This window comes from Neodiprion fabricii, chromosome 3 (genome assembly GCF_021155785.1).
Source record: "Neodiprion fabricii isolate iyNeoFabr1 chromosome 3, iyNeoFabr1.1, whole genome shotgun sequence".
Taxonomy (NCBI): Eukaryota; Metazoa; Arthropoda; class Insecta; order Hymenoptera; family Diprionidae; genus Neodiprion; species Neodiprion fabricii.
In genome coordinates this window covers 10,074,815-10,144,761 of record NC_060241.1, presented here as the reverse complement: position 1 = coordinate 10,144,761, position 69,947 = coordinate 10,074,815, and the positions used below count along the sequence as shown (strand labels likewise).

The 69,947-nt window shown below is 40.5% G+C and overlaps 10 protein-coding genes across 15 annotated transcripts in view; 6 read left to right on the top strand and 4 right to left on the bottom strand.

The window, feature by feature from the left end:
* Positions 1-7,914: 7,914 nt before the first annotated feature.
* Positions 7,915-10,913, top strand: LOC124178232. The gene is made up of 7 exons (XM_046561469.1): positions 7,915-8,122; positions 8,239-8,724; positions 8,827-8,982; positions 9,066-9,283; positions 9,895-10,054; positions 10,146-10,434; positions 10,879-10,913. The coding sequence occupies exons 1-7, from the start codon at positions 7,915-7,917 to the stop codon at positions 10,895-10,897; spliced, it is 1,536 nt and encodes a 511-aa protein (XP_046417425.1). The 3' UTR covers positions 10,898-10,913.
* Positions 10,914-16,943: 6,030 nt separating this feature from the next.
* Positions 16,944-19,209, top strand: LOC124178620. The gene is made up of 3 exons (XM_046562106.1): positions 16,944-17,227; positions 17,339-17,413; positions 17,493-19,209. Exons 1-3 carry the CDS (start codon positions 17,113-17,115, stop codon positions 18,149-18,151), a joined length of 849 nt encoding a protein of 282 aa, XP_046418062.1. The 5' UTR covers positions 16,944-17,112; the 3' UTR covers positions 18,152-19,209.
* On the bottom strand, positions 18,871-20,602 carry LOC124178618 (putative nuclease HARBI1). The gene is made up of 4 exons (XM_046562104.1): positions 20,260-20,602; positions 20,024-20,166; positions 19,775-19,955; positions 18,871-19,615 (listed from the first exon to the last, which is right to left on the bottom strand). The coding sequence occupies exons 1-4, from the start codon at positions 20,428-20,430 to the stop codon at positions 18,986-18,988; spliced, it is 1,125 nt and encodes a 374-aa protein (XP_046418060.1). The 5' UTR covers positions 20,431-20,602; the 3' UTR covers positions 18,871-18,985.
* Positions 20,603-20,808: 206 nt separating this feature from the next.
* LOC124178231 (piggyBac transposable element-derived protein 4-like) lies at positions 20,809-22,175 on the top strand. Its single transcript, XM_046561468.1, has 2 exons — positions 20,809-20,903; positions 21,326-22,175. Exons 1-2 carry the CDS (start codon positions 20,809-20,811, stop codon positions 22,173-22,175), a joined length of 945 nt encoding a protein of 314 aa, XP_046417424.1.
* Positions 22,176-23,865: 1,690 nt separating this feature from the next.
* LOC124178614 lies at positions 23,866-50,857 on the bottom strand. Of its 2 annotated transcripts, XM_046562098.1 has the most exons (4): positions 50,854-50,857; positions 50,541-50,545; positions 43,990-43,996; positions 23,866-28,022 (listed from the first exon to the last, which is right to left on the bottom strand). In XM_046562098.1, the coding sequence occupies exon 4, from the start codon at positions 27,735-27,737 to the stop codon at positions 24,141-24,143; it is 3,597 nt and encodes a 1,198-aa protein (XP_046418054.1). In that variant the 5' UTR covers positions 27,738-28,022; positions 43,990-43,996; positions 50,541-50,545; positions 50,854-50,857; the 3' UTR covers positions 23,866-24,140. The 2 variants fall into 2 exon arrangements, with proteins under 2 accessions (XP_046418054.1, XP_046418053.1); XM_046562097.1 differs by lacking the exons at positions 43,990-43,996; positions 50,541-50,545; positions 50,854-50,857 and having other exon boundaries at positions 23,876-28,061.
* Positions 28,149-29,440, bottom strand: LOC124178229. The gene is made up of 2 exons (XM_046561467.1): positions 28,348-29,440; positions 28,149-28,288 (listed from the first exon to the last, which is right to left on the bottom strand). The coding sequence occupies exons 1-2, from the start codon at positions 29,438-29,440 to the stop codon at positions 28,149-28,151; spliced, it is 1,233 nt and encodes a 410-aa protein (XP_046417423.1).
* LOC124178228 (piggyBac transposable element-derived protein 4-like) lies at positions 45,036-46,733 on the top strand. Its single transcript, XM_046561466.1, has one exon. It carries the CDS (start codon positions 45,036-45,038, stop codon positions 46,731-46,733), a length of 1,698 nt encoding a protein of 565 aa, XP_046417422.1.
* On the bottom strand, positions 49,019-63,348 carry LOC124178617 (protein ANTAGONIST OF LIKE HETEROCHROMATIN PROTEIN 1-like). 5 transcript variants are annotated; one of them, XM_046562103.1, is made up of 6 exons: positions 63,115-63,348; positions 62,998-63,034; positions 62,477-62,786; positions 61,933-62,376; positions 53,013-53,018; positions 49,019-49,079 (listed from the first exon to the last, which is right to left on the bottom strand). In XM_046562103.1, exons 3-6 carry the CDS (start codon positions 62,782-62,784, stop codon positions 49,034-49,036), a joined length of 804 nt encoding a protein of 267 aa, XP_046418059.1. In that variant the 5' UTR covers positions 62,785-62,786; positions 62,998-63,034; positions 63,115-63,348; the 3' UTR covers positions 49,019-49,033. The 5 variants fall into 5 exon arrangements, with proteins under 5 accessions (XP_046418059.1, XP_046418057.1, XP_046418055.1 ...); XM_046562101.1 differs by lacking the exons at positions 49,019-49,079; positions 53,013-53,018 and having other exon boundaries at positions 60,551-62,376; positions 62,477-62,821; positions 63,115-63,345; XM_046562099.1 differs by lacking the exons at positions 49,019-49,079; positions 53,013-53,018 and having other exon boundaries at positions 60,551-62,376; positions 63,115-63,344.
* Positions 63,349-66,436: 3,088 nt separating this feature from the next.
* Positions 66,437-68,116, top strand: LOC124178227 (tigger transposable element-derived protein 6-like). Its single transcript, XM_046561465.1, has 2 exons — positions 66,437-67,489; positions 67,628-68,116. Exons 1-2 carry the CDS (start codon positions 66,437-66,439, stop codon positions 68,114-68,116), a joined length of 1,542 nt encoding a protein of 513 aa, XP_046417421.1.
* Positions 68,117-68,759: 643 nt separating this feature from the next.
* LOC124178226 overlaps positions 68,760-69,947 on the top strand; it is a 4,511-nt gene continuing 3,323 nt past the window's right edge. The window contains exons 1-2 of the mRNA XM_046561464.1: positions 68,760-68,931; positions 69,344-69,947. The exon at positions 69,344-69,947 is cut by the window's right edge and continues 51 nt beyond it. Of these exons, the coding sequence (XP_046417420.1) occupies positions 68,760-68,931; positions 69,344-69,947 (776 nt within the window). The remainder of the gene's footprint in view (positions 68,932-69,343) is intronic.

Sequence of the window (69,947 nt, the reverse complement as noted above, 5' to 3'; positions counted from 1 at the left end):
ATTATTATTTCTGGTAACCTTGATTCTCCCTCTGGTTTTTCTCTCCCGCCTAACCGGCAAAACGTGATCTGCGTAATTTAATAAATAGCGTGATAAATCAACAGTAAATATCAGTGGATTATTTCCCTTTCCTTAAAGATATTGAAAATTGTAGCGACGCTCGCTATATTTGCTTGTAGGGCTCACGTACTGCGCTCTATGGTAATGCGAACAGTGTCGGTGTGTTGGCTCCACGGCCTTACATACAGGGTCCGGAAACTAGTAGGGTGGGGAATGACTCAGATAATGAGGCAAAACCGTGGTTCTCGTCTTCGCCGTCTGCAGCGCTGCCCCCTCGGGGTGAGCCCATCATAAATCAGATCCGAACAGCTGATTTTTCGGAATCAACAATCCTGAATAACACTCAAAAATGAAGAAAGATGGGATTAAAAAATGATTGAGATGTTTACTAGCATTCCATGGCGGGCGTGATAATTGTTTTATTTTAACGGAATCCTCAAATGTTTAAGTCAATAAAATCCATAAACATCAAGCGAGGGCTCACAACTTTTGAGACAGTTTGAGATCTTGTGTAGATGATCCACCGTTTACACACTTTACACTGAGTTATGAACTGTCAAAAACTGATGAGCAGGTTATCTTATCGGTATATATCTATATCTATCATACCCCGGGCCAATGGCGTCCCTAGCGGATAGATAGGAAATAAGACCGTGTGCCTCACTAACGGTGACACTCCCTACCACTCAAAAGTGCCGGAGTTACCAAACCTGTATGTAAGACCGCGGTTGGCTCCGACCGGCGAGTTGGGGTGATCGTGCTAACTTTCTATTGTCGACCGATGGTAGAGACACGATGGAATACCGTACACATATTATGCCCCAACGATCGTACCTCGCGAATCGCCATTTCAGGAGCCGGAATATCACGACTGAATAACAAATGCACCGGTTACACGGGTGAGGTGACACTCTCCACAACTAGATATTTGACCTCATCTGAAACCCACTCATACATCCCAAATTTTACCCTCGATCTGGACCGGATGTACAAAAACCTTAATTTCAATGAAACCATAAATTTATCCTCAATTGCAATTCCTCCACTTCACAAAACCTCGAACATCAATGTACATGCCTCAGCCAATACCGGACTATCGCTGCATGATATTGTAAAACAAGCTACTGATATCAGCACATACCACGGCACACAGCGCTATATGTTTCACATCAAGGACGGTCTTACTTACAACGGTGTAGGTTTACTATCTCTCACAACCCTATACTTGTTCTACCGTCACTAATGCCTCGGAAAAATCATTACTCTGTGCACACACTGTAAAGCTAAGAAAACAAACCGAACATTTAGAGCCAGACAAACAGAGTATGACAATCCAATCGTGTTAGACATCATCCACCCACCTAGTTGTTCTGTCCTACTCATTCCCGACGAGGTAAAAACTTGTGATGCAGTTCCTTATACACCACCTCCACTTCCTTTAAACCCACCAATACTTAAAACCTTACGAAAACCTTATTACAAATAGGTAACTACCATATGTCCAAGATCTGCTGTTACGCTACCAAACAGACATAAATAAAATAAAAATACGCAAGTAAGGTGAGAGCCAACCGGCTCATATATACTTGTTTACACTACTGCATTAAAATAATTGTAATTACGGTCTTATACCCTTAGTTTAGCCCAAAATATACCTACACTTATAACCGATATCTTTGTACGAATAGGTCAAACTCTGTATTAAAAAAAACCAAAAAAAAAAAAAAACAAACAAACATTATAGTAATACTTACGACCCAGCAAATCAAAGAAAACATTGTTGATCAATCTTAAGTATACTAATCCGCTTCCATGCGCATTAATCCTAGGCGCCTAAATTTCAACAATATACTGTAACCATGTTATTATAACTATATGCTTTACGCTCATACGCAATCCAGAATCTGCACCATACTATCTCAAACATAAATTTACTATTACAAACACTTATCATCAAATATCCAACTAATGTTCCTAAACGCATCGATTTATATTCAAACTCCATTCACACTGCAACCACATACTTTTAAACACACAACAATTATTATTTTCATATATGTGGGATCGTCCCAATAAGTATCATGTGCGTAGGGATAATCGCGAATAGCGCGTGCGCGTAATTATAAGAGGGGCGAATAAGATCACGCGAGAGAATCGATGAGCGAGACGAGAAGTTGTTGAGCAAGAAGCAACACGAGGTCTGAAGCCGATTCATTATTATTATCATTAAACTTATATTTCATTATTAAGAGGTTGTACTTTTCTATTCCTACTATCCTACATACATACCGACAACATATTATATTTAGATTATCGATACCGTACACTACCTATGATAAGTAAAATTGTAAGACTAATTTTAAGCACATAATTTGAAATCATGTTTCACTACTGTTATATGACATCTCCATGTTCTTGCTTGCCATATTCGGGACCATACCTACCGCTATGCTCCTTCTGAGGAGGGGGGTGTTACATCTGGCGTACCACCTCTTTCTATTTTTCCTACTCGCTAACTCTCCCAGAGTTCTTATATGAATATTATGCTCTCTGTCCTGTCGTCTTATCTCTACCTAGTCTCATGCTGTTGAAATCTCCCTCTCTTGCTCCCTACCGTCGATCGCGCTCACGCATGGCTGGCCAGTACTGCGTTCCCAAAACTATCTTCTCGGCGCTCGACGCGCGCCGGGCTTAGAGCTGGGATCTCGGAGCCAGCTCTCCCGCCTCGCCACGTTTCGCTTCCGCTCCCTCGCTTACTGTAACCTGTTGCTATCGCATCGCGCTTTAACAAAATCTGCTAATATCTCTCTAATCTCTCGCAATATCGCGCTGATATCTTACTAATAATTTATATTATGTAATTAATTGCTTGATTCTGTTTATATTTTCGAAATATCTCACTTCTCTGTGCTTCAGTGGTCAGATTATCGCACCGCATGTGCTTAACCTTAACCTTAACCTGCAATCCAGCATGCTTTGCTTAATCTCGCTTGCTTATCAAATCAAATTAAACATAAACTGTGATAAAATAAGCAATTCACTGTGATTAAATAATTTAAGTAGTTATAAAATAACAGAGGTTGTTCTATTCAGCTAAAATTAAGCTACCCTAATTTCCAGCATTTTAATTTATCTTTTTTCTGCTACATCAGCCCTTATCATTTTACACATGCTATTTACTATCGTGCTTACTCATCTAATTATGCTACGTCGTCTTGTCCTCTAGATCAATGGTAGTAACGTCAGTTGCTCGATCCGTCACAGATTTTTAAATTAAACCAAAAATTCGCGCCTACGTCTCTAGATGGCGGTGCCACTCTCCCCAGAAGCCCCTGCGCCTTATGCCCCGACGCCATTACGTTTTTCTGTGCGATCCGTGACACTCACGTTAGAATACGAGTTGGAAAATTTTTCAGTCGTGCGTTTGAAAAAGTTTTCTTTCATTGCATAAATGAGTTCGCGGTCAGAATCATCGGAATAAATATCGGAATTAGATTTTGCAACACCCAAAAGGGCTGACAGAACCATTTCTTTGATAAAAAATACTGATCAGAAAAGAAGAGAAAAAATAAGACAGCTACAGAGGCAAACAAGGAATCTCGAAAGAAAAATTAAATCTTTGAAAGATTTAGTAAATCATCTTAAGGAGACCGTATGTTAACTGACGAAAGTGGTGATGCTCTGATGGTATAGCCCGCACGGCACACAATATTGCACCAACATTGCAGCAATATTGCAATATTGCAGTTGCGGTTGCCACGTTGCAGACACATTGTAGCAATATTACAAGTGACAGCTTCCATATGAAACATTGCAGATGGATTGCTGCAATATTGCAATTCACACAACTTGCCCGTCATAATTGCAGCAAGATTGCAGTAAGATTGCAGCAACATCAAACTGATATATACATATGTGCTTTCCGAAAGTTAATGTTCAATTATGCATAGCCTAGGTGACCGCAGTATTCGAAAGTAGGGGGGCTGCATAGGGTGGTGTGAGACGGGGCAAATCAATTTTGTGGCGGATCTCAAAATGTTCAGTATGTCTAACAAAAATCCATTCAAAATATAGTCGTAAGAAAGTCATTCAAGTAATTTATTTATACCTATCCACAAAATTGACGCCCCAAAAAAAAATATACTCTATTTTCTTATTCACTATTATTTTGGTACGTATCATAACAAACTATTGATTGAAGAGATATTACAAATGCTCATTTTCTTGCCGGTAATTAATTGGTTTCGAAATTACCGCCATTCGCACTTTGTGTCTGCTCTTAAAACCTCACGCGTGGCGTAGTTGTGTTTTCGCGCCAATTCGTGCCCGCCCCGACGTTACGCCCGCGCGCATCCATCTTGACCTAAATAATTTGCAGCCATAAAGTTGCATGGCCGAGCGTTGGGATGAAGACCGCGTGGTCGAGAGTTTGGTAAGTATTTGAATATTTCTATATTTATGTATAAATACGCTTTTATCCCTCTGAAACGTCTGAATTCATACGCATTCACTTTGTTCCCAATTTGTGGTCTTTGATATACATTAAATCGGTGTTAATTGTTTCAATTTTATGAATGCGTCGTCTTGCGCGGTATGTACATACCGATGGCGAGGTTATGTCGAATAATGTGTATATATTTCCCTCCTCTGTAGTGAAATTCAACGTAAGATATAGCGTAATTTTTATGTTTGCAGGTATTATTACTCTACAAAAGCTGTTCGTAGTAATCAAAGGTCAGTACCAGAACATGTTCCTTAAATAACACTAGATTAGAACGTTTTCAAACCGCTCGTAAATTAAAGGAGCTATAAAAAAGGGAAGCGACAGAATCCAATAAAAACAAAATGAAAAACGAGAATAAGTAAAGAAATAAATAATTCATTACCGAAAATTAATTGCTCGTCGATGAGTTGTATTTACATACAGTTTTTAAACTTAGGTTAGGTTAGGTTATAATGTCAGCAAGCCTCCCGGCGTCTGCCCCATTTTTTTCCTTCCCCTTTTTTTTCCTTTTCGTCATCTCAACTGTGGCCCTAGAATTTTAGGTGGGTTCCGAACCACCGGGAGGCGCGGATGAGGTACATGAGTATTTTTACTTTGAAAAATCTCAGTGGTACCGGGAGGGGCGCGAACCCAGGCTCTGCCGTATGCCAGTCTGGGCTCTTGCTCACGAGCCACCGCGACTCCCCAGTTTTTAAACTTATAGTTGAATAATTAATGGTAACTGTCTCTCGTTGCGGAGGTATCGAAGAAAATCTTTGAACTCTACTGCAATTACATGTCCTAAACAAACTTGAAACAAATTCATTTAGTACTGCCTATAATTGCTATATGCATAATTAGATAGGAAATTCAAAGAAAAAAGAACAGCAACAATGATGCTGAATATTTACAATTTTAAAGAAGTCTGCTGTGCTTAATCATTTTGTTTTGTTCCCTCCACATCTGTATTTTAACAATATTTATTTTCACTCTTTCCAGACTTGCCCCTCAACCTTCTTTCAAAAGTATCTACTTTCAGCTCAATGCTACAGGTACTTTCGAAACTTTCATAAGAGTTTCGTGTTGAATACGTGTCAAAAATTCTCAGAATGAAAAGAAGCTACACAGTAAGACATGTTAGACGAATTATTCGAAAGGTAACAGAGGCAGATTTAGAGAATGTGGATATAATTGCGCAGGTAGTAGAAAGCCCAGTTGAAGAGTCTTCGGTAACATCGAATACTGAAAACGAGTTAGACAGTACTTTCAACGAGGGTGAGGGGAGATATGTTATTCACGATTTTGATAATGATGATAGTACTGACACATTATCAAACAGTGATAGCCACACTTCATCAAATGACGATGCATCATTTAATGAAGAAGTACACAGCCAGTCTGAAATTGATTCCTTCGATGATTCTGAAAGTGACAATGACTTATGCAAGAAATTTAAAAAGGATGTGGCGTTTTGGGCCATTGAACAAAATGTCCCTCAAAATTCATGTAATTTAATGTTAAGTCTTTTACGAAAATACACAAATTACAGTTTTCCGAAAGGTATAAGAACGTTACTAAGAACTCCTAGAACAACGAATGTGCAACCCTTGGCTAATGGAAGTTACTGTCACTTTGGTTTATGCATTGTCATTCAACAAATGGTACTTGATAGCAACGAAGATGTGCAGAATATTAATTTATTAGTGAATATAGATGGATTGCCATTATTTAAATCATCGAAGGCTGAGTTGTGGCCGATACTGTGCTCGAACGATATAATTAAAAAAGTTTATATTGTAGGGGCTTATTATGGGTATAATAAACCAAATGATTCTAACGAATATCTACGGCCATTTGTAAATGAACTGATTACCATGATAAATAATGGATTTCGTGTCAATGAGAAACGGCTAGAGATTAGATTGCATGCGCTCATTTGTGACACCCCAGCAAAATCTTTTGTTTTAAATGTAAAACCACATACAGGATATTACAGTTGTACTACATGTACAATTGCAGGATCCTGGAAACGAAACCGAATGTGTTTTTCAAATCTAACGGCAAATACGCGATTGAGGACAGATCAAGATTTTGCAATGAGAATTTATGAAGACTATCAAACTGGTTATACGGTATTAAATACTGTGCCGTATTTTGGACCAGTATCCGGAGTACCCCGGGATTATTTGCATCTGGTATGTCATGGTGCCACTAAAAAAGTAATTTTGCTAGGGGTGGAAAACGGTCCTGTATCGGTAAGAATACCGGCGGAATCGGTCAATAGAATTTCGGACTTGCTGCTGTCGCTGCGTGATACAACACCGAATGACTTTGCTAGAAGACCACGGGCTTTGCGTGATGTTCATCGCTGGAAAGCCACTGAATTTCGGAATTTTCTCTTATATACTGGTCCTGTAGTATTAAAAGACATTGTCAAGGAGGATGTGTACAAACATTTCATTACTTTACACATTGCTATTACAATTTTGGTGAATCCAATTTTGTGTCAAAACAATGAGCACCTTGGTTATGCCGAGAATTTTCTGAAACATTTTGTTGCTTCATTTGCAACTCTATATGGTGAAGAACACGTTTCTCACAATATACATAATTTGCTTCACCTGACCTCTGACGCAAGAAAATACGGACCATTAGATGCATTCAGTGCATTTCGTTTCGAAAACTTCTTATCCTCAATTAAAAAACTTCTAAGGAAAAGCGAAAAACCTTTGGAACAATTGGCGAAAAGATATCACGAGATTCAAGTAACTAGGTCAGGTTATCAAGCAAGGGATCATTTGTCTACTTCAAAGCTGTGCTTCACGAATCTGCACTCTGACGGACCATTAGCTGGCTGTTCTAACGTAAAGTTGCAATACAAAGTAATTTCGAGTCACCTATTCAATATAAACTGTGACAGTCATCGTAACAACTGTTGTATGTTAAAAAATGGCAAGTGCATAGTGGTTAAAAATATTATTCAAAGAAGTGATACCGAAATGTACGTAGTTGGAAAAGAATTAAAGTATGTAGATAATCTTTATTCAGTACCTTGCGAGTCTAGCAGATTTGACATCAAAATTGTATCAGCGAGTAACTCAGCGTTACATTTTTGGCCCGTTAACCAACTTAAGTGCAAACTATGGAAAATGCCTTATAAACGTAATTACGTTGTAGTGCCAGTAATCCACAGTATATCATAGTAATTTTCACTAAATAATCAAAACAATACGTCATGCAATTTTTTTTCTCCTTGTGATATGTTGATGCATTGCGTATGGTAGTGGCGTATGATACTGTATGCGTATGGTTAAAATACTTTTGCAGAGGGCTGGAAGATTGTAATATTATACTTTAGAAAAAAAAGAAAGATGGTAAATTACTCCGTAGTAGAGTTTGAGGACGGCCTACACTTAGTGCCAACACTGTGGTTGAACAAAGACAAAACCTCATGCTGCTGGCCAAGTCATTTCCGAAATCAATATGATGTGAATAAGGCTGTTATTCGTTCAATTATACCCAACGATGGTGGCAAAGACTGGGAGTATTTCAACGTCAAAAGAATATTTAGCACTGCAGGTATAATTTCATATTGAATATAAAGTCAGTAGTGCATTAACATTACCTGAGTTTTTTCGTTGTAGAATTACAATTGATATTCTATAATATTTTACGAAATTGATATCCTACTGTAGATAGCTACGAGAAAGGGATGGAGAAGTTGTGCTTAGCTGAAGAGACCTCAAATATGGAGGAAACCGCTTCGTCGAACGATGAAGCCGAAGCTATTCAAGCAAAGAAAAGAAGGCGAGAAAAGGCTAAAAAGCATTTCAGTTCGTCAGATTCAGAGATCTGCGAAGAACAAAGACAGAGCAAACTACAACCATTTCCCCCAGTCCCACAGTTTTACGAAAGTCGGAGCAAAACTGGCAGCACTGAAAGAAAACACCACGCCAATCATGGGTCTTCATCTTCACAGAAAGATAATCGCGCTTCAACCGAACTTGAACGAAGTATTACAGGTTTAGGCGTACCTCCGCTAAGGAGGGGTTACGAAATCAGCAGCTCTGAAGGAAGACATGACTCCAATCGTGGAACTTTATCTTTACAGAAAGAGAATCGTGCCTTCAACGAGCTCGAACGGAGTTTCACAGAGCTTAATGACTCTTTGACAAAATCAGGTACATTTTGTAATTGATTTTTCGACCCAAATCCGCAGCACAATTCAACAAGCAATGAGATAGCATTACAAAAATTACCATTATCCATACGTTTCAATACAGCAAATCATGGTACAAACCAACGTAAGTCGTCACAACCTTTGCCCCCGTCACATACTTCAAAGACAAAAATTCCAGAAGATGATGTTACTGAACTAACGACGCATAAAGGACTACACAAGACGCGAGATGATCCAAATGACGTTTTTACAACTGAAGGTATTTATATATAGTTATCATATAGATCGCATTGTAATACTATTGTGCAAAATCTCAATACCATGTCTCATGTTCACATGTAGGCTTCATGAAACTAATGTTGTCGAAACTCAACAAACTGCTACACTATGTGAAAGAGTTAGATGAAAAACTGGTTGTGTCGGATGAGCGTAGCCATAATTTACACCTTGCGGAATTCGATTCAGAAGATGAGGAGGACCTTGGTCTGCCGTTACGAGACGTTGCCGAACTTACCAGATTCGATGAAAAACTGAAAAATGCGACGTTCTGTGCTAAGATGGTATTATGTTTTACAATATGCTGCATTTTAATGAGCATTATTTTGTAGAGTGAAGTATAAAAGGGGCGAAGTTATAGTACAAGAGGTTGGATTCATGAAAACGTGTTCCATTTCTTAGATTTTGGTAGTACAAGGCTAGATATAAACTTTCAACACCCAGCGATGATAATTGAGACGCAAAAGGAGCCTTTCGGAGCACCTCTTAAAATTCCTGCGTATAGGGTCTGCGAAAGGCTCCTTGCATTTTAGTTTTCATCGCAGGGTGTTGAAAGTTTATATCTAGCCCTGTACTACCAAAGTCTAAGAAATGGAACATGCTTTCAAGGATCGAACCTTATATACTATACAAAACCTTACTGTACAAAAATCGACTTTTTTCACTAGGGTCTTCCCTTAAACGTGCAATTCCATAAAAGTTTAGTCAATTCTCTCTGTATTTCATGATTTACAGCTGATTTTTGAAATTAATACGACCTTTTGTCCAAGATGGAAATAAAATGTAGAAACTGAGTATATGCTGTAAAATAAAAGCTCGTTGTGTTACGCAATTTCAGCGATCGATGCGGACTGTGATATTTTGATTGAAATACACGTCATGTCATTTATTTCAGATTCAATGGTTGAAAAGATTCGGTGGGACGGATGCCAATGCAAGTACGTCCAAAATGCTTGGAAAATTGATGTCAAACCCACTAGCTCAGCAATACAGTTGGGCTGGATTTAAAGGGAAAAAAATTTTCAAAGAGTTACGATTGGTCCGGCTTGTGATGAGTATGCACTAAATTGATTTAAAATAATTAATAAATTTCCAAACTCTGAAAATACTGCTTTGTGGTAAATGACTATACGCACTATTTTTTAGAAACAGTACGTGTAAGAGTGCCAGGAGCATCAGATGTAATATTCGCGGAGATAATAAGTAAGTGGCTTGCTCAAGCGAAACTGAGAAATATAAGGGATGTAGCCAAAACTACAAAACAGAATAAATCTGCTGCAACAAAAGCTGTAAACCGTACTAAGGAAGCTGCAAACGGTGAAAACCGTCTTAAGGAAACTGCAAGCGCTGAGAACCGTACTAAGGTAGCTGCTACTGCAGAAAACCGTACTGAGGAGGCTGTAAGTTCTGAAGAAGATACAGCCACAAATTCTGAGTAATACCGTTTAATTTTTAATCTTCCATAATCCCATTATACCGAGAGAAAAAAAATTCAAGCAGAATTACTTGATTCCAGCAAAAATGGAGCTTGAATAGTGCCAAATTAATACGTTCTTAATGTGAGATATAAAATTAATTCATTTATTTTTCTTTTCTTTTCTTTTTTTCTTCTTTCTCTTTCTTCTCTCCATTTATTTCAAATATAATTCATCAAATATTTTTTTGAATCAAGAATTTATCTAAAGAATTATACTTGATTTGAGAAATATATGCTTGAATTATTATTTGACTCTCATATGAAGAATGTACTTGCCATTATTCAAGCTCTATTTTACTAAGTACCTTTCTTATTTTAGTCTACTATACAACGAGAATAGTTTAAGCGTATACATATTACAGTGATGAAGAAGTATAACAATGTTTTTTGTTTGTTTTAAAGGTCACTAAGTGGACCGTGATCTCATCAGAATGTCACAGTGGACAGGTCACACTAGCAGAAGAGATTGTTTGAAATTATTCTTGCAAATATGAATCACTTATTCCTGAAACAACCAAAGTCACATTTTACAAGTGATTTTTTTTATCTATTCTTATTTAGTGTTCAGGAAATAGAAAATTTTTGAAGATTGCGTTTTTTTTCTACGAGTAGTAATAAACAAGTCACTTGTGAAGCTAGCCATTCTTTTATAGTGAATTGAAGCTGTTGACCAGAAAAAGAATTCCAGACTAAAATCAAAGTAATACTTAACTCAAATTTTATTGCCGTAGATAATAAAAATAATAATAATAATAATAATAATAATAGTTTCGAACGTTGTCGTGTGTGCCATGCACGATACAGAGCATTTGTTAATGCATTAAATCACATTTCGCAAATAGTGTGGCTTAAGGCCTTTGATCTTTCCACTGTCAATGTGTACCTATAATTTTGAGCATAATATGTAAAGATGAAGAGTGAAAGAAAAATGTTATGTTTTTGGTTTTTAAGTAAAATGTTATATTTTTGGTTTTTAAGTAAAATGTTATGTTTTTGGTTTTTAAGTAAAATGTTATGTTTTTGGTTTCTAAGTAAAGGTCGATCTCAAGTAGACCGTAATCTCATATCTATATTTCAAGCATATCCAAGTGAAAAACTGTTGTGTTTTCTAAAAGTATACATATATGTACAGTATTATCATGTGAAGTGATAAATATAAAATAACGTGCAAGTTGAACTGTGTGCATTATTCTATTGAAAAAAATTCAGCAACATAACATCGAAATATTACTGAAATGTTATATTGAAAGATTGTAGAAATATTGCATTGCAATGAAATAGGAGGACATTGCAACAATGCTGCAATATGTCCGCAACGTTGCCCGCAATATTACTAATGTTGCATGTTACATTGCTGCCAGGTTGCTACAATATTGAGTGCTGTGCGGGAGTATATTCTAACTAATATAAATTGTATAAATATAAAATTGTATATATTTTACACAAATGTTATCGACGACGAATTTTATTCATAATATTGTTTATTGATATTTACATGATAGTGTGTTTATTATCTAAGATTTGAAACAATTGTATATATATTTTCTTTTAACTTTTCTTGACGGGTTTCGGTACAATATTTTCATTAATATTAATTAATTCACTTATCAATAATTACACGTGACGTGTTTCTTTTTTTTTTTTCATTTTTAAATGGAAAGATCGCAAAATGAAAAAAAATCTCAAAGTTTTTCTTCGGTCATATACTTCATAATATTTCTTTCTACGTAGAGTATGATGTCAGAAGATATAACAAGTATAACAAGTATGAAAGTTAAAGATGGAAGAGGATACACACCACATGTCCGTTCTTTTGCATTATCTTTACATTTTTATTCGCCCAAGGCTTACAAATACGTTCGAGAAAAATTCAATAAACATTTACCATCTGTGTCAACTATAAAATCGTGGTACAGAGTAGTGGATGGCTCACCTGGGTTTACAGATGAATCGTTTAAAGCTATTGAATTGCGATGTAAAGAGAAGAGTGGCATAGTTAATTTGGTTCTGGATGAAATGTCAATAAAAGAAGAAATAATTTATGACAAAAAAGAATTTCACGGAGGTATAAACTTCGGGACAATACAAAATACAGGCTCCGCTTACTCTGATAACGACAATCCGATCACAGCAAAAAATGCATTGGTTTTAATGGCTGTTTCCTTGAATGAAAACTGGAAAATTCCAATTGGTTATTTTTTAGTTAGATCATTGAATGCTGAAGAGCGCGCAAGTATTTTGAGATTGGCATTCGAATTATTACAAAAAGCTAATTGCAAAGTTTACTCAATAACTTTCGATGGAGCTGCATCGAATATAAGTATGTGCAATTCTTTAGGTGCTAATTTGAATTTTGGACCGAATTTTAAACCTTACTTTACAAATCCGGCGACATCTGAAAAATGTTACGTATTTTATGATTTTTGTCACATGATTAAATTAATTCGGAATACTTTAGGAGATCACAAAATAATAAAAACTGTTGACAATAAATCTATTTCATGGTCATACATAGAGAAATTGCACGATTTACAATGCAAAGAAGGATTAAGAGTAACAAATAAGTTAACTAAAAAACACGTTCATTATCAAAATAACAAAATGAATGTAAAATTAGCCATACAAACACTTAGCGAAAGTGTCTCAAAAGCTTTAAACTTTTTACAAATGATAGATGATACAGAAATCCAAAAAGACTTTCAAGACAGTTCAGAAACAGCTTTATTTTGCTTAAATTTTAACAATATGGGTGATATGCTAAATTGTAAAAATAAATTTTCTAAAGGAGAATTTAATACCCCGCTGACTGATGATACCTATTCCAAAATGAAAAAGCATGCTCTGAAATTTGAAAACTATATTATTAATTTATGTAATGACAAGGGGACACCGTTAATTAATTCTCAACGAAAAACTGGATTCATTGGAATGATTATAGCTTTAAGGAATATATTTCCTCTTTATGATAAATTAAAACAGGAAGGGATGAGTTATTTATTAACTTATAAGTTGTCTCAGGATTATATTGAAACATTTTTTAGCGCCATCAGAAGTCGTGGAGGTTTCAATAATAATCCAAATGTTTTACAATTTAAAAGTGCGTATAAGCGTTTATTAGTAAAGCACGAGTTAAAACAATTTGAAAATGGTAATTGTGCTTTTGACAATGTAGATATTTTACATGTATCATCTAACACTAAAAATTGTCACGATCAAATTGGGCATGCAGATTTGCTTCGAGCTACTGAAAATCCTGATATTTCAGATCATGATTATATTCGTTATTGTTGGGAACTAACGCCATTCGTCGAAAATATCGTTTTGTACATAGCTGGTTATGTTTCACACAGAGTTTCTAAAATCATATTCTGTTCTGTATGCCAAAACCAGTTAATTTCAGATGAATCACGAGAAACCATGCCTCTATTATCTCTAATAAAAAATAGAGGACCATTTAAAATACCATGAAAAGATGTTATTAGTATTTGTAAGATTTCAGAAAAAATAATTAGACAATATTCGCATGAATTACTGAATAAAAATACTAAAACTACTGTTACAAATCAAATATGTCAAAAAATTGGAATAATGTTTCATGATAAAGAGATGAACGAACATGTTTTACTCCAAAATTTTTCTGATAATCATCGTCATCAGTTATGTAAATGGATTATTGAAGTATATTTAAACACGAGATTTTTCTACGAAGCTAAAATATTGTCGGTTAAAGATAATTATGTTCGGCAAAAGTATAATAAACTCATTTTATTTTATAATCAATAAAAAATTAACAAACTACATTATATAATTTTTTGTGTTTAATAAAATTGTATTAGCTGAATTTATTTTTATTTCCAATTTCACTAATATTGTTACGTCCAAGCACTTGATATATCTTTATTAACTTGTCATTTTTCAGAAGCATTTGCGAAAAACAAAAGGAATATGAATAAGGTTTGTTTGATTCTATTTTTTAAGAATACTTCTAGAATTTAATGAAAATAAATTATTTTTTTACATTCTTCCAATCAATAAGAACTTCAATATTTATTATCATTTTATATTATCATTTATATTTCAAGAAAAAAATTTTTTTCTTCAAAAATCATAAAAAAATTATTGCCACGATATATCTTATTTGAATAACTCTCCTTTTTCCCCTCTGCGCACAAAAGAATGCGCAGAACTGAGTTGGGTCCACGGAGGATAGAGAAAGTGATATCATCTGTTTCACTTTATCGAAATAGCTTCCACTTATAGAAACTGTCCATATAGGAGTATTACATATATGGTTGTTTCATCACAGTCGTACGGCGTGGCCGGTTGGGTCTATAGAATTATGCCTCGTGTCTCATTCTCCGATCACTAGGTAGTACCGCTAGAGTACGCAGATACCGCCACAAGCTTCAGCGTCTAAAACTTTTCCAATCAGCTAGCCGGCTCATGCTGCCGCTCGCGCTCGTCATAACGCTTTTTGTGCGCGAAGCGAGAGGCCACAGCTCAGCACGTGGGAAGTATTTTGAGGTTAACAATGGGAAGAAAGAGGAATCGTTCACCTTCGTTGAAGAAGTTGAACGCTCAGTTGAAGGAGGTCCAAGAGCATATTGCTAAAAAGTTAAAGGAAGATGGGCTACAGCCCGACGACAGGGTGAATAAAAATGCGGATTTAATCAACGAATTACTCGAGGCTACACCGCCGTCTCCGCCGCCGAGAAAGGAGGACGTTGAGACAGATTCAGCAGGTAGGTCAAGTGGTCAGAGGCACGTTTGTTCAGAGGCATGGTTGCTTGGAAAAGCGATGAGTTTACACGAGAGGTAAAACAGATCGCACATATGGACGACGAGCTCACACGAGAGGTGAGAAATATCGTACGTTTTTGCCGATGAGCTCACACAGAAAGTGAGACATGTCGGACATTTCTACTAGGTTTATGCAGAGACCTCGGTGTCGAAAATGTATAACCTAGAAATCTTGCCCTTCTAGATTCGCAAGAAGACGACAGAGAAGCGTCGGACGATCTAGAGGAGGACAAAGAGAACGATGACTCGACTAATCAAGCGGGCACAGACGAACCGCCGACTGAAGAATTCGCGGAATTAGACAGCGAGACGCTGCAGCTCTTGAGTGACGACGAGGAGTCGGACAAAGGCAAGAAATTTAGTTTGCATCCTAAGTTAGCCAGTACTTGGCAGAAAATTTTGTCGGAAGGATTAAAGAAAGAGAAAAAGATGGCACTGCTGGACAGATACCCGAGAACGGGAAATTGCCCCTTCCAGACGCCTAAGCTCAATGTTGAGATTGAAGCGAGTATTAAGGAAGCCAGCCTAAAAAGAGATAAATTTTTTACGGCTGATTTGGACCTGTGTGGCTCTAGTCTATCAGCTTTGGGATCTGGAATCTCCATGATATTCAATGGCTCGACACAAGAAATCGATACCAAGGAATTGTTGACGAGACTAATTGAGTCAGGCAAATTAATGTGCGAGTTGCACAATCAATTAATAAAGGCAAGAAAAGCCTTTCTCTATCCATGCGTCGACAAGAAAGCTCGACAGATCTTAGATAAGACACAGCATGGAGAATTTTTATTCGGTCCCGATTTATCACAGAAGATTAAGACTGCCAAGGCGGTAGAAAAGTTGGGCTTGTCATTAAAGCAACCAACGGCAGAGAAAAAGCCGACATTCCAAGCGTCGTCATCTTTAACCCTTTGAGTGCCGGGAGCCGATATATCGGCTCCTGCTACACTCGCGAGAAGTGCCAGAGCCGATATATCGGCCCGCGCCTCGTAGCGCTTTACTATTCGCATTGCGGAAGAACTCTATCTCAAAATAAATTTGTAATACGTTATAAATGATCTAATTTCACTATGAGAGAATTAAGAAAAATAGTTTTTCGTTTTAACTCTTTGTGGACGAAGACCTTTTTCTATCGCTTGGAGGTACCGAAGTCTAACATAAACACCGATGGTCGCCACTCAGGTGATATTCGATCTGCGGCGTAAATCGCTGTGGATTTGGACCCTTATCGGTACTTGTCGACAGTGTTTTGTATAACAAAATAACATCGCATTCCCGCAGCGAAACGTAGGATCAGTTAGTTTCTCCACGATCGTTGATGTGAACAGTATATTTCGTCCCATTTACAGTTTGAAAGCGTGTTTTGTGTTATTACCGTTGTTTTTCGCTTGTGTCAAACATTGTTGCTTTTGAGGAAAATTTTACCATCAACCGTTTTATAAAAAAACCCGTCATGGATGACGCGGAAATAGTCCGAATGATTGACCAGTTGAATCTAGCACATAGTGACGAGCAAGAAATCGTGGCACCAAGAAGTCGGCATCCACGTAAGATCTACAGTGATAGTGAAGCGAGCGATGATAGCGAATCAGATAGCGTTTTCGAGTGAACACTCCAGATCCCCTCTCAGAACGCTCTGAGAGCAGTTCCCCCACTCTTGGAATTCTGTCCGAGCGATCTCGGAGTGATCTCGCCACGGTCTTACATATTACGTATATGTCTTACATACGGCCATTTTGTTATCTCAAGCATCATATTTTTCTGTTTTTCATAAGAATTTGATATTGATACTGTACATCAAAATTAACAGTGGATATCCAATAAAAAAAACACAACATGAGCGAACAAAAAAAAAAGAAACTTCCATTTGTGTTCAGGAGGATTGTGTTAGATGACGACGAGGCAGGTATTGAAACAGATGCCGGCGTGTTATGCGAGGTTATGATAAATGGTAAGAGGGTACAAAAATGTATTTCTTTTTATGAAATTTGCAGAATACTATAAAATGATAAATTTATTAATGCAATTCATGACCATTACACTCATTTATTCTTGCCCATAGGTACAAAAAACATCTCATATGTTCCCAAAAGTTTTCTGTCAAGCCTGGGTATTGAACTGCCTAAGAACTTGCACGGTGAGTTTTTGGAAAACTGTAAAAAAATTTTTACCTTATAACGATGACAAATACATGAATGACAGTCGTTTTTTTATAGATAAAGAAAATTGCTCGTCCAAAACAGTTGATACTTCCGGGGATAACCTAGAACGTGACGTTAGTATACAAGCATCTGGCAGCACGACTGCTATTCGGACTGTTTCGCATGTATTGCTGCCAACGTTCAATAGCTCCAATGCTACTGTGAAGTGGGATGACCATGATACCAAAATGATGCTCGATCTGTACGCCGAAAACTTGAACCACGTTGGACCATTCAAAAAGTTCAAAACAAAAAAAAAGATGTGGGAACACATTGCGGTTGACATTTCAACAACCTTCAGTAAATATGTAAATGGTCAACAATGCGAGTCACGATTTAAAACTGTAAGGAATCGTAAAGGTTTAGCTGTTACTCATAACAAGCAGTCGGGCAACGACGCGAAGGTTGTGCCGTACCAGCAGGAAATGGACAACATCAGAAGTATAGACGACAGTGTTCAGCCTGAAGTTCTTGTGTCTGTGGGTAACACCCGCGTATTGAAACAAAAACGAACAGAAGATGCTGCAAGAGGTGGAACTAAAAAAAAAAAACAAGATCCTCTGCTCGCTATGTATGTTGAATTGCAAGAAAAAAAAGAAGAAAACAAAGAACGTCGGCATCAAGAGAAAATGAAAATCTTCACGGAATATTGTCTGAAGAAGCAAAGTGAATAAAACTGATATTTATAGAAAATTAACTGGTTGCACTGGCGTGCACCAAGTGCAGTTTCATCCTTTTCTGCCATAGACTTTTGAAAAATATGATGATATACTCTGTGTGCACCAGTGCAACCAGTCGAATTAGCTATTATAATATTACGTATGATCATCACATTAATATTATATTTTTTTGTTATATCCTTCAAATTTATTTGTTATATTATTAGTTCAAACTTAAAAAATGTGATATTTACTCCCAACCTGTTAAAATAAGTCTCATCCAAAGTATCACAAACAAATATCACTGGATACATTATCAATTCGCACTTTAAAAAATATCCAAAAAAGGGCCAAGCTCAAATTAAATTGCAGGAATTGCAGTGATACTTGTTTGCGGTATTTTGATTTTGAACATTAAGAGATGTGGCCCCGACAAATATTCGAACCGAGCTTTGTTGCACGACAAACTTACTTCAGGTTAGAATAATCAAACCAGTGAGATTATTTATCGGTATCATGTCACGTCAATGTTGTGATAATGTATCCTGTGATATTTGTTTGTGATGTTTTCTTATCATTCGTTATAATGTTTGATAAGGTTAATTTTTTAGTCAAAAAATATAAGCAACGACAAGGTTTTATAAAATGTATTTTTATTTCTGTTAATTAACTCCACATCATAATTTTTCAACCATCAATTTTAATAATTTTTCATCTTTAATGATCTAGACCTCAACATTTTCGGTAGGTGAATATTTTATGCAGCATATCAGACATTACAGTAATTATTTTTTACAAATCTTATAAATTGACAAATGATGTACGTTACAAATCGCAGTGCTTCTATATTTACATGAATTGCCTGGACAGCAAATTGCGTTTCAATACACCTAAACGCCGAGCTTCATCGTTTATAATAAACTCTGCTTCAGGCTCAGGTTCTGCCATGTAATGTTCAATTCCATCCAAGAAGTCGTTTCTTTCGATACATAAATTATGCATCACGCAGCATGATAGTATAAATTTCGATGTCTTTAAAACACCCCACATATCTGTTCTTATTAGTTGCCTGAATCTTTGCTTTAAAAGCCCGAAAGCATTTTCGATTAAAACTCTTGTTGAACAGAATCGCCTGTTATATTCTCTTTGTTCATCTGTTAAATTTCCGTAATCCCGGATCGGTGTCATCAGATTTTCACATATCGGATAAGCAGAATCTCCGAGTATATGAAAATCTGGGCCCATTGATAGCACGGTAGGGCGAATAAATGACAAAGTAAATACTCTCGCGTCATGAATTTTTCCTGGTATTCCAGTAAACACATCAAGGAACTTCTTCTTCGCATCGCATATTCCTTGCAAAGTCAATGCCGTTGTATCGTGACGATTAACGTAGGTCGACTTAATTTTATGTGCGGGTGTACGGATGTTTATAAACGTACCATCAATGCATCCGCATACTCCTGGATATCCTGCAATCTGAAATTTATATGTATTGTGAAACTCGTTCTCGTTGCTGCCCCTAATTATACCTGGGTGAAAATATTCCCTAGAATCTGGAAAAAATTTTCCTGAATATTTCAGACCAATGCAGAGGAGATGTGTTTTAACATGTTAGTCAAATATTCGCTACCTTACCTCCTCAAATTCCTCACAAATGTCTTGTTTCTCCTGCAAGGTACGAGGAAATCTGATAACCAGTGGACCCAATTCATCTGTTAAATAAGTCGTTACACTTTCTATCATTGCGTGCGCTGTTGACAAACTCAAACCAAAGAGTTGAGCTACAATGCGGTAAACAGATTTGTTACCTGCAAACCTATTAAGTCAAAAAAATTAATAAGTCATCGCAAAATAAAAAACAAAGTATCATTAATTATCACTCACCATAAATAACATAGAATGTACTCTTCAGCAGTTTTTATTCTCACACCACCGAAAGGTGGTCCTTTGGGATAATGTTCGCTCTGTTCGAATAAAGCTATTAAATAATTGCAAGTTTCTCGCGACACTCTGAAATGACTTTTGAACTGTAAAAAAGAAAACAATTGTAGTTCAAGCATCCAACTTCCTTGGAATTCAATAGTTCAATAAATAAAGATATTGTGAGGTTATGTACGTACTTGTTTATCGTTATAGTGGTTAACAACGTCAGCGATGTAATTTTGGATGCGCGGAATTTTTCGTCTTCTATTGGCGATATTCCGCAATAACAAAATATCTTCTTCATCATCGGAATTCTCTGACGAAAATAACTCCTCGATTATTCGCACTTCATGAACTGGCTCTGCCATACTTGTTTTGCTCGAACCGCTCTGACCCCTGCTTTCCGAGCAGATTTTTGTTCATAGACCAATCAAAATTTAGTATTTCAACCGTCACTCGAACATGCGGTCGCTACACTCAACCTGCTCGGTTTTCACTCGAACACAAAACTCGCTCCTGGAGTGCTCTGAGAGCGTTCACTCGAAAACGCTAAGAATTAGAGGGAAACGATACCGAGGAAGAGCTGAGAGATTTCCGTGAAGTTACCGTGGCCAACGACAGCGAATATAATCCTCGCCCACAATTTATGGAGATTGCTGGGCCTAAACATATGCCAGCAAGAAATTCCATGCCGAGAGCGTATTTTGATCTTTTTTTTACGGAAGAATTTTTGAGCTTATTGAGAAATGAGACGAATCGATATGCCAGGCAGTTCCTCAATAGAATCAATGTTCCCTCAGGATCCAGAACAACAGAGTGGAAGGCAACCACAGTTTCAGAAGTAAGGGCTTTTATTGCTGTGCTCTTGGAAATGGGTATAACACGTAGACCGACACTTTTCAGTTATTGGTCAACAAACCACAGACAAATCCCATGGTTTGGCCAAATGTTCAGTCGCAACAGATTTCAATTAGTTTGTAGGTTTTTCCACGTAGTAGACAATGAAAAATTACCAGCACGTGATAATCCAGAATATGACCCTACAGCGAAATTTCAACCAGTCGTTATCCATGCAAACAATAAGTTCAAATTTCATTATTCGCCTAACCAACATCTGAGTATTGACGAATCATTAGTCGGCTCGAAGTGTAGAACGTCGTTGATTCAATATCTGCCAAATAAAAAGCATCACAGGTGGGGTATCAAGTTTTGGATGTTGACTGATGCAGTTACCCATTACTGCTTATCGTTCTTCTGCTATAGAGGAGCTAGGGATCAAACCGATAAAGAAGAAATAAAGAAGAATGGTCTTGGCCACGTCGTGATTCATAAATTATTGAATATGGGCAATTATTTTATGAAAGGCTATCACGTGGTAGCAGACAACTTTTTTACAAGCATTCCCTTAGCAAGAGCACTGTTTGAAAAAGGGACATATCTGACTGGCACAATCCGCAGCAACAGGAAATATATTCCATCATTTATGAAGACTAAATTGCAAGAGGGCGCATCTAAGTACGCCCGAAATAATGAAGTCTTACTATTAGCGTACCGGGAAAAAAAGTCGCAGAAGAAAAATGTTTTACTGATGTCCACATTTGAGAAGGCTCAGAACAAAACGACTACAATCAGGAAAAGGAATGCACAAATACAGGTCGAAAAACCAGCAATCGTAGCTGAATATAACAAACACATGGGAGGCGTAGACACGTCAGACATGATGCTATATTCATACTTAGATGAAAGAAGAGCCATCAAATATTGGAAAAAAGTAGTTTTCTCCATTTTCTCCCGAATGGTGTTGAATGCCTACATATTATATCGGCACAATACAGACGGCAAAACCAAAACAAGACTGGAATTCATTACTGATGTTATCCAGTCGATAACCACTGAATGGTTGGCACTAAAGAGGATAGCACACGACACACCATTAGCGGAAACTTCAACAAATGTGCCCCGCATAGGTGTACGGAAACTGCCTGAAAAACTGGAAAGGGTTTGCGTGGTGTGCAGCAGAAAGGATGGTGGCCCAAAGAGAAAATCACGCACAGTTTGCAATAAGTGCAACAAAGGATTGCATGGAGTGTGCATTAGTAGCCACGAATGCTAAATAAATTATTTGTGTGAGTTGCAATAACAAAATTTTACACATTTGCAATATATATATATAAATATTTATGACAACATAATTTTGTTTCAGCAATGTTATATTACCGATAACAATTACATATTTCGAAAGAGATAATCCGCCTGGCGCCTACCGTGTACCTTCAAGTTATGTTTTATTTTTGTTATGTAATATTGTTTATCTTGTTACAAAATATATTGGAAATACAAAGTATATGCTTCATTATAATTGACCCATATAAAATTGTGGTGAAAAGATGGCTGTTTGTATGTGCAAACACGTTTTGTACGAGAGAACTCAACTTTTACTTCATTTATAAACATATATACCTTTGTTTTTTCTATAATTCTCAAATGAGTACAAAAAAACTAGTGTCATTGTTTCGTTCTGTATTTCATCTATAATACGCAGCTTTTTGAATCATGTAAATATCGTTTCTCGTTTGGTTTTTATAAGCATTTTCCCGAACCCTTGTAAAACTGTGAAATTCGGCCGGTTTTTCTCGCATAGGCACCTCCATTTCGCCCGGCACTAAAAGGGTTAAACTGGCGAGGCCCGTCTGCACGAGGCCGAGGCAAGGCGGGTTTCAGGCGCTTCCAGAGAAACTCCAGCCAGTACGGATCGCAAGGATTCGCCCGCCAGCCGAACCGTCAACAGAACAACCAGACGCAACAGAACCCGACCAGCGCGAACTTCAAGAAGTAAAAGCGGTAGGTCGTATAGCGGGACGTTTGAAACAGTTTTTAAATGCCTGGTCCGATATAACGAGTGATTCGTTTATTTTGCAATGCCTAAGAGGGTATAGAATAGAGTTTAGTTCTAAACCATTTCAAAAGAAAGCTCCGAGACGTAATTGTTTAAACAAAAAAGACGAACCCCTTTTGGGAGAAGCTATAGCAAATTTATTAAATTTGGGAGCGATTAAGAAAGTTTCGAAATCAGGTAAACTATTTGTTTGATCTTATTTTTTAGTGCCGAAAGCAAATAAGAAGATGCGATTTGTATTAAATTTGAAGAAATTAAATAGGTTCATTCCTAAAAATCATTTTAAAATGGAGGATTTTAGGACAGCTTCGAAATTAGTTTCAGAGGGATGTTTTATGGGTTCGATAGATCTAAAAGATGCTTACTTCTTAATTCCGTTGCATAAAGCAAGTCAAAAATATGTATGTTTCGAATGGAATAATGTGAGGTACGAATGGAATTGTATCCCATTTGGACTGAATGTAGCCCCCTGGTTACATACGAAAATTATGAAACCAGTAGTAAATTTTCTGAGGAGCAAGAATTTGCTATCGATAGTGTATTTAGACGATTGGTTATTGTTGGAAAATGAGATCCCTCTCCTAGTTGGAGCGACATGGCCCAAAGAGGCGCTGGGGAGAGTCTCCCGAACTCGCGTCTGCGTACGCCCTCTTGATTTGGAGGCTCTCTCGCCCAGGCCGCCCTACTGTAAAACAACACTGTTAAAGCGAGTAACAATAGAGGAATTCGGGATCTGGTCTGATACAGTTTGTCACAATAAAAAGAGAAAAATAAAAAAACTGCGCGCACTGAATTTGGCAAAAAACAAAAAATTATAATGATATTTATTGTACACTATATACAGTTAGCGAATTACCCGAATAGATACAATGCCAAGAGTGACACGTGGCAGCGAATGCACCCAAACACAATTAGTTAAATAATTGATTTAAAGCGAATTTACACACAGTAATTTTGGTTAACAGAAGCCAAGCAATTAGAAAAATTAGCTGAGAGAAGAACACGAGGTGATCTTGAGGTAGCCGAAAGAAGAATAATGGCGGAAACCGTTAGAAAACGAATCTTCTTCCCCGTGAGGAAGACTAAGCATGTCCCATAGCTAAGAGCCAATCAGAAAATTCATAGCGAATGACGTCAGAGAATAGCGAAATGCGCAAGTGTCAGTGAATTTGAACTAGAGATTCATTGATTGGCTATCGATTGTCGGGTGATCTGTGCTCTGCTTAGTGCTGCCTTCTTGCTGCGGGTAAGCCGAACTTCGCTTCGCCCGGGCAGTTTGGGTGTTGACTGAACATTCTCCCCCGGGTTGACGGCTGAGACGTCAAGATCTTCAATGGGCAGAACACATAGTTTCGCAATTGGTCGGGTCAATTCCGTGGTAGCTGTCTTCAGTGTCACTACGCGGGTATGTCCGTCCTTCCCTGGGTGGATAGCGATTACCCTAGCGAGTGGCCATTTGGTAGGTGGGAACCGCTCATCTGTGAGGAGCACCAGAGAGCCAACTTTGATGTCGTTGGACGCCCGATGCCATTTGGAGATGCCCTGATGACGTTGAAGCACCTCGTTGCTCCAACGTCTCCAAAACTGTTGCAACAGTTGCTGTAGCAACTTGTACCCAGTTAGCGTCGATTCCGTCGTTGAAGGTAGCGAAGGTTCCGGTACAGCGGTGAGTGGTTCTCCAATGAGGAAGTGACCTGGAGTTAGTGGTTCCAGGTCGGCAGGATCTTCCGAGAGTGGGGCGAGAGGCCGAGAATTTACCACGGCTTCGATCTGTGTCAAAACCGTAGTGAGCTGCTCGTAAGTCATCAGATGCTCTCCGATAGTTCTTGTGAGATGGAATTTGATAGACTTGACGGCAGCTTCCCATTTACCTCCAAAGTGCGGAGCTCCAGGCGGATTGAACTTCCAGGTTGTGCCATCTGTAGCCAGTAAATGTGAAAGTTCTCCCAGTGATTTTGATCCTGATGCGAATTCAGCCCTTAGAGTTGCATCTGCACCCACAAAGTTTGTACCACAGTCCGAATAAATGGTGTGGCAGACGCCCCGGCGACTTGCGAACCTCCGATACGCTGCGATGAATGCGCCTGTAGAGTAGTCCGTGACGAGTTCCAGATGTATAGCGGAGGTCGTGAAGCACACGAAAACTGCAATCCACCCCTTGTAAGTTTTCGCTCCACGACCCTGGAAGGTTTTCAGAGTGACTGGCCCAGCGTAGTCTAATCCTGTATGTAGAAACGCTCGTGCGGGAGTCACTCTAGAGGGGGGCAGTTGTCCCATCAATTGCTGTGCTCGAACACCTCGGTGTCTAGCACAGACTACGCAGCGTAAGATGTGAGATCTGACTGGTACGCGGCCACCAATAATCCAGTAGGATTGGCGTAACGCAGCCAGAGTCAATTGCGTTCCCCCGTGAAAGTTCCGTTTGTGGGCATGATCGATGAGGAGTGACGTCAGCAGTGAGTATCTAGGCAGAATCGCTGGATTTTTCTGCTGACTGTCCAATAGCGAATTTTTCAAGCGGCCACCGACTCTCAAAATTCCGTGATAGTCGACAAAGGGGGTCAGCTTGGCGAGTGGGTGATTTTTTGGTAGGAATCCCCCGTCAGAAAGCAGCTTGAGTTCCGATGAGAAGTACTGGCCTTGTGTATATTTGACCAGTAGCCATTTTGCGGGTTCCAGGTCTCCAGCAGATAGCGGGGTGGCTAGTGAGGACTGTGGCACCTTTTTCATTCGGCTGATGGCACGTAGACAGATTCCAAGCGTTCGAACCAGCGAAACCCAGCGAGAAAAGCGTTCTAAGAGAATTTGCAGAGGATGTGAATCTGTTTTAGCGAATGTCATGAAGGTTAGACCTGGTCTCTCTTCCTGATGAGTTGCGGTCGTAGCAGGTGGTTCAATAGTTGGCCAGTTTTCTTGGGACAAACTGAGCCATTTTGGACCCGACCACCAAAGCGGGTGTTTCAGCAGTTTGCCAACTGACAGTCCTCGCGAAGCACAGTCAGCTGGATTACTTTTCCCAGCGATAAAGGTCCAGCGGCTTCCAGGAAGAGTGTCTTGTATTTTCGCAACCCTGTTGCGTACGTAAGTTTTCCAGCGAGAGGGTTGACTTTGTATCCAAGCGAGGGTTACTGCAGAGTCAGTCCACAAATAGATTGGTATTTGCTCCAAGTTAAGTGTTTTTCGCACGTAGAGAGTAAGTCTGGTGAGAAGTACGGCAGCGTTCAACTCCAAACGTGGAATTGTGAGTGGTTTCAGAGGGGCTACTTGAGTTTTGGAGCATAAAAGTGCAACTGACGAATTCCCCTGAAGATCCGTCACCTTCAGGTAGACCACCGCAGCCATAGCGAGTTGGGATGCGTCTGAGAACCCGTGGAGCTCTGCAGACACATTCTCCTTGAGATTAATCCATCTGTTTACCCGGAGGTTAGCAAGGTTGGTGAGGTCCGCTCGAAATACCGTCCACTTGTGGAGTTGTGTCGGAGCCAATTGATCATCCCAGCCCAGTTTTTCAAGCCAGAGTTCTTGCATGATCACCTTGGCTTTGATGATGATCGGAGCGAGGAATCCCAGAGGATCATACAGACGAGCAATTTCAGACAAGAGTGCCCGTTTTGTTGCTGGAGGATCTTCAGGCAAGTGATAGTTGAACTGGAATACATCGTGGTGAGGATTCCAGCCAACTCCGAGGACCTTCACCGTAGTATCTCCGATTTCCCGTAGCGAGTTCACTGGTTGATCGTTTGGTGACATTGTAGCGAGTAACCGAGCGCTGTTACTTGACCATTTTGTTAATGGGAAGCATCCAGCTGCACAGAGTTCCCTGGTTTGTTTAGCGATTGCAATCGCTTCCGTCTCTGTGTCAGCTCCCCCGTAGATGTCATCTACGTAACGGGTTTCAGTCATTGGAGCTACTGCCAGCGGGTATTTGGATCCTTCGTCCTCTACTAGTTGCAGTAGAGTCCTGACAGCAAGATAAGGAGCACAAGTTGTGCCGTATGTGACCGTAGTGAGGGTGTACGCTTGCTGAGAATTGTCCTTGGTCTTCCAGAGGATGGACTGTAACGGCCAGTCCTTCGGATCTATGTCAATTTGCCGAAACATCTTTGTGATGTCGGATCCAAAAAGTATTGGAAACCGACGAATGCGGAGTAGTACATCGCAGATGTCTACTTGTATTTTTGGCCCAACGTGTAAGATCCCATTCAGCGAAACTCCTGATGAGGTGTTGCATGATCCATTGAACACTACTCTGAGCTTTGTAGTAGTGCTCTGTTCCTTGAGGACACCGTGATGAGGTAGGAAGCAATGTTGTTCCGGTAGATCTGCCATAGAAATGTGTTTCATGTGACCCATGTTCTCGTACTCAGACATGAAGTTGTGGTAGAGGTCACTGTAAGTAGTGTCCGTGCTCATCCGTTTCAAAACCCGACGCAGTGAAAATTGTGCGGATCTCAGTGAATTCCCAAGTGCTTCTACCTTGTCCTTGAGTGGCAAGTGCACCACGTAACGCCCATTTGGGTGACGATAATGTGTGGATCTAAAGTGAGCTTCACATTCGTCCTCCTGCTCACTATAGCGAATGTGCTGCTCATCATGCGGTTCTTCCTGGTCCCAGAATCTGGAGATCAGATCCGGTAGCTGTTCGTCGGCTGACACGTGCAGAGAATTGGCCGAATATTTCGTAGCAGTTGGATTGACTGAGCCGTAGACAATCCAGCCCAAGAGGGTTGACTGAGCAATTGGCGAATCAACAGGCCCTTTGCGAATCTTCTCATTCATGATGAAAGCTGCAGGTGCTGCTCCCAAAATGATGTCAATTGGTCTGGACTGCAGAAATTGCGGGTCAGCCAATTGCAGTCCCAGTAGATGCGACCATTTCTTGTCGATAAGGGTGTATGACGGCAAGTCTACCGCCAACACAGAGAGAATGTGGGCCTGTATCTTTAGCGAATTCTTCCCATATAGCGAATGTAGCTCAACAGTGCATGAGCCCAATGTGCGGCCAGCAGATGTGTTGCCGATGGCCCGTAGGCCCACGTTTGCGGATTTCAGAGGAAGTCCCAGCTTCTTGTGTAGCGAATTCGTCATGAATGACAGCTCAGAACCTTGATCTATCAGAAGTCTGGCTGTCAGAGGAGCTCCCGTTGTCGAATATACCCTGAGCTGCCCGAAGCAGCAGTCGGTTGAGGATTAGCCCGAGATTCTTCGTGGATGGCCGTGTGGTGCTTGTTGCCACAGTGGCGACATCTTGTAGTGGTGCGGCAGTCCTGTGAGCGGTGGCGTCCCAAACAATTCCAGCACAGTCGGTGATCTTGAACCATAGTACGGCGCTGTGCGACAGAGGCAACCTTAAATTGCTGACAGTACAAAATAAAGTGCTTTTGCCTACACAGTTGGCAGATGCCAGGTTCATCTGTAGCCTCTTTAGGTGTATAGTATACTTGAGCGGTGGAACCAGAGGGGGTACTTGCAGTCTTGCTGGAATGTGAGGGTGACCGTGTGTTTGGGGGCTTGCCAGAGGTTTTTAGCAGCTTGGAGGTTGAAGCCTTGTCCTCCTTGGGTGAGGTTGGTCTTGAGGTGACTCCGATGGCGCTGATCTCCCAAGCGCGTACCTTTCCGATGAGGAAGTCTTGTAATTTCTGGTACGCCGGCAGCTCATTCGAGATGCCCAGGGTACTCTCCCACTCCTCCCTAAGTTCTGGTACCAGACGTCTGAGGGTGACGAAAACCAGGATAGGGTCCCAGTCCGCAATGGAGACTCGCAAGGTTCCCATCGCATCGATAATTTTCTGTGTCTGTAATACAAGTGCGTTTAGCTGAGGTGCCGAGTGATTAGGCACTGGCTCTGTGGTGAGGAGTTCCTCCAAGTAGGTGTTGAGAAGCCGACGAGGGTTATCATAACGCGCGACGAGGAGATCCCAAGCAGCAGGGAATGCCTCGTCTGTGAGAGGCACGTTTGCGATGAGTGCCAGTGCATCGTCCTTGAGTTGTGTCTTGAGGTAGGACATGCGCTGTGCCCCAGTGAGTTGTTCGGCATCAATTATGAGGGTGGTGAATAAGTCCCTAAACCCACGCCATTTCGTATAATCCCCGTCGAATGTCGGTAGTTTTATGTGAGGCAATTTAGTAGAGGATGGCCCAGTCGCGAAAAATTGTGTAGCATCTGCATGCCTAGGTGTCGCCTCTGCCTTCAGGGAGTTCACCTTGGCCTCCAAGCGGGTCTGCAGGCTCCCGTACAGCGTTGCACCACGTTGATAGACCTGAGCGGTGTGGTACTCATGTTCGAGCACTTCTTCGTGCTCCTCGTAAATGCGTTCGTGCAAGGCCTCAATACGGTCGACGGTTCTATTGACTAAAGCCAACTGGGCCATGGCTTGCTCGAGAGACATCGCCTGAAGTGCCTCAGGCGTGAGTCTTTGATCAATGTTGGCCAGAGAATCAACCCGGTCCTGCTGCAGCGCAGCCTTGTTGTTGAGAGACATGATGCGAATAACAGTGCTGGTGACCCGGAACTAAGTTTTCGGTCAAATGATACGGAAAAGTTCTATGTACCGGTGTACACTGACCGCCAAAGGCGACACCCGATGTGTCCAGCGATGCCTTTGACACTTAGCTTTTCACCAGATTGGCACTGCACAGCGAATACACCAAATGCTGAACACGAATTGTTAACGTGAGAAATAACCCAGAGAATAAGCCAAGCACAATTCTATTGTGACCAAACCAGCACCGATCCGGCTCGAAGGACCAAATGTTAAAGCGAGTAACAATAGAGGAATTCGGGATCTGGTCTGATACAGTTTGTCACAATAAAAAGAGAAAAATAAAAAAACTGCGCGCACTGAATTTGGCAAAAAACAAAAAATTATAATGATATTTATTGTACACTATATACAGTTAGCGAATTACCCGAATAGATACAATGCCAAGAGTAACACGTGGCAGCGAATGCACCCAAACACAATTAGTTAAATAATTGATTTGAAGCGAATTTACACACAGTAATTTTGGTTAACAGAAGCCAAGCAATTAGAAAAATTAGCTGAGAGAAGAACACGAGGTGATCTTGAGGTAGCCGAAAGAAGAATAATGGCGGAAACCGTTAGAAAACGAATCTTCTTCCCCGTGAGGAAGACTAAGCATGTCCCATAGCTAAGAGCCAATCAGAAAATTCATAGCGAATGACGTCAGAGAATAGCGAAATGCGCAAGTGTCAGTGAATTTGAACTAGAGATTCATTGATTGGCTATCGATTGTCGGGTGATCTGTGCTCTGCTTAGTGCTGCCTTCTTGCTGCGGGTAAGCCGAACTTCGCTTCGCCCGGGCAGTTTGGGTGTTGACTGAACAAACACGCTTTCTTTCTCTCGTCCCACTTCAAATAAAGATTTTTCTTTCGTTATATTGTAATCCGCTCGCATCGCTTTATTTAACCCTGCGAAACCTGCCACGAACTTAAATAACAACAGGTTATGGGCCCAGGGAAGTGAAGTGAACAATATTTTGTGAGATATAAGAAAAGTAACTTCCGCGATCGCGTGTTCAAAATCGCGAGTAGTCCTCATAGGTTAGCCAGCCTCGTGCAAAGTGCAAAACAGCCATGCCGGACAACGAACTCACAAAAATTGAAAAACTCTCAGGAATCGATAACTGGAATTTATGGAAATTCGAAATTCGAGTTCTCATTCTCGCGAGCGGAGCGATCGAAATAATAATTGGAAATCTGACAAAGCCGGTACATTCGGCAACCGAGACGACAGCTGAGGCCGCCGCTGCCTTCGAGAAAAGGTTAGAAAGATGGACAAAGCTCGACAGTGCGGCTCAAAAAATAATTGTGCAGACGGTAAGTCGACAGTGCATGCTTCACATAATAAATTGCGAATCAGCAAAAGATATGTGGGACAAGTTGCATGCGATATTTGAAAACAAAAGCGAGGCATCGAAGCACCTCCTGCAACAAAATTGGTACTCGCTGGGAAAAGATCCGTCGGATGACATATCCATGCACATTGCAAAGATAAACGACTTAGCGTGCAGGTTGAAAATCCTTGGAGAGCCAGTATCGGATAGCATGATCATTACCAAAATATTAATGACTTTGCCGCCTTCCTACCAGCATTTTGCAACAGCGTGGGACTCGACAAGTCAACAAGAACAAACGCTGTCAAATCTTACTGCACGTCTCACCATGCAGGAACTGCGACTCGGCACAGCGGAGGGCCAAGGAAACACAGCGTTTTCAGCGAAGGCAAGCGACAAACGCCAAGCAAAAGGAAAGAGACCCGGCCGCTGCAACCACTGCGGAAAAGCCGGGCACTGGAGAAATCAATGTCGCAGCCTAAAAGCCACAACGAGCAAAAATCAGCAGAGCGGTGGATCAGAAAGCAGAGGCAGCGCCTTCGTAACAGGTATGCTTAGTGCAAATGTCTTATCGTCCGAAAAAGCTTCTACGGACTGGTATTTAGACTCCGCTGCGAGCAAACACATGTCTCCGTATCGACAATGGTTTGTCAAACTTGAAAAACTTATCGAGCGAATTCCAATCAGAGTTGGAAATGGAAACATAATATGGGGAGAAGGCGTGGGAGAAATAGACATCCTCTCGTTCAACGGGTCAAAGTGGGAGAAACACCACTTGGCGCCAGTACTTTGGGTTCCGCAACTCAAGTATAATTTACTCTCTATGTCCTCAGCCCTCGATAAAGGATTGGAAATGACCTCAGATAAGCAATTTTGTAACCTAAAAAAGGATAAGGTTACAGTCGCAGTGGGAGAACGCTTCGAAGACCTGTACAAAATGAAATTCAGGGTGTGCGCTCCGGACACTGAGGACAGCAAGTTGATTCCGCAGCGAGCCAACATCAGTGAAGACGCTTCGCTAAAAACGTGGCACGAAAGATTGGCGCATCAAAACATTCAGCACGTCCGCAGCGTCCTACAAAAATGGAACATAAAAACGAAACCGGTCAGCGATTGGTCTTGCGACGGTTGCGCGCAAGGAAAAATGAACAGGAAACCCTTCCCGAAGAGTCAATCCCAGTCGAACGAACCAGGTGAGCTGCTTCATGCAGATTTGTGTGGACCAATGGAAAATCCGTCCATCGGAAGATCCAGGTATTTTTTATTGTTCAAAGACGATTTTTCGCATTATAAATTCGTGTATTTTCTGAGCCAAAAGGACGAAGTCAAAACATTTTTCGAAAACCTTCTAAAAAACGTTGAAACTCAACTTGGGAGAAAAATAAAGGTTTTAAGAACTGACAATGGCCTCGAATTCACAAATAAAGAGATGAAATCCCTCATGCTCAGGAACGGAATAAAACACGAAACCAGTGTTGCCTACACGCCGGAACAAAACGGGGCAATTGAGCGCGAAAACCGGACAATCGTGGAGGCAGCGCGAAGCATGATCCATGCAAGAGGCTTGGAGTTGAGACTCTGGGCAGAAGCGGTCAACACGGCAACTTTCATCCTCAATCGTACTGGAACGAGCAGCATCCCGGGAAAAACGCCGTACGAATTGTGGTTTGGGAAACCACCCAAAGACATCAACTTCAAAATTTTCGGAACTAAAGTGTGGACGCACATTCCGAAGCAAAAAAGAAAGAAATGGGACCCAAAGGCCAAAAAGGGCTACTTCGTAGGCTACGACGATTGCACCAAGGGCTTCCGGGTGTGGTATCCGGCTGAGGCCAAGGTGAACACGCTTCGCGACGTCAAATTCATGTCTGAAACAAAGGGCACATTCGAGCGAAGAGAGGAGGAGAGCAAACACGCGACAATCAACGTGCCGATCCTCTCCAGCGAAGACGAAGAAACGGAACAACAAGAAACGACCTCGAGTGAATCGGGAGACGAAGATTTCCAAGACGCAGGAGCAGCATTGGATAACGCAGGTCCACAGCCTGAGGAAGAGGCACGACGGTTGCGGAGCAGAGAGACTCTGCGTCAGCCCCAGAGATACAGAGACTACGAATTGGACATGGAAAACCTTTTCCTCACCGAAACCGCAGAGCCAACGACCTTCGAGGAAGCCACGCAGAGCCCGCAAAGCGAAGCCTGGCGTGATGCGATGATGGACGAAATGGAATCGTTGCGACAAAACAAAACTTGGGAACTCGTGGTGCCGCCGCCAGGAGCAAAGGTACTCCCAAATCGTTGGATATACAAACGAAAAACAGGGATAGACAAAAACCACGAACGATTCAAGGCGAGATTAGTCGTCAAAGGTTTTTCGCAACGTCCGGGAATCGACTACGAAGAAACTTTTAGTCCCGTGGTGAGGTTTCCGTCGATTCGGTCCATACTGGCCATCGCAGCATCAACAGACATGCATCTTGCACAGTTCGACGTTAAAACGGCATTCCTCCACGGAGAGCTCGAAGAGGATATCTATATGAAACAGCCGCAAGGTTTCGAAGACGACTCCGGAAAAATCTGCAAACTCAAAAAGGCACTCTACGGTCTCAAGCAAGCAGCGAGATGCTGGAACATGAAATTTGTAGATTTCTTGAAAAAACACAATCTCAAGGCGACTTCGGCCGATCCGTGCGTTTTCGTCTCGTACCATGACGACAACACCTTAATTCTTGCAATTTACATCGATGATGGATTAATCGCTTCAACATGTAAAGCAAAAATTGAGAATCTGTTACAGCACTTGGCATCGGCTCTGGAGATCACAGTCGTCCCATTGGGAATGTTTCTGGGGATGGAGATACAACGCCTCCCGGACGGATCGATCTTCGCAAATCAACAAAAATACGCGCAAAAGGTACTCGATCGTTTTCGCATGGAGAATGCGAATAGCGTGTCTATCCCAGCGGATCAACACACCGACCTAAGCTTACGAGAACCGAGCTACGGAGACGAGGTCATCAACGTGCCATATCAGGAAGCAGTTGGCAGTCTGCTGTTCCTGGCCACCGTGACAAGGCCCGACATAGCTTATTCCGTGAGCGTGGTGAGTCAGTATTCCCAATCACCAAGAAAAGTGCATTGGAACGCGGTAAAAAGAATATTAAAATATATTAAAGGTAGTGTCGCCCACGGAATTTTGTTTCCGAACGAACCTAACAATTTTAAGATAAACGCCTATAGCGACGCAGATTTTGGCGGAGACAAGGGCGACAGAAAATCCACAACCGGGTTTTTTGTGCAAATTGAAAAAACACCTGTGATATGGGGCTCGCAAAAACAAAAGTCGACATCGTTGTCAACGATGGAGTCGGAATATTACGCGGCGAGTCAAACGGCCAAAGAAATAGTCTGGCTAGACAGACTACTCAACGAGCTAGTCATTAAACACAAAAGAGAAGCTCCCACGATGTACGTGGACAATCAGAGCGCCATAAAATTCTTTAAGAATCCGCAAATTACAAAGTTTTCAAAGCACATCGACGTGCGTTTTCATTTTGTGCGCGAAAATTACGCAAACAAGGTTTTTGACTTGGAGTACATCCATACAGACGAGCAATTAGCTGATTTATTTACCAAACCGCTCGCGAAACCAAAATTCTTGTATCTACGAGATAAACTCAATGTGATTGAGAGACCAAAAATTGTAAACATGTCGATCCAAAGTGGGAGTGTTGGAAAATGAGATCCCTCTCCTAGTTGGAGCGACATGGCCCAAAGAGGCGCTGGGGAGAGTCTCCCGAACTCGCGTCTGCGTACGCCCTCTTGATTTGGAGGCTCTCTCGCCCAGGCCGCCCTACTGTAAAACAACACGCTTTCTTTCTCTCGTCCCACTTCAAATAAAGATTTTTCTTTCGTTATATTGTAATCCGCTCGCATCGCTTTATTTAACCCTGCGAAACCTGCCACGAACTTAAATAACAACAGTTATGTTTTGGAGATACATATAATGATTGTTTACGAAACCTAAATTTAACTATACAGACGTTAGAGTCCTTGGGTTTTATTATTCATAGGCAGAAAAGTAGTTTAATTCCACAGAATAGGTGTCAGTTTTTAGGCTTGATTTTAGATTCAATAAATATGACAATTGAACTACCAGAGTCAAAAAGACAACAAATTGTCAATTTAATAAAGGAATTAAGAGGTAGGGGAACTTGTACTATAAGAGAGTTTGCAGGACTAGTCGGTTCCATTGTCGCGGCGTGCCCAGCCATACAGTATGGGTGGCTCTATTCTAAAGGGTTAGAGAGAATAAAGTATCTCAGATTACGAGAAAACGATTTAGACTATTCAGCCACGATGGTTATACCACATTCCTTATCAGCGGATATGGATTGGTGGGAAGAAAAAATTTCTTTTAGTAACAATAAAATTCGCCAGAATAAATTCGAACTAGAGATATTCTCTGATGCCTCAGGCTCAGGTTGGGATATTGCTTGCAACGGAGAAGTTGGTTTCGGTGCATGGAATGAGGAGGAACTTAAAAGTCATATTAATTATCTCGAATTATTGGCTGCATTCATTGGATTGCAAATTTTTTGTAGAGACAGACGTAATTGTGAGTTGCTACTTCGGATTGATAATACTACCGCAATTTTGTATATAAACAGGATGGGCGGTATTCAGTACCCAAAATTAAACCAAATAGCTATACAAATTTGGCAATTTTGCGAACTGCGAAACATTTGGGTGTTTGCATCGTACATCGCGTCAAAAGAAAACGTCGATGCAGATTTGGCATCGCGAGTGAACAACGTTAATACGGAATGGGTATTGGCGCAATGGGCATTCAATTGTATTACAAAGAAATTTGGCAACATAGAGATAGATTTATTTGCGTCTAGCGGGAACAAAAAATGCGAGCGGTATTGTTCGTGGCATCCGGACCCGGAGGCATTTTGCGTGCACGCATTTATGTTGAAATATAGATAGACAATAAAGCTGTACTAAAGTTACTAGGGATTTCTCGCTGTATCTAGTCCCTAGAGACTTTTGTAAGGTGGTACCTAACAACCTTTCTGTAAGACTCGCTCTCCTTTTCTTTCGAATGGGTAACGCGCACGGTCGCAACAAAATTAATACACGTGGTTTCTCAAAAGATATATTGTATTACAGACATATAAATGTGTTGAATAAAACAAATATAACCTGATTCTAAAACACCTAGCCTCGTTAAACATAATCCCAACAGCTTATGGGCCCAGACACCGCGGATCGGCAAAATAAACGTGGATTACAAAGCGAGGTTAGGCTACGGCGTGCAAAACGCCGGTCGGTAGAGTTCGGTAGAATCAGTGTCCGGTAGATATGGAGAAAGTGTACGTAAATACGGGCGTGAAACTCGAGGGGAGCAGCAACTGGAGTATATGGAAGTTCCAGATTAGAGTGATATTACAAGCCATAGGGTTATTTGGTTTGGTCGAGGGCAGTGTGCCAAAGCCGGTGCTAGGCGCGAAAGGATACGCCGACTGGATTTCAAAGGACAGTAAAGCACAAGGAATCCTAGTGACGCACTTGCAAGAAAAAGTCATGGTACATGTAATAACAACGAATTCAGCCCCAGAGATGTGGAACAAACTCATGTCAGTGTACGAGCGGAGATCAGCGACAAGCCTGCATCTTGAACAACAGAAATTTTTCGCGTTGAAGTGCGAAGGGGATGATATATCAGTCTTCCTCGCAAAACGCGAAGAAATGCGGGCCAAAATAGCCCAACTGGGAGAAATAATCTCAGAGCGAATGATCATATCGAAAGTGTTAACGTCACTGCCAGAGAAGTACAAGCATTTTGTTGCGGCATGGGAGTCGGTACCAATACAGAGCCAGAGTATGGACGAGTTGATAGCTAGGCTACTCGTTGAAGAAGAACGATCGACTGACAGAGACTCACCGGTAAAAGAGGAAACGTCGGTAGCGTTAGCGAGCGACAGCTCTCAGAGCGTTGTGAAGTGTTTCGGGTGTGGTAAAGAAGGATACTATAAACGTGATTGTCGGACAGTAAAAGGACAGTGTCACTATTGTAAGAAGCAAGGACACCACATAAGTAAGTGCAGAACGAGAATACATAAACAAAAGTTGAAAGAGAAGAACAATACGCAGAACCAAACAGACACCGGGAAAAGTAACGCCTATGTAGCCGAGTTTAAAAATAATCAGAGTTGGTTAGTCGACACAGGCGCCAGTGAACATATGTGCCATATAAAAGGTATGTTCGCTACCTATTCCGAACTAAGAAACTGCAAAAAGGTAGTGATAGGCGACGGAACTGAATTGGATGCGGTCGGCAGCGGAATGGTCACAGTGAAAGCATACAACGGCGTCGAGTGGATAAACACCACACTGAGCAATGTACTGTATGTTCCTAAAATGACGGTAAACCTATTCTCAGTAAGAAGTGTAGCCGACAAAGGCTATGAGGTTATATTCAATATGGATCGGTGCAATATCACGAAAAACGGTCAAGTAACGGCCATCGGGGACAGAAGCCAAAAACTCTATATCATGCGTTTTAGTGAAAGTGAACGAGCTGCAGTAGGTTACGCCAAGGATAATTTATCAGTTTGGCATGAACGTTTAGCTCACCAGAACACAAACTACGTCAAACAAATGCTAGACAAGTCTAATATTCCATATAATGTGGACAACGAAAGGTGTAATGGTTGTGCGAGAGGTAAAATGCATAAAGCCCCGTTCAAACAAAGTAGAACTGTCACGTCACGCACATGCGAATTAGTACACATGGATGTATGTGGACCTATGGAGGTTGAATCAATTGGAGGCTCTCGGTATTTCCTGCAAATTAAAGACGATTATTCTTCTTATAGGTCTATCTACTGTATGAAAAAGAAATCTGAAGTAGCGGGCAACGTCAAACGGTACCTCAGCTTAGCGGAACAAGATACGGGCAACAAAGTCAAGATCGTACGATCGGACAATGGAACCGAGTTCGTCAACAACGAACTGAGGCAAGCGTTCGACGAGCGAGGGATAAGACACCAGACGACGGTAGCATATAACCCACAACAAAATGGTAAGAGTGAAAGAGAAAACCGTACAGTTGTAGAAGCGGCAAGGTCCATGCTCATGGCAAAAAGTCTCCACAAAAATTTGTGGGCTGAGGCAGTTAACACTGCAGCATATGTAATAAACAGAACAGGCCCGAGTAAAGTACCAGGAAAAACACCGTACGAAGTATGGTTTAACAAGAGTTGTGACATCAGTAATTTCAAGATCTTTGGTTCTAAAGCAGACGTCCTCGTCCCAGATCAACGCAGACTGAAATGGGACCCAAAAAGTAAAGATGTGTTGTTTGTTGGATATGGAGAGAATACAAAGGGCTACAGGGTGTATTCTCCAGAAACAGGCTCGGTGGACATAAGAAGGGATGTGGCTTTCTGGCCAAATCAACAACAAGAACAGGTCATATTACTTGACCACCCAAACGAAGAGGAACAGCAAAACGAGGAGAGTGAAGACGATGATGATCGGGCAGACCGTCAATCGGGCAGCAGCGTCTTTGAAGAGTGTTACGAGGAGTTAAGTGAAACAAGTGAATCAAGTGGGTCGCAAGTAGATTTAAATGCCACAATAATACGTGAACCGGGGAAACGTAAAATCGTTAAGCCTAATAGATATGCTGATTACGAAACCGGCTTTATAAGTGTACTCAACGAACCGACTACCTATGAAGAAGCAGTTCAAAGCATCCACTCCGATAAGTGGATAAACGCGATGAACAGCGAGCTAAGTGTGTTGCGAGAAAACAAAACTTGGACCGTAGTACCGACCCCGGTAAACAAAAGAGTAATAGATAGTAAGTGGGTTTATAAAATTAAGGAAGACAACGATGGTAATCCATCTTAATTTAAAGCGCGATTAGTAGCAAAGGGTTTCCAGCAAAAAGAAAACTTTGAGATATATGAGGTATATGCACCTGTTGTAAAAATAACAACATTCCGAATGGTATTAGCTATAGCAAATAGGTTAGGATTACCGGTGTACCAGATGGATGTTAAAAGTGCCTTCCTATATGGAGAGATAAATGAGGAAGTATACATGAAATTGCCAAGAAACGTAGAGAACGGACAAAACACTGTGTGCAAATTAAACAAGTCGATTTATGGTTTAAAGAAATCACCAAAATATTGGAATTTAAAGTTTGATGACATAGTAACCAAAAAGGGATTTGCCCGTTCTCAAAACGATTTTTGCCTATACAGTAAGTGTAATTCTGTCACTAAAGCATTCTTATTATTGTTTGTAGATGATATCTTGATTTTTGGTACAAACGAAGCAGAAATCTGCGACTTGAAAGTAAATCTGGGAAACAACCCAGAAAACAACAAACGAGTCAAACATGTAGAGGTGTGTTCAAAAAGTAAGGTGACTTTTCTAATTTCGCGGGCTATGTCCGTTCGATCTTCGATTTTTTTTTATGTTATGTTGGTACACTTGTCCCGAACATCTGTACACAGTTTCAAGTGTATAGCATGTTTAGTTTGTTTTTGACAGATACAAAGGTGAGACGTATTTTGGTGTGCTCGGCGATTTTTTGCTATCAAGAAAAATGGATCAAAGAATTTGCATCAAATTTTGTGTAAAAAATGGAATTAAGTGCTCCAAAACACTTGAAATGTTGACAGTGGCATACGGTGAGTCTACTCTTAGTAAAAAAAACGTTTATAAGTGGTACAAGCTCTTCCAAGATGGCCGAGAAGATGCCAATGACGAACCTCGCTCTGGACGCCCCAGCACGTCAACAACAGATGAAAACGTTGAAGCAGTGAAGAAAATTGTTTTCGAAAATCGTCGAATCACTATCAGAGAAGTTGCTGAGGATGTTGGCATATCGGTTGGCTCGTGCCATGAAATTTTTTCGGATGTTTTGGGTATGAGACGTGTGTCAGCGAAGTTTGTTCCGAAACTGCTTAATTTTGACCAGAAGAATCGTCGCATGAGCATCGGTTTTTTGACCAAAAACAACACCACAATCATGCCTCAGCCACCATATTCACCGGATTTGGCCCCATGCGACTTTTTCCTGTTCCCAAAACTGAAGAGACCTATGAAAGGACGGAGATTTGCAACGATTGAGGAGATAAAGACTGCATCGCTGGAAGAGCTCAAAGCTATACCAGAAAGTGCTTATCAGAAGTGCTTTGAGGATTGGAAAAAGCGTTGGCACAAGTGTATTATATCTGAGGGGGATTACTTTGAAGGGGACAACATAAATATTGATGAATAAATAAATAGTTTTTCATAAAAATATAAAGTCACCTTACTTTTTGAACACACTCGTAGACATCAAGTTCAACTTCATTAAACAAAAAATTGAAGAAGGTATTATAACTCTAAAATATATCAAGTCAGAGGACCAACCAGCTGACCTATTTACAAAGCCACTCCTGAAAGAAAAATTTGATAAATTTGTGAAAGAATTGAACCTTATCTAAAGGAAAAAAGGGGGGAAAGAAATGCAATAATATATGTATTTAGACAATAGAAATGTGCTCCTAAATCATCCAAAATCAGGGGGCGCACAAGAAGTTCTAGAATAAGAAGATATGCTATATGTTTGTTAAAATTATATGTACAGTGTATGTAAGATATTTAAAAAGAAAAAGAAAAGAAGCTTTATTGAGGGGGCGTGTTGAAATATAGATAGACAATAAAGCTGTACCAAAGTTACTAGGGATTTCTCGCTGTATCTAGTCCCTAGAGACTTTTGTAAGGTCGTACCTAACAACCTTTCTGTAAGACTCGCTCTCCTTTTCTTTCGAATGGGTAACGCGCACGGTCGCAACAAAATTAATACACGTGGTTTCTCAAAAGATATATTGTATTACAGACATATAAATGTGTTGAATAAAACAAATATAACCTGATTCTAAAACACCTAGCCTCGTTAAACATAATCCCAACAATTTACAGTAGACTGGAAGAAGTTAGCATTTTTTGTATTTCCTCCTGTAGCACTGATCTTAAAAACTATTCAAAAAATAAAAAATGACCAGGCACAGGGTATACTAGTTGTTCCTTTCTGGCCCTCACAACCATGGTATCCACTATGGAATACCATGTTACTGGCAGAGCCAATAATATTTCCACCGGATGATAATTTATTATTATCTCCATGCAGGACGATTCAACACCCCTTGGCGTCAAAGATGCAATTAATGTCAGGAGTATTATCTGGGAGGCTTACGGGAGACAAGGGTTTGAAGACGAAGCGATTACAATAATAGTCCAATCTATTTCGGAATCAACATTGAAACAGTATTCGAAACCGCTCATGGAGTGGGCTAGTTTGTGCGGAGATCTCAATTACGACATGTACAATCCAGAGATAAAGATCGTAGCTTCCTGGCTATGCAATAAATATTCAGGCGGTGCGGCGTTTAGTACAATTAATACTTGTAGAGCTGCTTTATCTTTAATTTTAGATGATAGAATAGGTAAAGACCCTACGATAAATAGGTTACTTAAGGGTATTTATAACAATAGACCAGCAAAGCCAAAATATGATAGAATACATGATCTACATCCTGTATTATCAGAGTTAGAGAAACTATATCCTCTGGAGAGATTGAGTCTACCAGAGTTGACTGATAAATTAGTAGTCTTATTAGCATTAATCACTGCACACAGAAAACAAACAATCTTCTTGATCTCAATAAAAAATATAATCAGAAAAGCTAGAGGATATGAAATAGAGATTCTTCAGAGAGTAAAAAACTCCAAATCAGGAACGTTTCAACCATTACTGCTTTTACCGGAGTTTACAGAGAAACCCGAGTTATGTATTGTTCAGACTCTAAATAGATATTTAGAGGTAACAAAAGATTTGCGTAAAGAGAGCGATAAGTTAATCATTACGGCAAGAAAGCCTCACAGGGAGGCATCCAAAGATACCATAAGTAGATGGATAAGAGCATTTTTAGTTAAATGCGGAATAGGCAAGGAGTTTGCTCCGCATAGTTTACGTCATGCTGCTACGTCAGCAGCTTTGAAAAAAGGAGTAGATTTAAGTGTAATTAAGAGTTTAGCCGGATGGTCTAATAGGTCTAATGTCTTTAACCGTTTTTATAACAGACCTATTGTCCCAGATAGAAGCGAATTTGCAGAGGCAGTAGTGTTAAGGTAGTACTACCGTTACCACAGGTGTCAAATTAGTGCTATGTGTAATTTGACTTGTGCAGTATTTTAACTTGGCAACGCCGCGTAAAAGTAAAAGAGACAGAAGTATATTTTCTGTTTCACTTTGAATATGAGATGCGCAAACGTCTATTGCGCAAACATTTATTTATTTTTACAAATTCTTAGTTTATCCATGTCTATTTATTAAAATGTCCGATATAAATTTATTAAATCACACTAAAAAAATATTTCATTGGAAAGGTAAAAGAGTTAACGTAGCAAAGTATGAAAAAAAATCTGAAACAGGTGGCATTGGCTGAAAAGTTAAATGAAAAACATGGCAAGTTTACGTCACCTAACCCTACTGTCAACGAAAATACTACTGCTAATGAAAATACTACTACTAATGAAAATACTACTGTCAATGAAAATACTACTGACAATGAAAATACTACTGTCAATGAAAATACTATCAATGATAGTACTATCAATGAAAATACTACTGTCATTGAAAATACAACTCTCAACGAAAATACTACCGACAACGAAGATACTACTGTCAACGAAAATACTACGGACAACGTAAATGAAATTAACGTAAATACTGAGGAGGAATCAGACTATGATTATGGTCGTCGAATAGTCCACTTAAAAACCTTAGGTAAAAATCTGTTTTGTAGTCATTGTGACTTTTTATTATCGCTGACAGATTTGGTTTCTGAAAAGCGTATTGGATTAGCATCAATTTTATACCTAAAATGCAGGATGTGTAATAGAGTAACTGGTGCGTCTACTGACATTCAACATATAGTGTCGAATGGTAATAGTCATTATGATTCCAATACTCAACTCGTACTAGGTAGGTGTCAATAAAAAAGTTTTAATTAAAATAATTTTCTCAGTGTTAAATATGTATAGGAATTAATTTAATCAAAATTTATAAAATCTAAATTATTATATTATCAATTTTAGGTTCTATGAACAGTGGAGTAGGAAACACGCACACAAATAAAGTTTTGACCGCAATGGATATCCCAGAAGTGAATTGGAAGAGTTTTAAAACCCATGAAAATGAGGTAATTATAGGTGTTGAATGCATGGCCCAGGAGAGTTGTCTTGCTGCTGCTAAAGAAGAACGACGATTGACAATCGAAAATTTTGAAAAATTAAAAACTATGTTGTAAGTAATGGTCTCATATTGAAGTGTATAATTATAGAAATATTCAGAACAGTATTGAAATTTTTACAAGTTTTTAGAGATAAAATTTACCAGATTGAAAATTATTAAACATACAACGATTATTGTTCAGATGTTTTCTAAAACGAAATTGTACAAAATATTAATTCAAATTGGAACTGTTAATTTCCAAAAAATACAATTATAAATATTTTTTTTTAATTTTAATTCGTTTGTCGAAGGTTTAATTATTATACAATTTTTTGCATCCATTGTAAATATTAATAAATCATAAAATATTTTGAAATATGCTGCTATTGGTTGTTTCTTTTATTTTCAGATCTCCTAACGTCATGTCAAGAAGATTTCCTTTTTCCTTCCTCGAGTAAAACTGACATTCAAAACAACAATATTCCTAATCATCATGTCGTACGCGTTGCAGTGTCTTTTGACATGGGATGGTTTACTAGAGGCACTGGAAGGACATATGATAGCTTATCAGGGACAGCAGCTTTGATAGGATACTTTACAAAAAAAGTTATTGCATATGTGACATTAAACCGTAAATGCGGAAAATGTGATCGTGGTCATTCACCCAGTGACCACGATTGTCGTATGAATTTCGCGGGCAGTGCTAAAGCCATGGAGCCTCATGCGGCTGTGCTTTTGACTAAAGATAATGCAATTTTAAAAGCCTGTAATATTGAAGTTGGCATATTTATCGCTGACAACGATAGCAGCTCAATTTGTGCTGTCAGAGCTGCAAGTGACCACGATGTCTTGAAACAATCGGATAAAAACCACACGTGTAAAGGTGTTGTGGGAGAATTATTTAAAATTAGCAAAAATTTTAAAGAACTTACAAGCACTACTATTCAATACTTCAAAAAATGCTTCAACTACTGTATTTCACAAAATGAAGGACATGTAATTAATATGACAAAAGCCATAAAAAATATACCTTATCATGCTTTTAATCATCATAATGACTGTGGGGACTGGTGTAGTTACAAATCAAATCCAGAAACTTATCAACACACAAATATTGGTGATGGTTTCAAAGATGACAACTTATTCGAGGCCTTAAAAAAAATATTTGATAATCTAGCTAATAAATCTAGTCAGTATGTGAGCGGAGCATCCAGTAATTCTAATGAGAGTTTGAATGCAATGATTGTTAGTAAAGCTCCAAAAAGTCGGCTCTATAGTAAATCTGCTGCAGGAGATGGAAGAGTTGCTTGTGCAATAAATAAAAAAAATGTTGGAGAAAAGTATGTTAATGATTTAATAAGTAATTTAACCCTTTGAGTGCCGGGAGCCGATATATCGGCTCCTGCTACACTCGCGAGAAGTGCCAGAGCCGATATATCGGCCCGCGCCTCGTAGCGCTTTACTATTCGCATTGCGGGAGAACTCTATCTCAAAATAAATTTGTAATACGTTATAAATGATCTAATTTCACTATGAGAGAATTAAGAAAAATAGTTTTTCGTTTTAACTCTTTGTGGACGACGACCTTTTTCTATCGCTTGGAGGTACCGAAGTCTAACATAAACACCGATGGTCGCCACTCAGGCGATATTCGATCTGCGGCGTAAATCGCTGTGGATTTGGACCCTTATCGGTACTTGTCGACAGTGTTTTATTATAACAAAATAACATCGCATTGCCGCAGCGAAACGTAGGATCAGTTAGTTTCTCCACGATCGTTGATGTGAACAGTATATTTCGTCCCATTTACAGTTTGAAAGCGTGTTTTGTGTTATTACCGTTGTTTTTCGCTTGTGTCAAACATTGTTGCTTTTGAGGAAAATTTTACCATCAACCGTTTTATAAAAAAACCCGTCATGGATGACGCGGAAATAGTCCGAATGATTGACCAGTTGAATCTAGCACATAGTGACGAGCAAGAAATCGTGGCACCAAGAAGTCGGCATCCACGTAAGATCTACAGTGATAGTGAAGCGAGCGATGATAGCGAATCAGAATTAGAGGGAAACGATACCGAGGAAGAGCTGAGAGATTTCCGTGAAGTTACCGTGGCCAACGACAGCGAATATAATCCTCGCCCACAATTTATGGAGATTGCTGGGCCTAAACATATGCCAGCAAGAAATTCCATGCCGAGAGCGTATTTTGATCTTTTTTTTACGGAAGAATTTTTGAGCTTATTGAGAAATGAGACGAATCGATATGCCAGGCAGTTCCTCAATAGAATCAATGTTCCCTCAGGATCCAGAACAACAGAGTGGAAGGCAACCACAGTTTCAGAAGTAAGGGCTTTTATTGCTGTGCTCTTGGAAATGGGTATAACACGTAGACCGACACTTTTCAGTTATTGGTCAACAAACCACAGACAAATCCCATGGTTTGGCCAAATGTTCAGTCGCAACAGATTTCAATTAGTTTGTAGGTTTTTCCACGTAGTAGACAATGAAAAATTACCAGCACGTGATAATCCAGAATATGACCCTACAGCGAAATTTCAACCAGTCGTTATCCATGCAAACAATAAGTTCAAATTTCATTATTCGCCTAACCAACATCTGAGTATTGACGAATCATTAGTCGGCTCGAAGTGTAGAACGTCGTTGATTCAATATCTGCCAAATAAAAAGCATCACAGGTGGGGTATCAAGTTTTGGATGTTGACTGATGCAGTTACCCATTACTGCTTATCGTTCTTCTGCTATAGAGGAGCTAGGGATCAAACCGATAAAGAAGAAATAAAGAAGAATGGTCTTGGCCACGTCGTGATTCATAAATTATTGAATATGGGCAATTATTTTATGAAAGGCTATCACGTGGTAGCAGACAACTTTTTTACAAGCATTCCCTTAGCAAGAGCACTGTTTGAAAAAGGGACATATCTGACTGGCACAATCCGCAGCAACAGGAAATATATTCCATCATTTATGAAGACTAAATTGCAAGAGGGCGCATCTAAGTACGCCCGAAATAATGAAGTCTTACTATTAGCGTACCGGGAAAAAAAGTCGCAGAAGAAAAATGTTTTACTGATGTCCACATTTGAGAAGGCTCAGAACAAAACGACTACAATCAGGAAAAGGAATGCACAAATACAGGTCGAAAAACCAGCAATCGTAGCTGAATATAACAAACACATGGGAGGCGTAGACACGTCAGACATGATGCTATATTCATACTTAGATGAAAGAAGAGCCATCAAATATTGGAAAAAAGTAGTTTTCTCCATTTTCTCCCGAATGGTGTTGAATGCCTACATATTATATCGGCACAATACAGACGGCAAAACCAAAACAAGACTGGAATTCATTACTGATGTTATCCAGTCGATAACCACTGAATGGTTGGCACTAAAGAGGATAGCACACGACACACCATTAGCGGAAACTTCAACAAATGTGCCCCGCATAGGTGTACGGAAACTGCCTGGAAAACTGGAAAGGGTTTGCGTGGTGTGCAGCAGAAAGGATGGTGGCCCAAAGAGAAAATCACGCACAGTTTGCAATAAGTGCAACAAAGGATTGCATGGAGTGTGCATTAGTAGCCACGAATGCTAAATAAATTATTTGTGTGAGTTGCAATAACAAAATTTTACACATTTGCAATATATATATATAAATATTTATGACAACATAATTTTGTTTCAGCAATGTTATATTACCGATAACAATTACATATTTCGAAAGAGATAATCCGCCTGGCGCCTACCGTGTACCTTCAAGTTATGTTTTATTTTTGTTATGTAATATTGTTTATCTTGTTACAAAATATATTGGAAATACAAAGTATATGCTTCATTATAATTGACCCATATAAAATTGTGGTGAAAAGATGGCTGTTTGTATGTGCAAACACGTTTTGTACGAGAGAACTCAACTTTTACTTCATTTATAAACATATATACCTTTGTTTTTTCTATAATTCTCAAATGAGTACAAAAAAACTAGTGTCATTGTTTCGTTCTGTATTTCATCTATAATACGCAGCTTTTTGAATCATGTAAATATCGTTTCTCGTTTGGTTTTTATAAGCATTTTCCCGAACCCTTGTAAAACTGTGAAATTCGGCCGGTTTTTCTCGCATAGGCACCTCCATTTCGCCCGGCACTAAAAGGGTTAAATATGCCATCAGGGATACATCGTGACAAATTTTGTAAATACGTTGACTACTTCAATAAAAAAAAATACGACAATTCTGTGACGCGAGCTGCCAAGTCTAAAAGACTTGCATTGAAGAAAAGTAAAACAGCTTTGAAAAATAAAAATGAAGCCAAAGAAGGTACGACGTACGAAAGCAATATTGGACTACGTGATTTCATTCATGAAAGTATTCCTATTGTAACAATACAAGATTGCACGGATCCAATTTTTGTATTTTTTGATCTCGAGACAGGTAGTTTCTCAAAAAATTCAGATATTCTTCAAATTGCTGCGAAGCATGAGCAGTTCGAGTTTTCTGTTTATGTAAAGCCAACTCAAAAAATTTCTGAAGAAGCTAGTAAAGTCCACGATTTACGGTTAATTCAGGGTAAACTTGAACTTCATGGTAAACCTGTTATACCATTGAGTTTGCCTGAAGCATTAGCTAGTTTTTGTCAATTTTTAACCTCGTTTGGTCGGAAGTGCATTTTAACAGCTCACAATTGTACATTTGACTATCCTCGTTTGATGAATGCTCTAGACAAATGTTTTTTTAAACATCATTTCCAAAGTATTGTTTCAGGGTACTGTGATTCATTGCCTGTGATTAAAAAAAAAACTGGTAAAACTAAGAAAGGTGAAAATAAATTGGAAAATCTTGCCAATGAATTGGAGATAAATAATGAAAAAGCGCATGATGCTCTTTACGATGTTGTGATGCTGGATGCAGTTATAAAAAAATTAGGTATTACTTCAAATGATTTAATTGCCAGTTTCTTTAATTGGCATGATGCATGCAATAAAATATCATTTTCTGAAAATTTTCCTGAAGCTTTGAAACATCTTGAATTATTGAGAGATTGTGTATCAGCAGGTATGAGGAAAAAAATGGTTGCTGCAAATGTGACTTACGAACTGCTTGAAGATGTTTACAAAATAAATAAATATGCTGGTCTAGTACAAATTTTAGGTAAAGATGAAAATGGTGCAGTAAAAGTTACCAAAGCTAAAAAAATTTTGGATCAAATTTTTAATTACTTTGAAAGTAAAAAAAATTAAATTAAGAAATGTTTTATTTGGAAGTTAACTATCATTATACCATGTATTTTATAATATGTTTATTTATTCAATTATTTAACTGCATTAACAATAAAGACTTACGTATGTTTTGTATTAAAAAATGTCTATAACACTGATATTCCCACATACCGTATTTGTTTGTGTTTGAATTTCGCGCGCGTCATAACCTTTTGGCGGCGTTGCCACATGTAAATTTTTTTTTAATTATTTATTAATTACTCTTATTACAAGCTCTAAAGTTATGGTTTTATTAATACACAATATTCCATTAATTTTTTTCTTTCTATTGATACCAATTTCATAAAAATCTGAACGTCCAATTTTGTGAAATAAAATAAAATCTGTGATTTCCCATAAGGATCAATGTTTAAGGCAAAAATTTTTAAATATTTTTATCTTTTTTTCAGTTCTCTGTAGGCTTCCAAAAATTTAACTGGTTAATTATGATATTTTAATGCACCAATATGCCAAGTTTCATTAAATTCTGAACGTTAATTCTAAAACCGGTAGTACTACCTTAAGGAGAGAATCAATAACAAATTGTTAGTTTGTATGTGGCGGACACCCGCCACTGGCGAGAAAAACCGTTGAAATATTTTCATGTCCGACTAGCCTTCGAGTGCCCAGGCCTCGCCTCGCTAGCCGAGGGCTAAGGGTTTGACCGCGCCGGAAATTTCCCTACATGTGGCATTTATGGCGCGACGCGACCTTTGGCCTCGACTCGGGGGCGAGCCTGCACTTTTTCTTCACCCTAGTCTTCGTTGCGCTCCCGAACATACACATCAAGTAGCTAGCTTCACTCTTTTGCTTCCCGTACTTTCGTCAATCAATCGTGTAAACCCAGTACCTCGTTTATTCTCTGTTTTAATAAAGCACCTATTAATTTCTTGTTATCGTTAACCATAATTATCGGCATTAATCATTTCGCTAATCACTCCACAACTCCAAAATCCTACAAATTGGTGACCCCGACGTGATCTGGCGCGATCCGTACTCTTTCTCGTGTCAGGCTGTATTAAATTTTTATTGTGAGTGCTAGTGTTAGTGAACTCATATTTTAGCTGTGAAATTTGAGTGGTATTGGTAACCGTATATAGACCCCAGATCGTGTAAGATGCCGGCAGACGCTGTAACCGACGTACGAGCTGCGCTAGACCGAGTCGCTGTGCGTATTCCGCCGTTTTGGCCCGCAGACCCGGAGATGTGGTTCACACAAGTCGAGAGTCAGTTCACCTTAGCGGGGGTGGTCGCAGACGAAACAAAATTTAGCTACGTCGCAGGCAATTTAGACGCGAAATACGCTGCGGAAGTGCGGGACATTCTTACGCGGCCGCCCGCGAGCGGCAAGTATGAGAAATTAAAAATGGAACTAATCCGTCGTCTCAGCGCGTCGCAGGAACAGAAGACGCGGCGATTACTCGAGCACGAGGAGATGGGTGACCGCAAGCCCTCGCAATTTCTGCGGCATCTTCAGGCGCTAGCAGGCGTCGTTGTACCGGAGAGCCTCGTGCGCTCGCTGTGGCTCGGCAGGCTACCCTCGTCGATGCAGGCTATCCTTGCTACGCAAACGACCGCGAACCTGGATACGGTTGCCGAGTTAGCCGACGCCATCGCCGACGCAACTCCGCGCCACCAGGTCGCCGAGTACGCGGGGAGTGCGAGTAGGCTCGAAGCCTTGGTCGAGCAACTAACGGCAAGCCTGGCTACCGTCGTGGCCATGCAGGAACAGCACCAGCGGGACATCGCGGCAATCCAGCGGAAGGTGGACGACCAGCCGAGCCGATCACGCACACGTTCGCGGCAGCGTTCGCAGACCAGGGATCGTCAGCGGGACCGAAGCCGCAACGGTGAGTGTTGGTACCACGCGCGATTCGGAGCCAACGCTACAAAGTGCACAACACCGTGCACCTACCGGTCGGGAAACGCGACGGGGGGGCGTTAGAAGCGGTAAACGACCCCTGCCCAAAATCGCGCCGCTTATACGTATTGGATCGGGCAACGAAGACGCGATTTCTTGTAGATACCGGGGCCGATTTGTGCGTGTTTCCGCGAACTCAGGTACGCGGCCCGCGCGCCAAAACGTCCTACGAACTTTACGCGGCAAACGATACAACGATCGCAACATACGGATTCGTCACGCTCAATCTGAACTTCGGACTCCGTCGGGAGCTCACTTGGCGTTTTGTCGTCGCTGACGTCACGAAGCCGATTATCGGCGCGGATTTTCTCAGCCATTTCGGGCTACTCGTCGACATCCGCAATCAACGGCTCGTAGACGGGGTCACTTCTTTTAAGACACCCGGCAAGATCGCGGAGGACGGCCCTAGTATTAAAGTCATTTCCGGAGAATCGCAATACCATGCACTCCTCGCTACGTTTCCGGAGATTACGCGGCCAGCGGGGGCACACGTTGAGCCTAAGCACTCAACCTGCCACCACATCCGCACGACGCCCGGACCTCCAGTGACCAGTAGACCACGCCGTTTGGCACCCGAAAAACTACAGCTCGCGAAGAGAGAATTTAGAAATCTCCTGCAACTGGGAGTCGCTCGCCCTTCGGAGAGCAGTTGGGCATCACCGTTGCACATGGTACCCAAGAAAGGAGACGAGTGGCGACCTTGCGGAGATTACCGTGCTCTCAACGATCGGACCGTTCCGGATCGCTACCCGGTCCCGCACATCGAGGATTTCTCCCAGAGCCTCCAGGGGAACAACATATTCTCCACAATAGATCTGGTGAGAGCGTATAACCAAATCCCCGTAGCACAAGAAGATGTCCCGAAAACGGCTATCACGACTCCATTTGGCCTGTACGAATTCCCATTCATGTCTTTCGGCCTACGCAACGCAGCACAGACGTTTCAACGTTTCATGGACGAGGTACTCCGCGGCTTGGAATTTTGCTACGTGTACATCGACGATATCCTCGTAGCCTCACGGACAGAAGAGGAGCATCTGCAACATCTGGGGGAACTCTTCAGGCGGTTGAAAAGCTACGGAGTGCTGGTAAATCCAGCAAAATGCATTTTCGGGGCAGTAAAAGTAAGATTCCTGGGCTATAGCGTGTCCGGCGAGGGCACTCGGCCGCTGGCAGAAAAGGTTGAAACCATCCGCACCTACCCAAAGCCCGTAACTACAAAACAGCTACGACAATTCTTGGGTATGGTAAATTTCTATCGTCGTTTCATACCCAAGGCCGCATACCTGCAGGCACCCCTGAACGACCTTCTCCAGGGAAACGCTAAGGGACGAACCCCGGTAAAGTGGACCACGGAGGCTGAACAGGCTTTTGAAGCGTCAAAGGAAAGCCTAGCGCGAGCCACGTTGTTAGCTCATCCCGTAAGCGACGCCGAACTTGCAATCGTCTGCGACGCTTCAGATTTCACCGTGGGCGCAGCACTACAGCAACGCGTCGAGGGAGATTGGCAACCATTGGGTTTCTTTTCGAAGAAGCTCAGCACAGCCGAGCAGAAGTACGGAGCGTACGACCGAGAGTTATTAGCCATCTATTTAGCTGTGAAGAACTTCCGGCATATGGTCGAAGGCAGAGAATTTGTGATTTTCACCGACCATAAGCCGATTACATTCGCGTTCCGACAAAAGTCCGACAAGTGCTCACCACGCCAATTCAGACACCTGGATTTCATTGGGCAGTTTACCACGGACATCCGACACATTTCGGGGCAGGACAACGTTGTAGCCGACGCCTTGTCGAGGATCGACGAAGTAACAACACCGATCGACTATAACGCGTTAGCGCGATCGCAGGAAGGAGACGACGAACTGCGGACGTACCTACGTGGAGAGTCTGCCTTGCAGCTCAGGCAGGTGCAGATTCCGGGAACAGACGTAGCCGTCTACTGTGACGTTTCCACTCAAACGGCGCGTCCATTTGTGACAACGCCCTTCCGAAGAGCAGCGTTCAACGCCGTACATCACCTCTCGCACCCTGGAATCAAAGCGACGGTCAAGCTCGTGACGCAACGCTACGTCTGGCCGTCGATTAAGGCGGATTGCCGGCACTGGGCACGCGGCTGCGTAGAATGCCAACGAGCAAAGGTTTCGCGACACACGTCCGCTCCGATCGGGAAATTTTCTCCACCATCTACGAGATTCGAGCATATCCACATCGATCTGGTAGGTCCTCTGCCGGTGTCGCAAGGGTTCAGGTACTGTCTCACCTGCGTGGACCGTTTTACGCGCTGGCCCGAGGTATTTCCGGTCGAAGACATCGATGCTGCCACCGTCGCTCGGACCCTTTTCGCGGGTTGGATCGCGCGGTTTGGCACCCCGCTGAGGGTGACGACTGATCAGGGACGGCAATTCGAGTCGCGGCTGTTCAAACAACTAGCAGTTTTGGCAGGCGCGACCCACCTGAGGACAACCGCGTATCATCCAGCAGCCAATGGACTCGTGGAACGTTTCCACCGCCAGCTGAAAGCAGCAATTCGATGCCACACGACAGAGCGATGGACGGAGATCTTGCCTACGATCTTGTTAGGAATCAGGTCTGCATGGCGCGAGGACCTTGGGGCAACCGCAGCGGAATTAGTGTACGGCGAACCATTGCGTTTACCCGGTGAATTCCTCGTATCACGTCGTTCTTCGAGTTGCGAGGACGCTGCCGAGTACATCAAGGAGCTCAGGCAACACTTCGCGGAGCTGCGCCCCATACCGGGAACACGGCATGGCGAGAGGCGAACCTTCGTTTCGAAGGACCTAGCGACGGCCAGCCATGTGTTCGTACGAGTGGACACGCAAAAAGGTTCCCTGCAGCAACCGTACGAGGGGCCTTTCCGAGTGGTCAGCAGGGGCTCCGGACACAAGACCTGCGTGGTTGAAGTCCGGGGGAAGCACGTCACGGTTTCAATCGACCGGGTAAAACCGGCGTACGTGATCTCCCCGGAGGAGAGGCCAACAGAGGGAACAGCCGAGGACGATGACATCGACCTGGCTCGGGACGAGCCAGCCAGAGACAACCCCAACCCACGGAACACCACGCGATCGGGCAGACGCGTCCGATTTCCCGATCGCCTGCAAGGCGGCTTTGCGTGACTCCATCACTGGCAGGGAGGTGATGTGGCGGACACCCGCCACTGGCGAGAAAAACCGTTGAAATATTTTCATGTCCGACTAGCCTTCGAGTGCCCAGGCCTCGCCTCGCTAGCCGAGGGCTAAGGGTTTGACCGCGCCGGAAATTTCCCTACATGTGGCATTTATGGCGCGACGCGACCCTTGGCCTCGACTCGGGGGCGAGCCTGCACTTTTTCTTCACCCTAGTCTTCGTTGCGCTCCCGAACATACACATCAAGTAGCTAGCTTCACTCTTTTGCTTCCCGTACTTTCGTCAATCAATCGTGTAAACCCAGTACCTCGTTTATTCTCTGTTTTAATAAAGCACCTATTAATTTCTTGTTATCGTTAACCATAATTATCGGCATTAATCATTTCGCTAATCACTCCACAACTCCAAAATCCTACATTGTATTTTGTAATTTTGTGTATATAGACTCTCGGCATAATCGCGATCAAGCTTCACCCGCCTTCGGCGAGCTTGCTTGATCCGTCATTATATAACATATTTGACCGCATCACTTCTAAATTCTGCAATGGTTTACCGTAATCATTACATTGAATGATACAGTCACAATGTAAAAGGATGGATAGTACGTGGATATTTTATTGAAATTCGTGGTAAGTACAAGAATCATAAAATATAACCTAATTTTTGGAACACATATAATGCTTGAATTGTTCTTGTCTGATCTTGTATATCATTCAAATTTAAGGGAGTTTATCTGATGATCGAATTAACAGATAGATTTCTATGAAAAAATTCGAGTCAACTTGAAAGTATGTAAAAAGTCACCTGTTTAAATTTCAATCTCTTCGGATATCTTGTTCGCGAGCAATTAATAAATAAAAATTGTCTGAATTAACATGGTCTCTTATGGATAGTCTTGGTTTTTCGCCTATAAACGTGAAATTTACAATCATTGACAGTTTCGAACCAAACTTTTGTGATAGATAAAAAAATATGTAAAGAACATTTAGACAGCTTTCTAAAATCCATTGGATACTTACGAACTTCAGAATAAATTAGTTTGTCTCGCGAAGTGCTAATTTTTTGGAGGTTAACCTCCATTTTACTATGGCCGCATATGAAGCCGGCAACGTTGCAACCGCGCGCTTTTTGAAATGACCACTGCGGTGCTTTCCAAACGACGCAATATGCAGTACACTTGTGTCAAATCAATGAATCGCAAATAACACCATTGTTGTTAAAAAAAAAGGATATACAAAATGATAACACATATACAAATTAGATTGAAAACATATATTTTTGCAATTAAATTCTATCACAATATAATTTTCCATTTGAATAACAAAGCGTATAGAATCTTAAATCTAAAAAGTAGGAACTGAAATTTTGTTTCGGAATCTTTTTGGTTTTTCATCTTTGGAAAAAAATCATAATTGCGAAATTTTGTTTTCCAAAAAAACGCAGATTTTCTTGGAAACGCTTCTGGATTTACTGACTTTAATATTGCCATTTTCATCCTCACCAAAAAGATTCAACACGCCCATTAATTTATTTTTTTGGTGCACTTGTAATATCAGATCGTAACTTATTCACGCAGCGACGATTTTTTTGCGCGTTGCAAGTGATGTACAGGTTTTTAAACCATCAAGATTTTTTAAAGCTTTTGGCAACTCTTCGTCAAATTGTTGTTTTTTATTGCGTCATCCCACGTTAGTGTATTTTCAAAGAATGTTCGCTCTTTGGGAGCTTGTAGTTCGACCGAGCCGCTTGGAAGGTGTGAGTCGCTTGGAATCAAAGATGAGTTGTGGTGTTGAGTTTATTTTGTATAATGCTAATTATTTAATTTATTTACATATGTACAGTTATTTACATGGTTGCCAAGTGATACATGGTGCAGTTTTAGTGATAATGCAATGTGGTGGAGGCTTCAGCGTTGATGTCAGTCGTCTAGGGGGATCGGTCACGGTCCTGGGTGGCGAAGTGTATCTGCTTTCCGGCGAACTGGGAGGCGTTGGGGGACGGCGGTTCTCAGTCGGTTTTACCGGAGACTCCCACTCGCTGTCAGTAGTCTGGGTGGCAATTGTCGCAAAAGAACGCTGCGGCTCAGGAAATGGTGATACGGGAGGTGGGATGTGCCGGTAATAGCTCGGAGAAGTCAAGTGCGCTCGGCGAACATCCCACAAGGAGAGAAGCACGGCTGGTGGTCTGGTCAATGGTCGAGCGGGAACGTCGATTGGGTGTAGTGTCCAAGGGACAGGCGGGTTGGATGCAGTTGATCTTTGTTGGTCGCTGGCCGAAGCCAGATAAAAAGAGTCCGTCATACAACGTCGTGTCGTTGGGTCTGTTGTGAAGTCAGTCAGCTGTCGCAGAGTCAGTCAGTCGTTGTAGCGTCGATGGGCTGGAGCAGTGTCGTTCGGAGTCAGTTGGGAGCGTCAAAGAGTTGAACCCGAAGTGTCCTGCCGATCGGTCTGATCGGCCGTCTCTTATTCCAGCCTCGGTGGATCCTTGATAGCGGGAGACCATGTTCGGTGATTAAGCAATGAGCTCAGCTGCGTGGGTGGCGTGAGCGGCATGCGTGACGTCACACTTTCTTCTGGGTCGCGTGATTAGAAAGTGTGCGAGGCTGGTTGCCTCGCGTGATTTGGAAGGCGCGCGACCGACGTGTTGCGTTCACAACGTTGTTGTGAACAAAGAATGTTTCATCAGAAATACCAAGTTTCATGATCACTTGCTCGAGCATCGCAACGTCGTCGGTAGCGTTCTGAGCATTAGACGTTGATATTTCGAGATTTTCAGGGAGTTTTTCTAATTTATTCTCCCCTTTTCCGGTTAGCTTCGTGATTTTTTTGATAGTGGACAACGAATCCGAGAAACCAAATATCACTGCTGCAAAGTGTTGAATCGGCAAACTTCTTTTTATAGCCTCGGACGATCAAATGTGCAGTTATGTGCAACTAACACGCATTTCTTTTGTAATTCTACCAAGAAATTGTAAAATTTCTACAATGCATCTTGGAGACCAATCGATATAACTTCTTTTCCATGATATTGCAGCTGCCCTGCGACTGTCCGTAATCCAGTTATATTGCTTGCTTTTTCATCAATTTTCTGGGTAGGCGTTACGTAAATTAAAAAATACGAACTTCCGTGTTTAGCAGCTATTTGCAAAATATCGGCTGTTTTAGAAAAACCACCAGTTTCTAAATCAAAAAAACACCAATATACGCGATGAAGAATCATTCTCAATTTCAATAATCGGAGGCATATCAGTATTCAATAATCCCATGTCTGATTGGTATGTTTGAGATCCTTCCGAGCGTTCCTTCTTGTGTCGCAAATCTGTTTTTTTTTGCTTTCAACAATAAACGTCTTTTTTTGAACTCTTGGGAACATGATCTTAAATACCCTTTGCTCGCGTTCGAATCTACTTTCAGACCATACGTTTCCGTATATTTCGCGGGTGACAAAGATAATTTTTCCACCATTTTATGTACATACTGTTCCCCGCTATTTTTTTTATTGATCGCGCATGCTAGCCGAGCATCACTGGAAGCTGTTGAACCATAGAAGCGCATTTTTGGTGCTTCACTAGCAATCGTCGTATTTAGGCTTTCGTTGACGTTACTCGAAACTCCTGCTGCGAATCTGTCCGCTCTAGACGCTACAACGTCGAAAATACAGCGCAACGCATCAAATAATTGTTCGCTCACAAATTCGTCCCCTATCGCGGAATGTCTGTACGATTCTGGGTTGGCATGATAGCCGCACCATGTTCCGCAATTGTCATGGTTATTGAAACAATGGGATGGAATGTTTCTTATTCCTTTGCCCATTTCGACAGGATCACCGATATTTTGAGCTACGCAATAATTAAAGGAGCGTTGGAGATATTTTATTGCACCAGCAGTGAGCTCTTTGTGATTTTTTTTTATTTTGTAGAGTTCATTTACTACCCTTTTGCTTGTGTGATTTTTATCAGAATGTTTGATAACTTCATGATGACTAGCCGCTCGTACTGATCCTATCGCGTTACTATCGTTATCTCCGATCATGATGCCTAATTGAACGTGACACGTGTCGAAAATCGAATTTTGGGTTGCTAGATGCGCAGCAGCTGCGGACTCCATTGCCTTAGCAGAACCTTCAAAATTCAGTCTGCAGTCACGATCGCTAGAGTCGTGTCCTCGACCACATTTTCGGCATTTTCTATTTTTAGAAATGTACGTAAGGACTTTCTTTGTAAAAAAATCCGAAGAGAGCCGCAGATCCCGTAAGACTGTCGTAGTTACGTCCAGTGCCTCTAGTTGTCCATCCCATATCGAACGAAGCCGCAATACGTACTATATTATCTGGTTGAATGTCCGTAAAGTTTCTTGGATTTTTTTCGCATGAAGTTAGAAATAGGAAATTCGTAGTGAGATGGGACGGCCTGTACAAAAATCCTTTCAAATTTATTCATGAGTTTTATTTGCATCAAAATATTAATTCATTCCATTTCCATTATATTTTTTATTTCCATTTCAAATGATAATGATAGTTATTATCATTTAATTACAAAAACTTATATTTTAATTTAATGTTTATTTCAATTATTTAGTTTGATAATAATAAAATAATTGAATTTATGAATGTAAAAGAATTCCGAATTTAAAAAGTCTAAGGAATTTAATTTCCACAAAAAAAAATTTTTGAGAAATTATGAAAATGATTACAAAATGGTTATAATTACAATTTTTCGTGGTATATACCTAATGACTATTATTACATTGATATAAACAATGTCAAATGTACAATGTTGTTTTTCTATAAATATTGATTCAAGAATTCTAACGACGTAGTTTATCATACGAAGTTAATGCACGCATGAAACTTGACTGTTCATTTTCTAATCGAACCCGACACTAAATTCACACTTGTCGAGTGCTTCCACGAAATTCCCCATAATGCTTTATTTCATAAAAATTTTCAGACTTTACAAAAACTTTTATCCTGACATTTTCCCAAAATTTTTATAGCTTGGCAAACCCGAAGCACACTGACATTGGAAACTTACAAAAGATTTTTTAATTTGTCGACATTCTGAATGGTCAGTTCTCGCTCCATGAGAGTTGCTGCGATGCAGCCTTCTCGAGCCATTTCTTCTGCTGCAGTGCCTACTTCTATTTCATCCGTCTTGTAACAATTCACATGAAGTGGAGGAATATTCAATGAAGCCAGTATTTTGTTGATATGCGTGTTGCCCATACCACCATTCAGAGCTCCTAGAATAAATAATTGAATTTTCTTACTGACGACGATTGATATCGTAATATGTATTACTTTTTTTGAAGACCATATATCGTCTCACCCATTGCTGCTCTGGTATTGACATCGTAATGTTTACTCGTTTTGGCTCGTGTACTCTGTTTTTCAACTTCGTGTGTTTTATCAGTGGCAAATCTGATTTCTCCTCGGCAATTTTCACATTGAACCGTGAATATCGACACTAATCCGATTCGCGTTTCATCGACTATGTTGCTCAGAGGAACCACTGCATCACATTTGTGACATTTGCAGAAAAGATGTTTAGACACAGTTTTCAAGTGCATAATACGTTGGCCTTCGAGGTTATCCGATTCAGTTGCGCTTTCTTTGAGGTTAAATTTTTCTTTTCTGCATCCGTAAACGCTCCTCAAATTTTTTCCCACTTTCACAAGTCGCAATCGTGAATTGTACACTTTTTCAGTGACCCGTTTTCCTTTTCAGAAAAACGCTTTCTTCTTCGAATTTTCTTCCATTGTTTAAGAGATTAACGTGCAAAGCATGGAAGCAAGAGAAAAATACTAAAGGTCGAAGCACATAAAATTAGAGAGGCCATGGGCAGAATGCAGAAGCCGTAGCGCATGCGCAATTGCGAAAGTCCAGTAGAGCCATATGGCTTCTGCATTCTGCCCATGGCTTATGGATTTTCAATCTACATAAAAATCCATAAGCCATATTCCATGGCATAACAAACACAGAAGCGTGCGTGATTGTACCACTGTTGATTACCTGCAACTCAAAAGAATAGGATATACATTTTAACAGACAGGTAGGCACTTTTATTGTTCAATAATTAATGTAGGTAAAATTACATACTGGACATGGGTGTCAATATTTCGTCTTTTGTAAATACAACTTTGAATCCTGGGCAGTGTAACATTTTGAGGTTAGGCGGATTTACGTGCATGATTTCTCCAACTCAAATTTACCACATGAATAATAGCCGGAGTTTTGAATGCGACTCGTCAGTATTATTTTTGTTTGCCAATGAAGTATTCTTATATGAGCAACCTTGCTCACTCTAAATTAAGGTCGATGATTGAATTCGAATGACAGATTTCTCTTGCAGACATTTGCAATGTGATTTGCATCTCTATCACTTTCTTTGTAATATATAATTCTTATCAATGTGTACTACACTCACATCACTTCATGAACTTCCACAAAAGCACACAATTCATCATTTTTAAGTTGATCCTTTATCAAAAATAACTCGATGTGTAAAAAATAGATCAAATACTGAAAAACTGCTATGCTATTGTGCAATAAATGTTTTTAAACAAATTTCTCATAAATTCAATTACAGCTCAAATTTGCTCCACTCGTTGGACTCGATTAAGGGAATCTTACTCGAAAGAAAAAAAAAAAAAAAATACTGAGAATAAGAGCGGAAGTGGAGCGGCTCAACGGCGAGGATTCGTACACTTCGAAGCCATGCGATTTATAGATAAATTCGTAAAAACTCGATCGTGAGATTTCTCAACTTTATATTTTGCAGACTCTTACATCATATTAGTAAAAAATTGTACTCTTGTGGATCTACAAATTGAATTAAATATCTCCTCAGATCGGTCAGCAATGTCAAGATGACACAACCATTCAGTTCAACTCATCAGCAAAGCGAGAGTCGAAATCAGGCAATCTCAAAATGGGTGCAGCAGCAAGGCGATTTTACTTCGGAAATCCACAGCAGTTCATCGCAACAAGATATCATCAATGTATCGGAATCAACAAATCGACCGACTCCATGCACGACACCCGAAGTGATGAATTTTGAGGAAGCGTCATCATCATCGTCTTTTTCAACAGATTTCACTGTGAACGAGTTTGAAAATCGATCAGCGTCCACGTCGAATGAATCATCATATCAGTCTCCACTAGCGTCACCCACAATACATGAAACTCCCAACACTTTCAAGAAACCACCATCATATACGAAGGGCAGATTTAATCCATATATAACGATAAAAAAAGACTTTAAAAAAAAAGAAGCAGAGAATGATGAATTTGAAGCATCTTTCATTAATTTTAATAAGGTAGTTACAGCGCATTTGGTAAATAAGAAAAAACCTGAACAAACATGTAACGATCACGACCATTCTTTCGGCAATTTAATTGTGACAGAATTGAATAGAATGAAGGAGGATGAAAAAATCAATAAAAAACGAGAAATCCTGAAAATTTTATGGCAGAATAGTAGCCCCAAAAAAGATTAGATAGTTTTTCTCCAATATATTTTTATGCTATGGAGAAAGAACTTTTGGATGAGTTTGTCTACAAAGTGGTCAGGTGGAATTAAACGTTGTTTAATTGGCTGTGTGAGTGACTATTAGATTATAAAAACATTAAAAACTGAAAATTATCATGTCTAGTCAAAGGCATTATCATGTTAAGTCATATCATATAAATATAATATTTTTCTTCATTAATTCATTATCATATAAAGGCGAGACCTGTTGAAAATTTCTCATTACGATAATTTCTACATATGTATAAGAGATTCTATTCTTAATTTTATATTTTTATTTAAGTCAGTTAACCACCAAACTTACCTGCAGTGTTCAAACTTAAAAAAAAACAGTGATTTTATGAATAGTGGAAATAACTTACAAACTGATGTAAGAATAATCCTTTTAATAAGATTAAGTATCGCATAATATGTTATTGTTGATGGTATATATTATTAGTGAAACGGGACCAGCAATAAATATTACAATATAATATACAAGTGAGTCGTACGTCGATTAATTTTTTTAGTCTAGATTTTGCCCCCTAGTCACATAATCGTACTGCCAATTTACCATTCCCGGTGGTGTTAAGAAATAATTGCTCAAAGTTTCTCTTACGTTTACTGCATATGCAATCCCATTTTCGATATTCTCGATAACTTCATCGTTGTTTTGAAACTGAATATTGTCACCTTCTTGGTGGCGGATGTAATTGTGTAAACACACAGTTGTTAAAATATATTTATTTATATTTTCTGGAATCGCAACAATGGGTCGATTGTAAATTGCCCATTTTTTAGCTAAAATCCCAAACGAATTTTCTATTATACGCCGTGCTCGAGACAGTCGATAATTGAAGATATTTTTACGTTCGCCAAGATAATTTCTTGTGAAAGGCCTCATCAAATGTTTACCGATAGGAAATGCTTCGTCTCCGATGAAAAAATAAGGCATTTGAATGTCGCTTCCGCTCAATATGCTGGCTCCTTCAGGGATATTTAGCTGCCGGTTTTCAGGATTCAAGTCGCTAATTGCGAAAATTCCACCATCACTGTTCTTACCAGCGGAGCCGATATCAACTAGTGTGAATTTGTAATTATGATCACATACAGCCATCAGTACTACGCTGTATCTCTTGTGATAATTGAAGTACAGAGTGCCAGAGTTGGGCGGACATTGTGCATCGACATGTTTACCATCGATCGCCCCCAAGCAATGTGGAAAATTCCATAGTTGCCAAAAGCCTTCAGCAATTTGTAAATATTCTTCTTTCGAAGGCGCTTGAAGATATCTGTGGCCAAGAACTCTCCCCAATGCGTCGCTGGTCTCTTTGATTATCTTATGCACTGTTGACAGACCAACACGATAAGCAAACGCTATGGCAGGAACTTTGTCTCCACTTAAAAATCTGAAAGGTAAAAATACATATGACGATATTGAATGGATACGTATTGTATTATACTTATTTATCTACGTAGAATTACATCTTGACTTATACAAATCAATACCGTAGCGTCAAAGCGAGTCGTTGTTCAGGATTAATAGCACGTGGACTTCTTTTTAACAAACTTGGATTTGCAATATCCAATAAGTTCTGGAATGATGGAAGTGTCATACGAGCATATTTCCAGAACATCTGCGGATCAGTTTTCAACTCTTGAAAGAGATTGTGGAAAGCACCCTGCTGCCGTCTGCGCATGTTAATTGGTCGGACCCACAAACGTCTGCGCCGCCGACGTATTCTCTCTCTTCGGCGATTTACCAAAATTGCTCCCAGATAAACCGAGGAAATTAACAATAAATCAGAGTCATCCATTCCTATAATAAAAATTCATTATGATTCGAAATTCAATCTAAACAAAAAATATAATTATATTAAAAATTTGAATTGTAAAAATCACTTAAACTGTAGAATGTCCAAGATAAAATACTGAGATTAATATATCGAACAAAACATTAACGAAGATATTGTTCTTAATAATTGACCAAAAAATGAATTGGAGAAATCATGTGCGTAAATCCGCCTAACCTTAAAATGTTACACTGCCCAGGATTCAAAGTTGTATCTACAAAAGACGAAATATTGACACCCATGTCCAGTATGTAATTTTACCTACATTAATTATTGAACAATAAAAGAGCCTACCTGTCTGTTAAAATGTATATCCTATTCTTTTGAGTTGCAGGTAATCAACAGTGGTACAATCACGCACGCTTCTGTGTTTGTTATGCCATGGAATATGGCTTATGGATTTTTATGTAGATTAAAAATCCATAAGCCATGGGCAGAATGCAGAAGCCATATGGCTCTACTGGACTTTCGCAATTGCGCATGCGCTACGGCTTCTGCATTCTGCCCATGGCCTCTGTAATTTTATGTGCTTCGACCTTAACACATGGCTGCGGCTGCGGTACGCCGTCGGGCGTCGCCGCCGTCGGGCGTCGCGCCTGGTTGCAGCGTTGCCAAACTTATCGAAGGGACTACGCTAGTCGTAATAATTTTTCTTTTGACTAACTCGGTACCAGATGAACTTCCTTAACACAAAGTAACGAACGCATTTGTTAATGTAGAGTACTTAAATGGCGAAAAAACAACATTTTCCAAATTTGTGAGATCGTTTTTGTATTCCAGAAAACGCCCATTAATGTGTGTCTGACAATTTAACCTGCTCTGACAGTATAAAGTACTTTTGGTGAGTGAATTATCATTTATACACAAATTTTACCTCTCTTTGACGTGGACTTGCGTTTCGACAATAAAAACTGAAAAAGTAAAATCCCAGAAATTAACAAACGGACTAAATCTTTTTTTAAATTTGGCATTTGCTTAATGTAGTTCCGCAAATTACTTTCATACACATTGTTCTAGTGCTATACGAAAGAAAATATGTCTGGAACATTCAAGAATTTCTTGAGCCTCAGCTCGAGAAAATAGCGAAGACGTCTATGTTTAATTCGTGATCGAGAAAATAATTCTGAAGACTTCTTTGTTGATTCTGACGATTCAATTTGAGCACGCGACCGCTTGCTGAAGGTTTCAGCGAGGAATGCCGCTCTCGTAAAGTTAAAATATGTAGGAATCTGAAATACCGGCCGAGTGACGGTTTTGCGTGTGGGAGAGAGTCTCAGCGAGAGCGCGCGCCAGAGCGTCCAGCGTCACCCAATTTTTTGGTAACGAGCGTGTGTGTGAAAAAATGGCAAAGCGAGCAGTCGAGTGTACGAATGGCTCAAGGCGTGTCACGATTTGTTTCTTTGATTATTAAGTGCAATAAAGTGATTCTGTTTTTCCCTTTTGTCACATGTTAGTCCTGAGTTATCGTTATCCTCGCGTCCGTTCCAACACCACTAGGAACGAATAAAATATCCCATAAATATCGGACGCGTATCCGCAGATTGGGAGGAAAGTGATTTTTGTTAGCACAGTAATTTTCTTAACACCTTTAAATTGATGTTAAAGGTGCCTTTATTGGCTCAAAACACATTGAATGCAAAAAAAGTAACTTCAAAGTTCATTTTATTAGTCTTGTAACTCACGAGGCGTAGAGTCGCAAGGGTTTTTCGGATTTGCCAAAAAACAACTAGTTCGCGGAGCGTGGCAGTAGCCGGATTTTGCAACTCTTTACCGAGTACTATCGATAACGTTAAGTGGCGACGTTTGTCGCTTGCACGATCGATGGTTGAGACAGACAGTGATTCTGTAACTACGCGTCATCGAACAAAATCGTTGCAAGATGTGCTGTTTGTGAAACGACAAAAGTCGACAACTTTTATTGAAATGTGAGAACGTCGCATATTATTACTATGAATTTTATAGGGACTTTGGTGATTTTAGGTAATATAATGTAAAGTGTCGGTCGCATCTGTGTAAATTTATATAAGCGCGGTTAGCTTGCCCATTGTGTCAACAATAGTGAAACTCCTTATTCCTTTGTTCAAACTACCGTACTTAATTCTTTGAACCTGCGATAAATTCTGTTTATATCTGGTTTCAAAATATGGCATCGTAAGTATAATATAACAATTATACATCATTTTATAATCTGATGATATTGAATTCCAGTACGACATAATTTATAAACGTATATCTAAACGCTTCGTAGAAAAAGAATTAGAAGCGGACGGGCGACGGATGCGCAATTAGCGGCAATGGTGCAGTTTATCGAAACACACAAAGGGATTGCGGAAGGGAAATTCCTAATTATGAATAGAAAGGAAGAACTCCGTAAAAATGGGATCAATTTTCTTTCAGAATACAATTTGAGGTTATTGAGCGGAGCTCGGCAACGATTTGTGATTAACTCATTATTAATGATGAATCAACAAACAAGTCAACAGCAAAACATGGATAACACACCATCTACAAATCCAGAACAAGTACCCACTTCTAGCAGAGGAGGTGGAAGAGGTAGAGGTAGAGGCTCCTCATCCCGGAATGGGAGAGGAAGAGGAGGTGGTTTTAAATCAAAACCGCAGCCTGGCCCAATCGCAACAGCACCTAGTTTAGATGCAACCGCGAAACCAAAGCCTAAGAGTTTATCCACTACGGAAACTACACCGAAGAACGATCCTATGTGGATCGATTTTGATGCGGAAGGCTTCGAAGGCCTTACTGCATACGCAGCTCACAACGACTTTGCTGACACCTATGAGGGAGTCGTCCCATTGGTTGAACGCGAATACGATCTCATCCACACTGTGGATAAAAACTTCGCAAAGTTCGTCTTAAAGTCGATGTTTGTCTGGTACAGCAAATACTTTAAATATGACCAAAGGTGCAACCAAAACCACAGCTCAATGGCAAGTAGTAGAGTCATGTGGGGCAAGTGTGCGCAGCGGGTAAGTGTGCGCAGGCTCATTTTTTATAAAACTGTTGACAGTAGAATAGGGGAACTGACTGCCTTTAGTAGTCACTACGACGTTGGACAAAAGACTGGAGTCTTGTCTGACAAGGTTACGTAGTCTAAGTAATATTGGTAAGTAAAAATTTTGGTTATAATTCTTACGATTTTTCTCAAGTTGTGATCGAAATACTTTTATATTCATATTACGGTAATCAGTATTTGTTGTATCCAAGTACAGTGAAACCTCGTTTATACGATTCGCACTTGTACGTTTTTCTCGTTTATACGTAACATTCATTTGGCCCCGGCGGTTTCCGCATATAAACCATGTAGAAAGATTTCATTTCTACGTTTCTCGTTTATACGTTTTTCACACTTATACGAATACTTTTTCGGTTCCCGAACGGTATTTTCTACTCACTTATACGTCATTATGACAGCTGATTTTCTGATGGATACTCGCGTTACTGTATTTCATTATCCTACCGCTAGATGGCTGAGCCTAATGTTTTGCTTCGCAACCGCTAGATGCCGTGGCTTACAATTTATGCGTATTCGCGTATAAGTTGTCTCGAACAAGTTCTGGCGTGTTCTGGTGTGTAGTGTCACCCAATATCGTGGTACGTCATGGCAAATCCAGCAGGGGGGAGGAAAAGAAAAGCAATATCGCTGCAGAAGAAGCTGGAAATTTTAGAGGAAGTACATGATAACCCACAAGAACCGAAGATCAGTGTTGCAAAGCGGCTCGGTCTTCCATATTCAACACTGATGACAATTATCGCCAATTCGGCAGACATTAGGTCAAGTACGTCTAAGGCAGGACCTTTAGGCGAGAAAAGAACACGAACTCAAGAGGGCCGATTTTCAGACTTGGACAAAGCATTGCTCACATGGTTCCAACAAAAACGGGCCGCGAACATACCCGTTAGTGGTCCAATGCTGCAAGAGCAAGCTTTAATTTTTGCAAAAAAATTAAATGTAACTGCTGACTTCAAAGCATCGGCTGGCTGGGTGTTCAAATTTAAAAAACGTTGCGGCATAACCGGCAGAAGTGTTTGCGGGGAAGCTAACAGTGTCGACGAGGCTACTGTAGAGCAGTGGAAGAACATCGATTTCCCTCGAATCATAAAGAACTACGATCTCCGAGATATTTACAACACCGATGAGACAGGTCTGTTTTTCAATCTCCTACCATCTAAAACATTGGCTGAAAAAGGAGACCCTTGTCACGGAGGGAAACAGAGTAAACAGAGACTGACGGTGCTTCTAACAGCGAATGCAGATGGCTCCGATAAACTTCGTCCCTTGGTCATCGGGAAATCACAGAAGCCGCGTTGTTTTAAAGGCGTAAAAAGCTTTCCTACAGAGTACGCAGCAAACAAAAAAGCATGGATGACTGGAGCATTATTTGAGTCGCAGTTAGATAAGCTGAATAACAGAATGCGTCGTGAGAAGAGGAAAGTCTTGTTGTTGCTTGACAACTGTGCCGCTCACCCCCTGGCACTCCGTTTTAGCAACATTGAACTGGCTTTTTTTCCGGCCAACTGTACAAGCCATCTGCAGCCCCTGGATTTAGGAATCATCGCTGCCTTGAAGGCCAAATACCGCAAGATGCTGGTACAGCGGGCAGTCGCGGCATTCGACGCGGGAGAAACGATGCCAAACTTGCATGTTCTGCAGGTGAGTTCGTGATGTTTGGAAATTTTCAACATAAGCACATAGGCCTATAAAATCGGTATTATGCATTCAAATAAGAATGTTTCTGACACGTGATGTTTAGGCAGTGTTTAAATCTTGGAATTTGTTTCTTGTCTATAGGCAATGCAACTGACCGGTATTGCATGGAACCAAGTACAGTCTGACACCATTGCCAAGTGCTTTCAAAATGCAGGAGTCGTAAAGGCGAATGATCTCGATGCCTCTTCTAACGAAGAGAATGAGCTTGAGGGTTTCGAAGAGCCGGGAGATTGGGCACAAGTGTGTGCTGGGCTTCAGTTCGAGGATTTCGTTCATTACGATGAAGACTTGAGTACATGCGCGGTACAGGATGACGATGACATTGTAACTGAAATTCTTGCACAAGACTCAGACGGGGATTCGGACGAAATGGACGAAACTGTCAAAGAAGTCCCGGTGAAATTTTGTGAAGCTTTGTCGGCACTGGAAATTACAAAGCGATATATAATGTCCAAGGTTATCGATGGTAAAGGCATGCAACTCGTCAGTGACTACGAACGTTTCATGTACGAGTGCTCGTTGGCAGAAAAGAAACAAGCCACTATTGACAGCTTCTTCAAACCTAAATAACTGAATCAGCTTTCCTTATCTGACTTTTGTTCCTATTTTACTGTGATTGTTTTTAATCCGTACTTAAGACTAAATAATATATATGATACATAGTACAAATGTAAGAAATGTGCAATATGTACAATACAAATACATATTACTGATTAATTGCGGCGAGTTTCGTTCATTCAATAATGTGTGTGGGTGTATGATTCTAACCTCGAAATGTACCTTGATTTTCTTCGGAACATACAAAATTGGGTTATATGTATATTCCAAAATTCGAAATTTCACTTGTACGATATTCTCACTTATACGTAATTTTTAGCGTACCCCTTGAAATACGTATGAGTGGGGTTTCACTGTATACTCGTTTATATATCTAGTTTTACTAATTACATATCAAAACTTGGTAGAATGACGCAACAGTGTTTAATTATACTTCATGTCTCGCCCTTTGAGATTACAATGTAGTATAGCTACTTGTTGCCTTCAAACCACACGTTCAGAGTCTAAAAGAAATTTTAAATTCCCGCCTGGTTGCTCCTGGCGCCACCAGGTGTTCGCTTTCGTCATTAGTTATTTGTGTGCCAAACAGACAACACGTCAGAGAAAATCTACTCGTTATTCTTCATTATTTTGAGAGAGAAAAAATTGCAGAAAAATGGGAAAACATAAAAAACGTACACGCAGCGAAGACAGGAAGGAGGAAACGAAGAAATTACGGCGTGAATTGAGAGACCTGAAAGATTTGGTGATGCAGTGTCTGGCAGCGAAATCCAGAGATGATGCGTCCAACAGGGACGCCTACGACAGTGATGACAGTATCAGCGAAGGTAAAAACCAATTAAATATTATCGGGCGAGAATTAACACTTAAAAACTAGGAGAGCTCGTACGGGAGACGAGTCATATCCTAAGTCTCGGGTCAAGCCTGCACGAGAGGCAGGATTAAGACCTAAAAATTAAAAATACAAAGCACAAAAATTTTGGTAATGACACAAGATCACACGAGAGGTGATTAAAAAAAAAAAAAAAAAAAAAAAAAAAAAAAAAAAAAAAAAAAAAATTAAATAAATAATAATCACACGAGAGGTGATTTAAAAATACAAGAATAATAATCCCTATCAGTAATACTGGAAAGTGGGAGATCATGAAAAATCACACGAGAGGTGACACATGATCGTTTTAAAAAATTTCTACCAAGTGAGCTAACCTTAAAATTTTTTCGGAATTTATTTTATTACAGAAGATCCCCCAAGCGATGTGGACAGTCAGGATATACGAGAAGAGGTAAGGGACCCAGAAGCGCCACAGACCCCTGAGACAGGGGCTAAAAATGGATCACCAGACCGGCCTGGAGACACAGGCAGCGCGCCAGAAACAACTTCTCAGGCTGCACCGGCTCAGCAGGAGGATACAACAACTGGGACCAAAACTCCCACGGAATCCGTTAGTCAGAAGAATAAAGAGCCCGAAGGAGCCCCAAGCCTAAATGAAGAAGTTATAAAAATAATTGGCAAACCGCCGGAAACGGAGGAAGCTTGTCAAAAAATTCATCCGGACGTCTCAGTCCGGTGGAATGCGTGGCTGAAATCCGGACTAAAGAAAGAAGAAAAGGACGAACTGTTGAAAAATTATCCTCGAGGAGGATCCTGTCTCTTAGAAGCGCCAATCCTGAACCCGGAAATAGCATCCACCTTAAACGAATCGGCGCCGAAGCGAGACAAGTATTTCTGTGCTACCCAGAAACTAGCAGGATCCAGCCTTTCAGCCCTGGCGCCGGCTATTACCCTGCTCTTGGAGAATGAAACAGTTGACTCGAAGACAATTCTGACTAACATCTGGGATGC

Coding starts and splice junctions, on each gene's coding strand:
- LOC124178617 (XM_046562101.1), bottom strand. CDS start 62,784: ATGGATGACTCTGATTTATTGTTAATTTCCTCGGTTTATCTGGGAGCA. Junction 62,377..62,476: donor CGACTCGCTTTGACGCTACG/GTATTGATTTGT, acceptor TTTACCTTTCAG/ATTTTTAAGTGGAGACAAAG.
- LOC124178227 (XM_046561465.1), top strand. CDS start 66,437: ATGGCAAATCCAGCAGGGGGGAGGAAAAGAAAAGCAATATCGCTGCAG. Junction 67,490..67,627: donor CAAACTTGCATGTTCTGCAG/GTGAGTTCGTGA, acceptor TCTTGTCTATAG/GCAATGCAACTGACCGGTAT.
- LOC124178228 (XM_046561466.1), top strand. CDS start 45,036: ATGGATGACGCGGAAATAGTCCGAATGATTGACCAGTTGAATCTAGCA.
- LOC124178614 (XM_046562097.1), bottom strand. CDS start 28,046: ATGACGAATTCGCTACACAAGAAGCTGGGACTTCCTCTGAAATCCGCA.
- LOC124178620 (XM_046562106.1), top strand. CDS start 17,113: ATGAGCGAACAAAAAAAAAAGAAACTTCCATTTGTGTTCAGGAGGATT. Junction 17,228..17,338: donor ATGCGAGGTTATGATAAATG/GTAAGAGGGTAC, acceptor TCTTGCCCATAG/GTACAAAAAACATCTCATAT. Junction 17,414..17,492: donor ACTGCCTAAGAACTTGCACG/GTGAGTTTTTGG, acceptor GTTTTTTTATAG/ATAAAGAAAATTGCTCGTCC.
- LOC124178231 (XM_046561468.1), top strand. CDS start 20,809: ATGAGACGAATCGATATGCCAGGCAGTTCCTCAATAGAATCAATGTTC. Junction 20,904..21,325: donor AGGCAACCACAGTTTCAGAA/GTAAGGGCTTTT, acceptor CTTCTGCTATAG/AGGAGCTAGGGATCAAACCG.
- LOC124178232 (XM_046561469.1), top strand. CDS start 7,915: ATGGTAAATTACTCCGTAGTAGAGTTTGAGGACGGCCTACACTTAGTG. Junction 8,983..9,065: donor TGACGTTTTTACAACTGAAG/GTATTTATATAT, acceptor GTTCACATGTAG/GCTTCATGAAACTAATGTTG. Junction 10,055..10,145: donor ATTGGTCCGGCTTGTGATGA/GTATGCACTAAA, acceptor ACTATTTTTTAG/AAACAGTACGTGTAAGAGTG.
- LOC124178618 (XM_046562104.1), bottom strand. CDS start 20,430: ATGGCAGAGCCAGTTCATGAAGTGCGAATAATCGAGGAGTTATTTTCG. Junction 20,167..20,259: donor ACCACTATAACGATAAACAA/GTACGTACATAA, acceptor TCTTTTTTACAG/TTCAAAAGTCATTTCAGAGT. Junction 19,956..20,023: donor TACATTCTATGTTATTTATG/GTGAGTGATAAT, acceptor TTGACTTAATAG/GTTTGCAGGTAACAAATCTG.
- LOC124178229 (XM_046561467.1), bottom strand. CDS start 29,440: ATGTCTCTCAACAACAAGGCTGCGCTGCAGCAGGACCGGGTTGATTCT. Junction 28,289..28,347: donor ACCTGGCATCTGCCAACTGT/GTAGGCAAAAGC, acceptor TCTGTCGCACAG/CGCCGTACTATGGTTCAAGA.